At 33.9% G+C, this 72089-nt stretch overlaps 4 protein-coding genes and 1 long non-coding RNA gene across 23 annotated transcripts in view; 2 read left to right on the top strand and 3 right to left on the bottom strand.

Moving 5' to 3' along the window:
• The window catches only part of LOC127100949 (uncharacterized), a 31934-nt gene extending 30056 nt beyond the window's left edge, over nt 1-1878 (bottom strand). For 11 of the 18 annotated variants that reach the window (XR_007794541.1, XR_007794539.1, XR_007794543.1 and 8 more), the window contains exons 1-2: nt 1274-1878; nt 486-1176 (exon numbers count right to left, since the gene is read on the bottom strand). The gene's annotated coding sequence lies outside the window, so the exon portion shown is untranslated. Of the gene's footprint in view, nt 1177-1273 lie in introns of all 18 variants that reach the window. The other 7 variants (XM_051038265.1, XM_051038259.1, XM_051038258.1 and 4 more) reach the window with 7 other exon arrangements.
• A 3107-nt stretch (nt 1879-4985) lies between these two features.
• LOC127100948 (uncharacterized) lies at nt 4986-7227 on the top strand. Its single transcript, XR_007794537.1, has 2 exons — nt 4986-5434; nt 6908-7227. It is a non-coding gene; the product is annotated as an uncharacterized LOC127100948 (long non-coding RNA).
• A 12993-nt stretch (nt 7228-20220) lies between these two features.
• On the bottom strand, nt 20221-35899 carry LOC127108346 (uncharacterized). Of its 2 annotated transcripts, XM_051045811.1 has the most exons (18): nt 35239-35897; nt 34895-34973; nt 34258-34368; nt 32956-33137; nt 30094-30289; nt 29232-29480; nt 28554-28700; nt 27004-27082; nt 25913-26026; nt 25674-25840; nt 24810-24928; nt 23268-23391; nt 22487-22555; nt 22287-22413; nt 21490-21604; nt 21162-21352; nt 20957-21069; nt 20221-20742 (listed from the first exon to the last, which is right to left on the bottom strand). In XM_051045811.1, exons 1-18 carry the CDS (start codon nt 35559-35561, stop codon nt 20476-20478), a joined length of 2772 nt encoding a protein of 923 aa, XP_050901768.1. In that variant the 5' UTR covers nt 35562-35897; the 3' UTR covers nt 20221-20475. The 2 variants fall into 2 exon arrangements, 1 of the variants encoding a protein (XP_050901768.1); XR_007796008.1 differs by lacking the exons at nt 20221-20742; nt 20957-21069 and adding an exon at nt 22106-22207 and having other exon boundaries at nt 21490-21606; nt 35239-35899.
• Nucleotides 35900-56372: 20473 nt separating this feature from the next.
• On the bottom strand, nt 56373-57432 carry LOC127103389 (uncharacterized). Its single transcript, XM_051040653.1, has 2 exons — nt 56920-57432; nt 56373-56831 (listed from the first exon to the last, which is right to left on the bottom strand). The coding sequence occupies exons 1-2, from the start codon at nt 57430-57432 to the stop codon at nt 56373-56375; spliced, it is 972 nt and encodes a 323-aa protein (XP_050896610.1).
• Nucleotides 57433-58127: 695 nt separating this feature from the next.
• Nucleotides 58128-60295, top strand: LOC127103388 (uncharacterized). The gene is made up of 3 exons (XM_051040652.1): nt 58128-58250; nt 59587-59593; nt 59706-60295. The coding sequence occupies exons 1-3, from the start codon at nt 58128-58130 to the stop codon at nt 60293-60295; spliced, it is 720 nt and encodes a 239-aa protein (XP_050896609.1).
• Nucleotides 60296-72089: the final 11794 nt, after the last annotated feature.

The raw sequence follows: 72089 nt of genomic DNA, 5'->3' as shown, positions 1-72089 counted from the left end.
TAGAAGTTGAGGAAAAATGTTTGTTCAATAATGATGACCTAAAATGACCTATAATGTTTCCTCTTAGTACATGCCCTTGAAAGTGAAAATTGACCTTTATCAAAGCAGAAAAATTGGAGAAGAAATCTTGAAATGGATCATTAAACTTTTATGGTCTTCATATCACAAAAATTGAGCAAGTTGTGGTCCTTGGAAGTTGACCTTTTAACATTAAAATAACAACATGGCAGTTTTAATTTCAATTCTGCCTGAATAAAGGAGAGCCTCGTGTGCATTTTGATGTCCAATTACTTTGGTTTCCGGAAAATGACAGTATAAAATACAAACATATATCGATCTAATTCACTAACAAAAACTCCATAATAATTTGTCGCAACTAACGGACTCACAACATTTTGAATTATCCTGAAAACACATCACTAACATACTAATCGATCCACCTGCAACAGAGTTCAAGAAGTGTAATTACGAAAATCAAAACATACCAGAAACAATGGAGGATTGTGATGCTAAAAACAGTGGGTATGGTAACACCGAACTCAACGAAGATCCCTCACAAACTGAACATGGAAAGGATCGGCGGTAGTGTGCAACTCCAAGTGATAAGCCAATGTTGCCAAGGTTTCATGGGAGCTATGTCGCAAGGCCGCGCCATTGAGTAGTCACCAACTAATCCAATATCCAAAAATGCAATGCAGATTTGTAGCAAAGGAGAAAGAGCATACATGCATTTTAACAAAATGAAACCCTGCACTTTATTTTTCAGCAAAACACATAAGTGACAATCCTTCCTAACTAAAATGAATTTGAATTTGTTTAACAGCTCACAACATTCCACTATAACTAACGGATACGGCACAGAGAATCAAAACCACAAAAAAACTGATTAACTGAAACTGAACTTGTTCTAACAGAACTTTTCATTTCTAACTGACTTATGCATAACCGAATTGCATTGTTATATATACCTTTTCATTTCCAGAAAACTCAACTTTGCTTCATTCCATCTTCTTCATTCCATCACAAAGAGAGAAAATTCAGTTGTATTTCAATCTCCAATCTTCTTCTTCATTCATTCTTCTTCAACCTTCACCCTCTGCTTCAAATCCTCACATCCTGTTTCATAATCTGCTTCAAATCCTCACATCCTGTTTCATAATCTGCTTCAATCTTTCCCTGCAAATGATAACATGACAGAATGAGATAGCAGAGGAAGAACGCAGAAAAGCGAGAAGAAGAGGGGCAAGGTTGTAGACCAGAAAAGAGTGATTACCTGTGTGCAGTTTGAAGCTTCAATCCGATAAGCCTTTCTATCCGACTTCCACGACGCGTGGCTTGTTGTTTTCATGCCTGCACAGTTTTGGATCGACGCGAGCTGATGATGGTGGAGTTCAAGGCATCGTTCGGATTCGAAGACTAACCCGATCGACTCGAGCTTAAGAATCCAGTACGTGATACGATTTTGGTGCAATTTCGGAGTGCCTCCTCCGTCTGTTCTTCGAATCCGTCGAGATTGGGTATGGTTAGTAGCTCGCGTTTGGAATTACCAATTCATGTTCTTCATCTCTTTCGTGCGTAACGCCGTTGGTGAGGACAAAATAACACCGTGGACCACGCTCGATTAGAGACACATGACACCCCTCACCGATCGGAGACGTGGGTGAGGTTATCAGGCCGTGGCGTGAAGCTACACCGCGACTGAGATCAGAGTGTTGAAGTCAGAGCCAATCGTGTATTCGTGTGCGTCGCAGAAGTTGTTCGAAGAAGAACAAAACCTCGTTCATGATTTATGGGCACGCTGGACTTGGGCCGGTGTTGACCCGACTTCCGTGGATCCTGGGCCGCGTACGGATCAAAAGCTAAGGCCTAATCTTTTAAGCCATATTCCAGGTTTTGAATCTTGAACTTTTAGTAATCTTAATTAATTTGTATGTTTAGTTTAATTAGGACTTCATATACCACTATTTTAGTTATTAGGGATTAATCTCAGTGGATTAAATTGATTTGATTTAGACTTCAGGTTGAGTTAAATTAGATTTTAGGGATTTTTAATATAGAATAAACGTTAATTGGAATTTTAAATAATTTATTAGAATTCTTTTAGTTTAATTTTTTATTAAGCCATATTAGAATAACTAGGTTGATTAAGAAATTTTGGATTAGATTTTAATTCATGATAATCTTGATTAAATCTCAGAAATAATAGATTTTACATTAATTAGGTTAAATAGTTTTTTACGAATTAAATCTTTTTTAACATTTTAATTAGATTTTAGAAACATTAGAAGTCAATTAGGATGATTAAAAATCTTTGGATAATTAAAATTGCTAGAATATTTGATTTTTAGAATTGGAGTTTAACTAGAATTTCCATGATTTAATTCAATATTAATCATTTTTTGAATATGATCATTTTTCTCTTAGGGGCTTATTTTGTTATTTTAGTGATAGAATTGCATGCTCCTTTAGGAATATCTTTTGAATCCAAATCTAACCTTTAGATTAGGTTTAGCCTAGATTTCCAATTAATTTAAACCCTCGATTCAAGTTGATCAAAAGTAATTTTGATCAACTAAATCTTTTGAACTTATATAGTCCCACAGTCTAACTTGAGTGACCAAAATATCCTTGGCCACTTAATAAGACTTTTCTCTCTAAGCTGTGGAGCTTGAGGTCTCGAGTCAAGATCTTCGGTCAAGGCATTCTCAGTCATACCAAGCAGCGGATTATACAAGACAAATTAAATGTCAACACTTGGTAAACACGATTCAAATTGTACGATACGAGCCTTAAGTAATAAGGAATGATGAGACGGAGTTTCTCCTATCCTTGTCTACAACGACTTTGCATACGGGGCGTAGGCCCTAGCTATTCAAAGCGTTCTCCCTTATTCATAGAATTTAGTGTGATACGAATCGAATAAACTACCAAGTCTTCTTCATACAAGACAACATCAATACAAGGATCAACAATGAAGATTCTTCTCCAACAACTTGTCAGTTATAAGAAGTATCATACGTCATGAGCCTTAGGTAATAGGGAATGATGAGACGGAGTTTCTCCTATCCTCGTCTAGAGCGACTTTGCATACGAGGCGTAGGCCCCAGCTATTCAAAGTGTTTGCCCTTATTCATAGACTTTAGTGTGATTCTCATCAATCAACTGTTAAGCCTTTCTCTCTTCATCATCACAACAAACAACGATGAAGTTTCTCTTCCATCAATTCGAAAGTTAGGACGAAGATCATATGCAATGAGCCTTAAGTGGTAAAGAAGGAATGAGACTGGAGCTTTCCTACACTCATTCAAGATATCTTTGGGTGTGAGGCGTTTGGCTCGTTGTTTATCGTATCCACCTTTACTCATAGACTTTAGTGTGATTCTTATCCAATAACTATCAACTCTACTCCACTCTTCCATTCAATCATTAGATCACCTCTTTTGCCTTAATCACTATGTCTTTAGCCCTAGTGGGCTGAACTACGATTGCTCTGATTTCCTTATTGCACTATAAGGAAACGTAGGCAGGAGAATCCAGTTTCTTCGCGAGCTACCCTATTTATAAATCATTCTTCATCCATTCAACCAATACCATCTTTTGAGATCTACTATACTTCTCCTTGGACTCCTTGTACATCCTTTTAGGATGATTTAGCAGCAGTCTACCTCATCGATCGAGAGTTGTTTGGGACTATGCCCAAACACTTAATTCAATCTTTGTTTTTGGCTTTACCTTATAGTGGCAGCCTTGCTAGCCCACGTACTAGTAAATGCCTACCTTGCTCTTCGATTCAGAGTCTATCTCCTTCTTGGATCCAAGATATTATCCTTCTTTAATCTCGAACTGTTTGTTCCCCATCCAGTGATATATTGTTCCTTGTACACAACAATACTTTCTTTTGAGCCCCGCCTATACCCTTTTAGGACGATATAGAGGCAGTTCGTCTTGTGAATCAAGAGTTGTTTGGGACTGTACCCAAACACTTCATTCAATCTTTGTTTTTGGCTTTACCCTATAGCGGCATCCATGCTAGCCCACGTATTGGTAAATGCATGTTTACTCTTTGATTCCAAGTTCCATCCATTTGTGGGTTCCTTTGATACCATTATGTTGGTACAAGTTATACTTTTCATCACCTTTATCTCTCTCTTTGTTCTCGTGGTTCCAGAAACTACAATTGCTCTAATTTTCTCATTGCACGATGAGAATACGTAGGTACGAGGATGCGAATCCTTGGCGAGCATACTTCTAATAATTCCTGCCTTAGGGCGTTCATTCCATTCATTTCCATGACACTCATATTCTACCTTCATTCACTCCATGTGATATACCAGTTACCTCTGAGCCAAACACACTACCTTTTGTGCTCCTTCTTGCGTCACCTTGTGAACCAAGAGATGTTTGGGACTGTGCCCAAACACTTATTTCTCCGTCTTTTCGGAATTGCCCTATAGCGGCAACCATGCTAGTCCACGTACTGGTAATAGTCACCTTACTCTTGGGTTCATCTTTTCACCCTTGTTGGAGTTCAAAACATTATCCTTTGGTTCAGACCACATTGTTATCACAATTCTTTTCACCTCCCACCACTAGTTCTTTGAACTACGGAGCTCTGAATTCCTCATTGCACTATGAGGATACGTAGGCATGAGGGCCCCAATCCTCACCGATCACTTTATCTATTTCTATTCCTTTCCCCTTATTCTTTTGCGAGTAATCTTAGATATCACACTCGAGCGAGAACAATCAAAACGGTTCCCGTGGAGTACAATGGATGTTTGGGGTGCTAATACTTTCCCCTTGCATAACCGACTTCCTTACCCATCATATCTTCCCCCGGGTTTTATTGATGTTTTCCCTTTCCTTCGGGAATAAATAAAGTTCGATGGCAACTCTGTTGTATGTTCGAGCGTGCAATATGTTCGGATATATTTCTGATGCCTTCAGAGTTAGACGGCCTAAAAAGGTTGTGCCAAAGGAAGAAGACAGCAGAAGTGTCCATTTTGTTACACACTCGTTCAAACCTTCCTCTCCCAGGGTGATTTCCATTTCTTCCTCCGCCATGCTGGAAATCGCCTCTAGCGGAGGCGGAGGGCCAATTATTGTAAACCTCACATTAAATTATTCGTTATCTCCTTCTCTTCCATAATCCCTAATACTTTTCCTTTGATTCTTCCTAAATCTCTCAAACTGACATTAAACTCACAAGAACCCTGAGTAACAATTTCACAAATTAAACATTGAAGCGATGGAATCAAAGTCTATAGCATTGGGGATTTGATTCCTCGTATTAAATGCTACATTATGGTATGAAGTTCATCGTAAATAGAGGCAAAAAGGAGGCAAATCACCAACGTGCAAGACATAGATTCATCTTGGATTTTGTTGCCACTGAAGATGAAATTCACGCAGAAAATACCAGAGAATCGAACAGGTAACCTTGAATCTCAATTATCCTTTCTACTACACCTTATTCTTCTTCTTCAATTATAGTTTTTAGGCTCAAATTTCTTGCTTTTCTATGACATGTTGTATGCACGTGCATGAGAAGGGAGTATGAAAGTGTGAGAATGTGAGAGGTCTAGCTTCAGCATGTTTGAAGCTTCAATGGCTGCAAAAAACTGAGCTCTATGTGAGGGTGAAAGTGAAGGGAATTGCAGAGAGAGAGAGAGAGAGAGAGAGAGAATTGACGATTGAAATATAGCTTTTGATTTCTGAGATTGTGGTTTTTCTCGAATGAATGGTGAAGGCATAGATTTATAAGGATGAGAGTGTAACAAAGTTAACTGAATTGGATCTCCTATGTGAAAATTAGTTAGAAGTTAATAACGGTGTTAGAAATTTTGTTAGACTTGGTTAGTGTTAGTTTGTTAGTTAGTTTGATTCAATTTATTTCTGTTATGAGTTGGTTGGTGTAGTTATTTTAGGATAGAGTTAGTAATCATTGAAGTGTTGAGAAAGATCATAATGATGTTAGTGATAGTTTTTTATTGATCAATTAAATTGCTTAATGTGTTAGCTTTTGGATGAGTTATTTTGAATTGATAGTTAGTTAGGTTGTTGATTAGTAGGAAATAAGGATTGTTAACTCAACTGTTAAATTTGTTGAATTGGAAATTATTCATGACATCAATTTTAAATTGAAGTTAGTATGTTAGTTTTGTGAATTGCTTGTAAATAAATTGCTTACTATTGCACTGCTATGGCTGCTTTAAAATGAAACAATTAGTTATGCAGTTAGATGTATTGAAGTGAAGGATTATCATTGAAACTGGTTGTGTGATGAACTATGAACTATGAGACTGGTGTTGAATGAAAGAATTAGTATGTTAAAGCCTTGTTATCTAAGTTGAAGAATTTCAGTTATTGAATTGAATTGGAGTATGAATACATGTTGCTGCCAATAGAACTCGTCGTGACTGAGTTTAATGATTAGAATTGGGATATGAATGGTAACTAGTTCTAACTTTTTGAAAGGTTTATGCAATTCTGTGATGAATTTGAATTATTGATTGTTATGTGATTATACTAGGAGATTATGTATGATGAACTGTTAGATCACTGTTAGACTATGTTCAAAGGAGTAATTAGGAATCATGAAGTGGTTTTGTTATTATTTGGACTGTTGGTATGCCTTTCTATGAAGTTGTAAATGTATTGGATGTTTAATGTTACTGTGCAAGTGTGTTAGTTGGTTGCTGAAATTATCTTTCTCTTTTAGCAATTTTTAGTTGGGTTAACTGCATGGTGAGGTGAAAATCATGAGTAGAAGTTATGTGAATTATCATGAGGAGTTAACTACTTGATGTAGGTTGTTCATTGATGGTTTATATGTGTTACAAAAATGACTTTGTAGTGCTTGAGCTATGTTTGAGTAACTCTAAAAGTGCATTTGCGTGATTTGCAGGAATGGTGTATGTGACAAGATGACTTGGCATTTAGATCATGAAGGCATGGGCAAAGACTTGAACATAAGGAATGATTAGTGACTTGGATATCAAAGTGAAGATGAAGAAAGACATAGGGTTTAGGGATTGGAACTAGGTAGTTGACTTTAATCAACTACTTGACCAAAAACTCGATCATTGACCAAAGTCAACTGTAGGTCAAAAGTTGTATTTTTTTGTAGGTTTTTGGATTTTACACTTTTGTGATGTAATTGGATATTTGAACCTTGAATGACTTTTGTAATGAAAAATGAATATGAAAAACCTTATCTTTAATGAATTTCCTCCAAGCTTGATCTTAATTCTTGACTCTGAATCTTAATTATGAATAGGAACTTGCAATGCCCTTCTTGGATGAACTTTGAATAACGATGCTTTGGACCAAATAATCAATCAAATAAATAACAATGTAAGATTTCATAGTCAATAGATAATCAAACCTAAAGTTGACCTCTGCTTGACTAAAATCACACTTGATAGTTGACTCCAAAGATCAATAGCATGATGCAATCCATAGTGATCAAGGGCCACCTCCCATAAATTAGGGTTCTACAATAAATCCCAAGATCAAGATGCAACCAAAATGATCCACGAGTGTCATGAACCAACAATTAGGGTTTCATAGGCCAAATGAAAATACCATGATACAATCCACACAAACCAATATCTCAAGCACCAAGGATTACGGTTTCTTGATCAAAATCTCAATGATAATCCTCTCCACTTAGATGCACCACCAAAGTTACATCGATTTAATTCCATGTCAACCATAACTAACAAGGGACATAAGAATCCATGATGCATATTTTAAAAATGCTAATATGAATGAATGATATAGATAAATATGGCATGATTATGCAGATGAATTAAAGATCATGAGCTAGATGAAAAGCAAAAGGAGATGGCAAATTTTGGGGTATGACACTTATGAAAAACAAAGAAAAGTGGAAGAACATATACACAGAAAAATGGAAGAAAGAGTATGAATAGCATGGAAGAAAATTTATGAAGAAGAAGAAAAAATATAAAGTGTATGAAATTGATTACCTTTTAGTATGAAGAAGCTTATGAATACGAGTTCGTTGCATGCAAAAGAGCGAGATGTTAGGGTTTTGTTTTGAGAGAAACGACTATTTTGTGCCGACAGTTGTTAATGAAAACCATGATAAAATGTAAGTATTATTCACAATGATTTTTGGTACTAATCGTGGTAATAGATATTTTAATTTCAATATATTTATAAGAGTATCCTTACAAGTCCTTTTAGTAATGAAAAAAATAAAAAGTTGTTGGTGTTGGGATTCGAAGCAAGTAACATTTCACTTATCACCATGGTTGTTATTTTGGCTCGTGATGAAATGTCTTTTAATAAAATAATAAAATATTCAGGCACGTGAAAATGAGTTATTACTACAGTTGTTTAAACGGCCATAGTAATATGGTGTTACCAAAGGTATATTTTGTAGTAGTAACACATGATGCGTTCAGATGAATTTTGAGGTGGCTTATTCCGAAGTGGAAAAAATGTTTCCAAGAAACCATGTTGTGTTAAATCAATTCACATCCTATCATAAGCACATGATATAAGTTGTCCCATTTTCGGGAAGCGCATTTATTTGTCAAGCGGAGCCAAACCACAAAGACAAGGAAGAAGAGCATTGAGAATTGTATCGTAGTTTTCTTTTTTCCCATATAGATTTGTGTATGGTTCCTTATGAGTCATCATCTCTTGTATAAGATGACGACGGACAAATTGGTGGTCCTCCTCTCCTTTACCGAGTAAACCCAAAACAACTTGAAAACCATAATTGATGTCACTTTCAACATTTACAATCCACTCGATGTATTTGTGCATAAAAAGTGGCATATCTTCAATGAATTTGTTTTTGGTAATGGTGGTGGAGGACATGGGTTGCTAATGCGAGCATCCTTGAAAAACACATTTTTTGGGATTTTGTAGTAAGAGAATCCGGAAAATATGAGTCAACATGTTCAAATTTTGAAGGAGGTCGTCTTGTGGAGTTGTCACTTTGAGTCAGTTTTACCTTTTTAGATACACCCTTTGTTTTAACTGGTTCCAACGGTGGTTTCAAAACTATTGTTTCTAGATAAACAATATTCCTTATATGATCTTTGATGTGCAATTACATGATGCATTCAGCTTTCATGAATCTCTCTTAGACCATTTTCCACTCGACCATGATATATATGTTTGATTTATCATTTTTAGACATACCGTCTTCAGTCGAGCATATGAAAATTCAACTTTGTTATTTGTTGTATTGTAAAAGTTTTAAACCTGACCGGTCTATGCACAAAGAATACTCTCTTTTACCTGATCCAGAATAATGCCCTCAACATATTTCAAGAAATCTGGATATATACACACCAAAAATTTACAACATAGTCGGCATATAATTCTTTTATGGAAGAATTTATTATAGAATTCCATGAATACATGATATATTCCACCACCACACCAGGTTTGACAAGTTTTCCATCTTCATGTTTGACTTGTTTCATTCCAACTGCAGGTTTTACTTGACTTCACATATTTTTGGTTATGTGATACTTACAAAGTAATCTGAACGATGTAGGAAACACCGTTATAACCAAATTTATCAATGCGGTGTCACAATCACTGATTAAAGAATAAAATCAACATTTCAGGATGCTACTCAAAATATAACATGCATACCTTCCAATTATTTTCAAAAATCGCAAAGGAATTCAAAATAATTAATATAAACTTCCAATATCTCTTCAAATGAAGTACTCAACAAATTAAAAAAAATTTAACATTAACTCAAAACAATTCAACGACCTGTTCCCCGATGTTACAAACCAGAACAATATTTATAACTAAATGAATATAAAATAATAAAGAAAACAAAGAGAGCTCCAAAGTCCTCGTGCAACTCACATCAACATTACTCCACTTGAGTATTTGTACAACAATTTACATAACAACACAAAACAAATAACAAAGGGGTGAGAATACACTCAAATATATTGACGATGTAAAAGAATGCAAGAGTAACTTAAATCACACAATCAACAACAAACATTCAATTGACACGACAACACACCAATTAAATTCATATAGCCTTTATGTATGAAATATGACTCATAATTGACTCTATGGATGCGGTATCAATATGGACATAAAATGTTTGTTACTAATCTCGTTCAGTCAACAATGGTTCCTCATTCGAACCGGGTCCCCACTTCTGAACCTCGAGTCCCCACTTTTGAACCCCGGATGATCATTGGTCCCCATTTCTAAACCCGTGACTCGCCTCTTTCAACACACTGACACAAAATGATGCATGGCATATAAAGCAATGCAACAACAACAACCCTTATGGCTCCACTTCTAACCATAAGCAACATGCAATACAACATTCATAGTAGTCCCCGCTTCTGAACTACTCACCTTAAAACAACAATCATAATCACGTTATAACACATAATTATGTTCACAATATCACATGTCATAAGCAAAATCATAGTTCACAGTTTATAATCATACAATTAATTCATATATTCATTATTTCACTTTAATATTTCATTTTGCCATTAATCTCAATAAAACACCTCAAAATAGCAGCTAAACATCATCTGCACGCAAAATGAAAATGAAAAACGAACTAATAGCTCAAACCGGTTCCTGAAGATCATGACGACCAACTCGTCACCCAGCCCATCATACCCCCACCTCACAAACATGTCACCCCATGACGACCGGCAGGAAAATCCCGCCTGGAGACCATGACAGTCTCTTTGTCATCGTGCTGACGACCGTCAGCTGCCCTAGATGCATGACGGTATCCCGTCACACTCGTGACGACCGTCACGCTCGTGACGACCATCACGATGATGCAAAAAACATAATCTTCATTTTTCACCATGAGAGCTCATTCAAAGTTCTGATGTCGACCTTTAGCATCCCAAATCGCACTAAAAATAATAGATACATATCATTAAACAATCAAATCATTACATATGCATTGATTAACATCCAAATTCATCAATTAATCGTGGATTCAAGACTTTATTCATAAAACCAAATACACAATAATGGTGATCATAACATTCAAATTCATATTCATTCATCAAACAAAAAATTCAGCAGCACAAGAAGGATGAATTTCATATCACATATGTTGATAATCATAGATTTCACATTATTATATTCAAAAACCCATCAAACACATAAATGGATAAAAATATAGATGAGGGTGAGGATCCCTCACTATCCTTCATGCAATAACATCTATATTAGAGTAGTTCCCCCTTACCTGAATTTCCATCAGCTAACAGGTTTGATTATGGTATTCTTCTTCCCCCTCAAGCCCTTGTTCTCATTTTCTTACACTTACCTCTTTTCCCAATTGCACAATTTCTACATACTTAAAAGTTTGACTCCTCTCCCTTAACTATTTATTTTAACCTAGAATATAATTAACTCCCATTTTCATAGTTTTACCCATCCACTAATCTCTACTTTCACCATTTCCCCTTATTTTTCTAATAATTTAATTTTTGCCTCAATATCACTATTCCTCACATTTTATGATTATTTTATTATTTTAATAAAATAAAATAAAATAAAATAAAATTTTAATAAACCCCCAAAAATCGCATAACACATGCCATCACCAAAACAAATAATTAAAAGTATATCAAATCACCCAAACAATTATATAAAAGCAATGAAAATTAAATTAAATAAATTAATTGAATTCGAGGCATTACAACTCTCCCCAACTTATAGAATTTTTGCCCTAAAAAATTACCTGAACGAAACAGCTTCGGATAAGATTCTCTCATCCGACTCTCTAGGTCCCACATCATACTTCCTCCAGCAGGGCCTCCTCATACAACTTTCTCCAAGATGATCTATTTACCTCTCAAGTGTTTCAATTCTCCATCATCAATTTGTAATGGTGATGCCTTCATAGTCCAATTATCTCTCACTTGCACATCATCCATTTGAATCACGTGAGACGGATCAAGAACATACTTCCAAAGTTGAGACACATGAAACACAATGTGAAAATTCAAAATAGATGGTGGTAAAATAACTTTGTAGGCTACTTCTCTTACTCTCTTCAATACCTGATAAGGACCAATGAAACACAACGTGAGTTTTCAGGATTTCAAAGCATGACCAACATCAGTCACCAGTCACCAGAGTGACTCTCAAGGACACATGATATCCCTCTCGGAATTCGAGTGATTTCCTCCTTTTATCATGATAACTCTTACGTCTACTCTATGAAGCTTTCATCTTCTCTTGAATCATATTAATCTTCTCAGTCGTCTGCTTAACAATTTCTGGTCCAAGTGCAAAACTCTCACCATAATCATACCAACACAAAGGTGTCATACACCGCCTAATATACAATGCTTCAAAAGGGGTCATTCCAATGCTAGAATGGAAAGTGTTGTTGAAGGTAAACTCGATCAATGACAAATAGCTATCCTAATTATCTCTTTGCTCCAATATGCAATCTCTCAGCAAATCTTCTAACGACTGTATGGTTCTCTCTATCTGACTATTCGTCTGCAGATGATAAGCAGAACTCAATCGCAACCTGGTTCCCAAGGACCAAGGCTTCTTGCAAAATCTCCCAAAACCTCGAAGTGAACCTCAGATCTCTATCTGAAACAATACTCAAAGGAATATCATACGAACTGATAATCTTTTCAATATAAACCTCTGCCAGCTTCTGCAACGGATAACTGATATTTATTGAAATGAAATGAGTTGATTTAGTCAACCTATCCCCCACAACCCAAATCGAATAAATTCCCTTAGAAGTCTTAGGAAAACTTGTCATAAAATCCATACAAATACTATCTCATTTCCACTCCGGAATACTCAACGGTTGCATCAATTCAGACAGTTTCTGATGCTCAATCTTCGACTTCTGACAAGTCAAACAATAATAAACAAACTCAACAACCTCCTTCTTTATACCTGGCCTAACAAAATATCTTCTTAAGATCTTGGTACATCTTAGTAACACTGGTATGAATACTCAATCCACTCCTATGACCTACCTCAATAATCTTCTTCTTAAACTCTAGCACATCTGGCACGCAAAATCTATCTCGGAATCTCATAACTTGGCATGCCAGGCATGATTATGTATACCAAAAATCACGTTAAATTTCCATGTCTCTTCTGCCATACGGTATCCGTGCAATTTAAACGGACACTCACATTTCCTCTATCCAATGTCGTCCTGTTTCAACTGCCAAATCTTTGGTTGGTGCGTACCACTTATTTCTCATATCATTGTTACAAAAGCGTGTCTTCTATCTGAACCATTGTGGTACCTTTAAATTATAACGTCAAACCCCAATTTTTTGGCCTCCCTACGAACCCATTGTAGCATATTTTAACGAACAATAAACACTTCTTTATTTGTAAATTATGTACGAACATCTACCTCAAAAATAACCGGTCGAGCATACGCTTTAACACCTTCATTCGCTTCATCCGGTTGAACATCATCATTCACTTCATCAAGTTTAACATCATGTTTCACTTCGACCAGTTTAACATCCACACTCACAATAATTTTAGGAAACATATTCGGGTGCACCATATTTATTGCTACCAATAACAAAAAAAACAGTGTTAAAATTTATACTAATAGGACAATTCGGAGATGCACATCCGGACTACACATAACTTCGTTCGGAGATGCATATCGGATTCAATGTCCATTTTTCAACACATACTCAATATTATTGCAAGAAATGAAGAATGAAATGAATGATCTTTACCTGTAATTTTAACTTGTTTTGTTCCATTTGAAGTGATGAAATACAAGACTCATGTTTTGGTGTTGAAAAGTTCATTGAAAATGAGAGAAATTTTTTAAGGACTTTGCAATGGAGTTTATTTTTTTAGCGTTAAGAAGAAGCTCATGCAAGGTTATATTTTATTAAATTAGGCTGGGCATTTCCGGAGATGCATCTCCGAAAATATCACTGCATAAATGAGTGCAGGGTGTATTTCGGATATGCATATCCGGATACACTCAAATAGTATACAGAGGTGCATCTCTGAATCATTTTTAAAAAAAACTGAAGTGAATCTCAAAAAAGTGAAGATTAGTGGGATTTTGAGTACTTCCAGAAATGCATCTCTAAACATATAAGGGTATTTTCGAATTTTCAAAAACGTGAAAGACACCACCATAGATGGAAAGAGCGTTACCCAAATAAAACATAAGCTAAAACGCAATGCTAGAATTATAATGGTTAATTAGCACAATTAGGAAGACAAAAACACTATTAGGTAAGAAATGATGTTTAGATCAATAAAACTATTCTTTTAAAATACTTGTGTGCGGCTCTATGGACATGTCAATTAGTAGTACATAAACAATTGAATCGTCATATGTAGGGTGATTCATGAAATTAAAATGTAATGTTGCAATGTAAAAACATATAATTTCATTCAATATATATAATAAAGATTATACATAAATAACATACTAACAAAAAAACGTCACTACTCCCTTTTAGATAGTCAAACTAATCTTTTTAAAAACTATATATATTGTTCTAAAAGACACAAATGAACTTTTACACTCTCGATAAAAGATTCACGACTTATGCTGAAAAATAAATAAATAAAAAAGATAAATATATAAAAGTATGTTGATTGATGAAACTCGTTGTCCCACGATAATAAGATTAATAAAATAAATGTAAATAATTAATACACATAACTATATTCTTATTTAGACTCATATGTGGTAACCTATGTAAATTGATTGAACATTTAACTTGACACCCCCGATTAAACCTGACACCATCCGTTTTGAGCGAAATTACCTTGATACCCTTGTAAAAAAATTGGAAATTTTAAGCAGATACCAAAATTTTTGTGAATTAACAGGTTTTTACCGTTGCTGTAAGACATATACTGTAAATTTCAAATTTCCAGAAGACATATATCAGAAATTTCAAATTTTCCGGAAGAGTTATACCTAAAATCATGACTTTTGCGTAAAATGGTTAAGAATCCCGAAAATTTTGGATTTTCGGTAATGCTCCTAGAATTCTAAAAAACATGAACTTCATTTTTTTTGATACAATGGCCTCCGTAAATGGTTTGATTAAAAAGTCATCACATATAATAAATACATATTAACCACAAAAATTATTCTACGTACAAGATTACAAAACTACGTATGATGACTTCCTAACTTCATCTTCTCAGTCCCTAAACTTTTTCTTCAACACTCTCTGGCCTACAATATCCAAAGAATTGAAATATGTCTTCAACTCTTCGCACTCTGCTTCTAAATCCAACTTTGTAACAGTATCTTCAAGATTGATACCATGCTCTTAAATGTGTAATTTCTTCCCAAAAACATGAGTTGGATCTAAAGGAACAAGTTTTTCTTATATTTGGAAACCGACAAGTTGACACGCACAAGGTAACCCATGTATTGTTCGAATGAAGCAACCACGAGCGTCTTTGCTTGTACCAATAAATTTTACTCTTTCTAGTTCCTTCCCTATATGTTGTATACACTTCCTTGAAATAAAACTGTGCAAATTGACATAGAATGAAATGTTATACTGATGCTCAATGTTGGCGATACTTTTTTGGAACGAGACCCTGATTTAACAAAGTTGCAACTTCAACATGGTGTTCACGGCACCCCAACTTCGGCTCAAATCTCCTCTGCTTGTAGTCAACATGTCTTTTAGTCTCTAATGAGCATACTTCACCCTGTTCGTTGTTGTACTACCTAAATGAGTGACTATGTTAGTCCAAGCAACAACAAACATTTCTTTATAAGGCGTCAACCATGTTTCAATCACATACTTAACAGACAAAGGAATATCAGCACAAATAGTCTTAAAGTGCTTCAAGTGTGCGACAAACTTGGTCTCTCTATTAGCATACATGATGTTGTTCCCTAGATCCATGACATGCTCATGTCTTTCTGGTTTAACATACTCTTTACGTTTCATGCTAACAATTTTTAAAATATGGAATGAACATAACAGATGAGTTGAATTTGTAAACACAACTTCAATTACATTCATCAATGCAAGTTCTCGATCTGTCACCACAATATTAGGTAGCAATTTCTATGAAGAGAACAACTCTTTGAGCTTCTCCATTTCCCATTTGAAGTTTTCCTCCCTTTCATGCTCCAAATAGGCAAAGCCTACCAAAAACGTCAATTTTGTTTACGTAACACCAACAATCTCAAGCGGTGGTAGCCGGTTCGTGTTTGTCTTGTATGTACAATAAAAAATTAACACCAAGTGAAACATATTCAACAACTTCACTGAATCAGGATGTGTCTAGAAGATATCAACAATAACTTTTGAGTCTTCCCTATTTCTTGTCCAACACGTATATTTCTCTCTATGAATAAGACTCAACAACATTTATATTTCCGTCAATAAATCTCTCTTGCTCGCATTATATATAACTTTAGCTTTATACACTTGGGTAACACTGGTGAAGTTTTCTGGATCTTTGTCTTTCAAGGCAAAAACTATGTACTGTGGAGTCATGTTGTACTTCGTCATGTCATTCACAAAATCTCTCTCATGAACTTTTAGACGACCAAATATGTCTTGGCCATCTAAATCCTCATATAGTTTATGATTGTGAAACTCATACCTAACCATCACCTTTCAACCGCTACCACTAGACACAGATCTAAGCCTAAAATGGCATTTCACTTTCATAATATAAGTGCCCTCTGAGGATTTACTGCTTTCAGATGTATTCATCATTTTATAATTATCTTCTTTCTCACAATCCAAAATCAATTTATCTTTACTACCTCGCTGGTCATTTGCAGTATCAGAATGAACCGTCATAACTATAATACCATGTTGTTTGTCAATATTTGTGACCAGACTAATACTTCAGATCAGAACTCAAATATGTGTCATTTACATCACAAAAAAGTATACTATCAATATCATATAAGGGCGAGAAAATATTTAATTTAAACTTATTACATAGCAAAATATATTTTGTCTGTGGTGAAGAACTGCGTATAATCGCTACATGAATCTGTAAATGACCATGTCAGCTCCCGTCTACACAAATAAAACATTTTTTGAAAGCTTTGTTAGGTTACCTAAAATTTCATATATATTCAAAATTTCCGATATATCGAAAATTTAAAAATTTCCGATAAATGTTGTTTGTCCACGAAAATTTTGAGAATTTTCGGTATTGTATATCGGATTTTTTGAAATTTCCGATATTTTTTACCGTATTTTCTCAAATTTCCAGTACAAATACATGAATTCTAAAAAATGTGAAATTAAAAATTAAAATAACTACTCAAAAAAATTGTTTTTGTAAGTTTGAAAAAGTAAAAATTATGGAAGAAAAGAAAATTTTGAAATGTAAATATTAAAAAAATATTTTGGAAATATTGAAAAATTGGGGACATCATATAAATTGGGGTAACAGGAAAAAATTCTCAATCTGATTGCATTTTATTTAAACTCACGTATGATTTTAGTAGAGATACAATAAGAGAAATTGCATTATATATAATGGATTGGCCAAAAATATATTAAAGTAAATTTAATTGTTTTCTTATAAAATTATTTTAATTTTATCTTTCAATCTCATACAAAAGTAGATTTAATAAATAGATTATTAAGAAAAGTAGATAATATTAGATGAAAAGAGGAAAAGTATAAATTTTTTAAATCACACTTATAGATAAAAATTATAAATTTTAGATAATTTTATAACCATAATTATATTTTTAAATCACACTTATATGATACATTTTTTAAATCACACTTATATGATACATTTTTTAAATCAAGTAAATATACAAGAATAATTATAAATGTAGATTATTAAGAAATTAGATAAAACTCTATATGTAAAACAAAAATATCTAAACTTTTAAGATCTAGAAAATTAGATCTAGAAAAAATCGAAGATAGAAAATTAGAAGAAAATTTGATAAGAAAGGAAAAATATCCAAAGCAAAAATATAAAATAAGAATAAAAAATTAAGGAGACAAAATAAACATATTTAAAGATAAGAAAATTTATGTTATTTCCTTTTCAATTTTTTCATTTCAAGAAAATATAATAAATAAATTTAAAATTAGAATAAATGATCGTTAGTTTAAAAAACTAAGATCTAAAATTATTAAAAAGCAATATATAAATATAATATTATTTATTTAGAAAATTCACCTGAAAAATAAAAGAGTGAAGGAGAAAAAGAATAGTTTAAACACAATATTAATTATAAACTTATTATTAATATTCTCAATAAATATTTATTAGAGAGAATAAAAAGAAATCACAAATAAGTAAAGTAGGACAGAAAAAAAAAGGAAAATGTTGGTATTGAAAGTAACAATTTATTAATTGTATTAATATGAAAAATCTAAATGCTAACCTAACTAACAAAAGAAAAAGAAATGATACATCGAATCAAAAATATTCAAAAATTACTTCTAATATAATTATAATTAGTCAAATGTTTTAATTATATAATAATTATAACTATTGACACTTAAAATATATTCACCCATCACATATTACTACTAGAGGTGTTCAAAATTAATCTAACTCAATAAAAAATCGCAAATCAAACCTAATTAAAACTGCAAAAAATTATATTTAGTTCAAATGTGTTTGAGATATCTTTTAACAAAACCGTACGATTTAGTTTGATTTAAAGTTTGTATTTTGTAAACCGGACTAAACCAAATCAATCTTCATTATATTACAATTCAATATTCAATTATCCTACCCCAACCTAAAATCTAAACTTATTATGTCTTTACCTTGGACTACACACGATTTTCTCTTACTCATATTTAGAACTTCAGTTTCAACTTTCTCAAATATCTTATAATAGTATAACACATTCTTCTCCTCTTCTTTTCCATGCATTTAGGAATGCTTATGATTAATTTTCATAATAATCCATAACTATAAATAATCAATATATTATAACCGATTATTAAAATCAATTGTCATAACTAGTTTTCCTTTTGTAAAATGGTTATAATTAATTTTTAACCGTTATATCCATAATCAAATTTATAACTATTTTTAATTTTAAAAAATTAAATTATATTTAGCAAGAATTTAAGAAAACAATATTTTTTTTCAAAAATTAAAAATAGTCTTTTTTTTATATTCCGAACAAAAACTTTTTAAAAAATATTTTTTTTAAAGTCTTTGAAAAAAAAGGAAATTTTGTTTTATTTATTGAAAAATGTTTTTTTCCAGAAATTTTATTTCAAAAAGAAACTCAAGAAAAAAAGATTTTCTTCAATTTCTTTTATAAAAAAAAAGACTAATTCGATTTTTATTTTGAATATGCATATCCAAAATATGAATTTGATTAAAACTATGTTAATAACAAAGTTAAAACCATACTAATTATTAACCGTATTTAAATATAAATATGAATAATTTAAATAATCGATTAATTTGAACACCCCTACATGCACATCTTATTTTATATTCTAATTTCTCCTCTTATTGTTCTTTCATATTTTATATTCAAATCTCTCCTCTCATTCTTTATTCTTCATCTTCTTATTTTTATATTATATTTTTCTCTTTCAATTACAATTTTATCACACATTTCTTCTCTAATCTCGCATTTCTTTTGTTCTTCCTTTTCATCTTATTTAATCCCTCTTCTCTTCTATTTTTTTATGTTTTATTGTAATATCTTTAATATTTTTTTATGCTACTATTTTTTATTTTTTATTTTAATTGTCTAATCTGATTTTTGTATATTGAATTAAAAGTTTGTCTAAATATAATGAATTTTGATATTATTTGATAATGTATACACAAAGTTATGTTGTTCTCTATAGGTGTATGTATGGCTCAATTAAAATCATATAAAAAACCGAACCACTCAAACTACATTGATCTGATTTTATTTTTTAAAATCAATCGAACCAAACCGAACAACTTATTTTTTTCTCTCGCGGCTCAGATGATTTTTTTCGTCAAAATCGCGCAAACATCCCTATGACACCACTACACATTACCAATTTAAACTTAGTACCATTTAGTCTCTAAATTGTACCTCAATAAATAGCATTCCTCCCTTTAGAGCGCTGCAAATAAAAAACTGGAATGTCCAAATGTAGAGCAAAAATAAATATACTGGACTACGAAGGCTTCTGCGTGTCTTTGTATAATTACTGTCTGGTGTTTTCAGAAACCATATATTAAATAAATATACTGGACTATGCGTTTTCAGAAACCAAATACTAAATAAATATATTGGATTACGCGTTTTCAGAAACCATATACTAAATAAATATACTGGACTACGCGTTTTCAGAAACCATATACTAAATAAATATACTGGACTAAGCGTTTTCAGAAACCATATACTAAATAAAATTACTGCACTGCGCGTTTCTAATTTTGTTGGGTGTAAACACAATGAATTCTATATATACTAACCCTGAAGATAATTTGCAGTTTTGTAAATATCATGTAACCTCAAAGGGAACAATAATCTTTCAAAACTTGCCTAGCAAGATCAACTGCCCCACTCCTTTTGTAGATTAAATGCAGATTGTAAGCCGCTTCTCTGCGTAGGTTGCAGTAACCAGGTTTCTCATTTTCAATCGCGTCAACATTCTCATTTTGGAGTTTTGGAATTGGATAGTCTCTTTCGTTAATAGCAATCACCTTCTCATAGTACATTGCTGCCAGTGTTACAAAGCCAACATGATGGAATGCCCGAGCAATGTTGAATAAAGATTCCTGTGGTTTAGCAATCAATTACTTCAGTTTCACCTTATTAATGAATAAAGTCAGAAATTAATGTATAACCCAGTAGTAAGTTTTTTATCTGATAGCTACTCCAGTTATTTTAATGTGTATTTATTCATATTTGATTGAAAGTGACTCCATGAATTCAAGGATCCATAAGGTATAAATTTCAGCAGATTGGAACAAGAAGTTCATGAAAACAAACCTGACTGTTCTCACAGATCCTCGCATTATTGTAGAGGAATGCAAGACCTTGTATGAGACACTGATGCTTATTTTGAAGTCTGAGACCCAGCGCCAAGTTGATCAAGGCCGTTCCTAAGAAACAATAATAAATAAGAGTCCAACTTCTACTTATCCTCGGCTAAAGAAAGCACTATACAAAAGCAGCACGAAATGAAACAACATACCAACACAAAGATTAACTAATGGATTCTCAGGCAAAAGTTTATAAGCTTCAAGGTACTTCCTTGCCGCATCTTGATGATGGCTACATATAGTAAACTGATGCGCGGAAATGAGGATAGGAGGCACACAATCCACAAATTTTCCTTGCATACTACGCAGAAATTTGTCGTGTCTTGTATCTCGGTTTTCCAATCTATCAAACAGGATAAAAGAAGTAAACAAATTTAAATAACTAGGTTCTACTTTTACTTTAGGCCATAACTCTGTTATACTACCAAATCAAATTGAAGAGCCTAACAAAAGTTAGGTTCATTGCAACCACAAATTTACCTCGATATGACCTTGTAGTAGCAATTCCAAGCAGCAGAACTCTGTGCATTTCGCTGAACAATGCGTTTTACACAATTAAAACCTTGTTTAGGATTTGTGGTCTTGTATGCCATTTCTGTGAACATAAAACTGCTTTGTCAGCAAGATATGCATTTAGCCACCATAGACTTCCATCATTTTTTTGTTTTGATTTCTTGAAACAAGAATAGTTAGAAGCTATGAAGCACTGACTTTGACACGGACACCGAGACACGACACGGACACTTCGACTCCGATAATGTCAAAACATAGGACACCGACACCTCTATGTATAAGAGAGTATTTCAGCTTTATTTATCCATCTATGATTTAAAAAGTTGAAAATATTCCAATCAAAATTAATGTCTTTAATTATTTATTAATAACATCGCTTAAATACAAAATTAACAATTTTAAATTTGTGTGGGATTTGTCCAAAATATGTATAAAAGTGTCTTGAAGCAAAGAAAAAAAAACAAATATTTGTTTGAAACACTTGTCTGAATTGTCGGACACGTATGAGTGTCATCCGGGTGTCAACCATTGATTCGAAGAGTGTCAGAAACAAAGAAAAAACTGTTTTTTAGTGGACACTTATCTGATTTTGCCGACACTTCTTTGACTTTTCCGACACGTGTCGTACGAGTGTCATACAAATGTCGGACACCGACGCGTGTTGGACACCGCAACACGCCTACTCCTAGAGGTGTTTGTTCTTCATAGGTTAGAAGCATAAAATCAATCAAGGAAATACAATATTGTAAACGTTCAGGACTTACGAACTCCAAGAGAGCCAAGTTTCTCAATTTTCTCGGCAGACAGAAAAGTATGAGCTAATCCTAGAGTGCGATTGATAATTTCCAATGCGTCCCCATATTTTTGCAAGGATGCTAATGCGTTGCACAACTGTACATTGACATTAAGGGGTCACCGCTTAAAAAGGAAAGGTGATACAGAAAAAAGTGATAGAAGTACTAACATCAATGATTAGCTGGTGATATTCATCATCTTTGTGAAAATTGCACAAGGGAGGTTCTGTGTTTGGTACCTGGAAACATCCCACGCAGTATATACAAATTCTAGTTAACACATTAACATTAAAAAAATTGAATTAGAAGTGAAAATGGAAAACACCAAACAGATGACTGTTAGACCTCTTGTAAATATTCTTTATAAGAGGAAGGGGCACAAATAAGGCAAGATAAATGCTGTCAAGTAGCAGTTACAGGCATAGAAGCAGTCAATTTTAATGTTATCTGTAGCAATTACAGGGTCTAAAGGCGGCAATTATTATTATTATTATTATTATTATTTATTATTATTATTATTATTATTATTATTATTATTATTACTATTACTATTACTATTACTATTACTATTACTATTACTATTACTATTACTATTACTATTACTATTACTATTACTATTACTATTATTATTATTATTATGAGTTACGAAACTTAGGCAGAATAAGAAGGGAGACAGAACAGTGTTCTGATCATCCTGAAGTTGTGACACTTGGGAGGGAGAGAGAGACAGAACAGTGTTCTGATCATCCTGAAGTTGTGACACTTGGGAGGGAGAGAACCAAGCTCTCGAATCTTGGTGTGTGCCTAATATTCTGTACTATTTTCCTATATCTTTTGTAAGGTGTGTAAGCACAATATTCTGGTCTTCAAACTGTCCATCAGAATTATTATCAGTAAAGTATTCCTATTCTCCAAACTATTTCTGTTCGGTGCCAGTCTCTGTCAAATTACCTGAGGCTCATCATCTGAATCATCACTTAACCAGCCAACTCCAGAGGCCAATGCCTCGGCTTTTCTTCTCTCCTTCTCAATAGCCTTTTTCTGGAGCAACTTTTTTGCCCTGGAAGCTTTCAACCTAATTCAATAAAACAATATTAAAGGAATTCTTTTCACCTTGTAAGCAAATGTAGAGGGCAAAGAACATGAAAAATGATTTATAAGTTCGCTTTTGGATAATGGTTTGTTTATAAATTTAGAATTTAATGTTTGTGATTGAGCCGACCACACTTAGTGGAATAAGGCTTAGTTGTTGTTGTAATGTTTGTGATTGAATCAGATTATACAGTCCAATCAGATATTTGGGGTGTTCTTTTTTTTGAGATTATGGAGGGCCTAAGCCCAAAACAGAAAGACTACACAGAACTCAACAATTGAACATTCCTATCTTGAATGTCATCTAGATAGGTATTTAACAAAAAATTCGGACATTCAACAAAAAAGTTGGGGTGTGTGTTTGGAGTGAAGTAAAGTTGGGGATTGACTAGGCAAGGATGAGTATTAGATACCATTTTTTGGCGGAGGTAGAAGCAAGGTAGAACTGCTTGCAGGCAGGGATACTACATAGAGGACTGAATTGCAAATTATAACATTTATATTTTTAAAAGCATCAGAACCACCATTTTTTATTGTTAGATGAAATAGCTATAGATTAGTGGTGCATCCTAACACACTGAACCACAAAGACCATGTATGATGAGTGCCATGCAGATTTTGGCAAGGGGATCCTATAACTAATAAAATATAGAATATGGTAACTGTCTAACTAAGGCTATATTTAATTAAATCATTTAAAAATTATTTATAATAATAACAACAATAATAATAATTCAAAGATTTTGGCATTAATAAAACTAATAACTCATAAGAAAATGATAGATATTGCAATTATCTACATTTAGAAGGACAAATTAGTGAACAAGCTCTTTAACCTATAATAGAATCCACCCGTTCAAACTCAGATCCAACAGAAACAGGTCCAAAAAATTGGCGCCCATAGACAGTGGACCCATTGGGTGAGCACGAATTAGAGTTTCTCACTAGGCTCTAGATGCCACAAGCGAACGTGAGAATAAGAAAGCATTTGAGTGAATCTGTGTCAAGTACACGCGGGAGAATATTATATAAACACACAAATATGTGATATATAGATTATAAAATACAAGGAGCATTGAGAATCACAATGATATAACAATTGTCAATAGATGAAAACCGGTTCTTAATCAACAGAAATCTGTTAACCGCATTCAGAATCACAATGATTACAACAATTGTCAATAAATGAAAACAGGTTCTTAATCAACAGAAATCTGTTAACTAGGACCAATCATCAAATCAATTATCATTAATCACCTCTAACTAAGGGTTAACACTAACTCAACTTTTTAAATAATTTATATTCAGCAGTATTTTATATATATACTGTGTGTACACCAGATTATGCATGCGAAGGTACAATTAGGAATGTGATTACACAATGTGAAAAACAACACTCACAGATCAGATGATGAAGCTACGGGCTTGAATGCTCGAAACACATTACCCGTTTCCGGACACTCTGCTACCCTTACCCTTTTAACCAGCTCGCTTGTGGGGAGGCCCTTTTTTGAGTTGCCCTGCAGCAATAACCAGTAAGGTGCATTCCTTTTTTTGAGTTATAAAAGCAGGAAAAGGGAGTACATACTGGGAGGGGCAAAAAATCCCACAGTATTAAAAAACAAACTCAAAACAGTAACTTCAAATAGCTCAAAAACGGAAACAAGATGGTCGATCTTACAAATATTCAATCGATATAAAATGTTTCAAAGCCTGCATCCAAAAGCTTAAGCTCTCATAATGAGTTGGTCCTAAACACACTATTAAGAGTCTTCATGTTGCACATATACCTAAGGAGCTAGGGACCCAAATGGTTGAAGTTTGTATGAATAAGGTTAAAACAAATGAGAACACGGGATGTCTGCATCATGCATCAGTGTCCTCTAGACCAAGAGTTAAGACATCTGCCTAAATAGAAGACGTTTCCTTTACATGATTTTATCAACTAAAATCCAACTGACTCGTAGTGGGATAGGGTTTGGTGGTGGTTGTTGTAAAATCCAACTGACTGACCATTCATAACATTTAACATTTTCATATTAACTTTAAAAACCAAAAACCTGATATTACTTACTCAATTAACAACTAACTGACAAGTCCCCATCTAACCTTTTTATCAGAGTAATCAATTTTTAGAAGATCTAGATGACATCATTTAGTTTTTCCAACAGGTTAGTGAGCATCCCATATATCTATGTTCAACTCTGTGAATGTGCTTGTATGAAAATGAGAGTGTATGCATAAATATAGTTTCTCAAATATTACCCTTCGTCTAGGAGTTGCAACTTGCAGTGATTCGTGTACCATAGGGAAACTTGCATCCACAAATTCATTAAGCATCCCTTTAATATGAAATATGTTACAGAGCTTAACTTTTATTCGCACATCAACCCACCATCTATTTGAATTTTCAGAATGTGCTTCACCAGAGTCTGCAAGTACCTCACCATTAGTATCTCCATGAAAGAACTTCAATCACAAAAAAAAAACATTGTTACAACTACCAGAATCCTTTGGAGGAGACAGCAAGGAAATGGCTTCAATTTCATTCCCTTCCTCAACTAGAAGTGAAGCCAAATTTATGCGCGCTTCAACATCATCTTGTAGTGTTTCTAAGGCTGAAACAAAATCTTCATTAGAAACTTAAGTATATGAAAAATTTAAAAATAAAAACAAAAAAGTGAAAGAGAAAACAAAAAAAGGGGGTAAACACTATCCAAGCAGAATAATAATAAAAAATCAGAGTGTTGCATCATCAGCATGTGATAACTTTACAAGCATCTATTGTAAAATTGCAAGCCTCGGTCAAATGAGTGTGCAACACCAATGCACCCTCTTTTGACTCTTTTCTATTTCCTTTCTAGCTTATCACAAAGCATATAGAAACAAAAATGGGTTTCAAAGCTTCAAATAATTAAATAATATGTGTCACTTGAGATGCAATGAAGATTCTAGAAGATGAGGTAAAAAAACTATGAATGTTAGCCGGAAGACTTGAATCTACGAATACATGTGTCCCTCGAAGACTCAAGCTAAGCAAAGGAAAATGTTTAAGGTTAACTGCAAGACTTGAATCTTCTGAATACTCGAGAAAACTCCTCCAGGAAGAAGGTTGTAACTAAACTCATTTTTTGGGAACGCATTCAGATCACACACCAATTAGATATACGGCCAAAGTAGTCCTTATAAAACTTGAACAATCCTCAAATTCTAAAATAGTATTAGAGAATATAGATCTGTTATTGGGTCAAGAATGATGATTGTATTTGTCCATGCTCCATATGTCCAATCCTAGGGAAAAAGGGGGTGTAGTGATTGGACAACATGATCCAAGCGTATGTAAAGAGGTATGGTATCTTATGGCCAAAGTAGTCCATATAAGGCATGGATAATCCTCACCTCTAGAGCTAGCTCTTGAGGCTGAGCTAGGCTAAGAGCACAAATTCTACAAGAAACGTTCATTAGAAAATTCAGCAGCCAATAAAAATGTTGGGGGAAAAGAAATTTCATATTTTGTATTGAAAAACAAGAGGGGAATGGTTCTCGTGAAGTATAATTTGCCTAAATTCCATTGCAAATAAAAATAAAACCTTGCCTTTGTAAAAGAAGATAACTGCTTGTTTCCTTTCTCCCAAGGATTGATAACATCTAGCAATTTTCAAATACAAAAGACCCTGCAAGGAAATTAAATTTCAATATCGGATTTGCCTGATGGTACAATAATGACAACGAAAGATACGTCAACCTTATTAACCAGATATAACTAATATTGATTTTTTCTGTATATTTTTATTTATAAGTAATTACAAGTCGAGTTTAACTAGACTATAAGAGTGTATTTGCGAGTTGGTTTTGGGAGGATTTTGGAAGAAAAAGCTTTGGAGAGCTACGTCTATATTTTGATATGTATTTGATATTTTTACAAAATAAAATAAAATAATATGATAATATATACTAATGTATCATGTTGTTGTTGTTTTTTAAATATCAAATATGTATCAAAATATACATGCAACCCTCCAAAGTCTTCCCCTTCCAAAACCCTCCAAAAACCAACTCGCAATCAGACCCTAAGAGTTTGACACTAATTGGGTGAGGGTGTTTCCCACTTATAATCAATATTCTATCCATACAAATCTCCAGTAGCCTTGATATCATCTTAGAAATTGGAATTTGACTGAGCCAACCTAAATCAACCCCTCAAAACCAACTTTGTATGGCAAGGGTTTGTCTTCCACTAATAACCAATATTAGATGTGAGAATCTCAACAAGTATACTAAATCATAATGAGAAAAAAAAGATAGAATTGCAAACAGTGAAGTATGTCATTTTAAAGATAGAATGTAAACAGTGAAGTATTTCATTTTATTCAAATAAGCAAATATTACTCCTCCCTCCAAAGGACTGGTAAAAAATTTCAGGCAGCAATAAAAATAGATTAAAGGAAAAACACAAGGGAAAGGACAAACGGCAAATTCATGATACTCATGACTTCGGAAGTAGAAATATGAGAGGAAAATTTATTTATTGAAATTGATCTATATAGTTGTGTTCCATAACATTGATCTTCATTATCAAGATTATGATGACTAAATGATCCTTATATTCCCCAAGAATTAACCTATAAAATCTTCATAAGAACTCCTGTACAGAAGCTTTCAGCTTGTTAAAAATAAAGAAAACTCTTCAAGAACTAAAAACGGGTGAAATTCAACTACGACCAAACTAAACAAAACAAAACAAAAATCACCAATCTTGCCAAATTTTGCAACTAGCACTAAAAACGTAAGAACCCCATCCGTCTTTCGTTGTCAGTTCCCAGAAGTCCGGGGCCTGTTAATCCTAGGTCCTAGCAGATATTTCCTGGCCTTCTATCAGCTTCTTCCCAACAACACATGGATGGTACCATTAATTTGCGAGATATTTGGGAACTGTTGCATATGATTCTCTATAGTTTAAGAGAACGGTGTAAATTTTACACAGCAAATTAAGCTAGAGAGGAATAGTGCATCGAAGTATCAACATCATTAAACGTACAGCTGAATACCAGAAAGTAAGACAGAAAAATATTAAGGCGTCTGCTAAATCAAATCACCTGAATAAGATCAAAACAGAAAATTGCAATAGATAGGAAATTACCATACATTTTCATTTTTACTATTTCCTTCAATCATCTTAAAATAATCCAATGCAAAATTATAATGTCCAAAACCCATTAATGAGTCTGCAACCTCGGTGATCAACTCAACATGCTTGTTTGCATTCTCTGGTTTCAAATCATTAAAGAAAACCTGTCAATTATGTAAAAGTGTAAGTAATGCATACAAATAGCGTAAAACTGAAAGAAAGGCCTCATATAATTCTGTTTGCATTTCATCGTTGTAGTAACTCAAGGGAAGGGGAAGGGGAGCTGGAATACAAACACAATAACCTAAAATATTATTTTATTTAGTTTCGCAAAAGAAAGGAAGGGATTTTAATTAAAAAAACTAGAAGGATGATAAAACAATATACAAGAAGTCTAATTAAAAAAACTGAAACAAGGGGAAAAAATCTCCACAACATGGAAAATCAAAACAAAGTTACAGGAAAATGTCTTCAAAAAATTCAGACTTCGGAAGTGCCATACTCACGGCCATAATATCATGGATACTAACAAGTGGTATGAGAGAAAATCAAAGCCAATCGAGAAATCCCAACTCAATACCCTGGACTACTAATAAACCTAACACTATATTCTGAGGTTCAAAGAAGTAATATTAAGCATGCCAATGATCAAGCAAATCAAAGTTTATTCAATTAGAAATATGCATGCAATGCACCTGGGCCATTTCCATGTTTCCAAGATGAAGATGGCAGATTCCAGCTTTGACTTTCAAATTTAAGGGCAATTCTTTTCCGACCACTTGAGATTGTTCTATGTACTGAAGAGCTCTGTCATGAGCCTTAATTTCCATCAAAAAGGCACCAAGTAGATCAACTACACTTGCATTTACTCCATCTGGTTTACTCTTCAGATGCTCTTCGAGAATGCAAATTGAGCGTTCAACTTGACCACATTTTTGGTAGAACTAAAAGAAAGCAATAAAATCCATTCAAATTTCAATATCAAAAGTATACTGTCAAATATTTATTTACATAAAAACATGAGCCATTCCTTTTGACCTGTATTCTAAAACATGATTCCAGCAGAAGAAGAAACAGTTTTGCCAATGGTAAATAATGGCAAGGCGAAACTCCAACAGAATATACAAATAATTCTGACCTGATTTCCAGGAGTGGTTGGCCAGCCTCATTTTAGCGAAAAAAATATAGTGATTTGAGGGATCATGGGACCCTAAATTTTGGCCCTAAAGTATTTGATTGAGCCAGTCCAACTTTTTCTCTTAATTTCATCTTGTGATTCTGTTGGGTTAAAGCTTTAATTTCATTATTGTATAGCCTAATGCTTCATATAAAAGTTTAAAAGAAAGTCTCAACCTCTGATAATATATTATAATGACAAATAGAGGAAAAGGCCAATTGTTTATTGCATCAGAATGGCCAATTGTTTATTGCATTAGAAAGGTCAGTCGTTTATTGCCTATGAAAATAATCATCGACCAAAAAATTAGCAAAGCATGAAATCTATAGAAAATAGAATGCACTTTCATACCAAATCCAGCTCAAAAGCAAATGACTAACCTTAGCTGCTGCTTTTAGTGCATCAATATTTTCACGCCAAAGTTGATATATTTGTTCATAAACCTCGGCAGCTTTTTGATAATCTTGACTTTCAGCATAAAGCATTGCGTGATGACTTCTGAGATTGATATCTTTGGGGTCTGCTTTTATTGCTTTTGAAATACAATAATTGGCTTGACCAATATCACCTTGTTCTCTGCATTTGAAAATGTTTTGTTAGGAACTTTTCTTCCAATATATGGAGAGAATTCCCAAAACTGGGCAGATTTGAATAAACAGAGGAATAGTTCTAACTAGAATAAAGATTGATCAACAAGAGAAAAGAAGAATCATTTGAATATCTTTCTGTTACTATCAATAGAATGGGATGATAGGGTTGAAAGAGAAGATACAAAAGGTTTACACTGATGAAGTTAGCCTTGCAATCAAGGCTATCCAAAAGGAGCATTCTCCTTTCACTCTAGAGATATCTCTAGTCACTAAATTTAATTATTCAAAAGCTATCTTTCACCTCTACCATTGAGGACTATTTAAAGACTTTTTAAGAATAATAACCAAAATTACAACTCTTAACAATCATCTAACAAAATTATCATCTTACTAACTTCTAATTAACTTCTTAACTCCAATCCTGACAAACTACCTTTTATTCTAAATCCTAACAATACACCACTCCTTAAAACACCTTGTCCTCAAGGTTGCTATCTAACAAAAATTGTCTTCAGGTTGCAATATAGCAAAAATTATCTTTAGGTTGCATAGTTGTTGAAAAAAAATAAAGCATTCCCCTTGGGACCCCACTATTGAAAAGAAATAAAAATTCCTCCAGGATCCCATTGTTGAGAAGATGAAGACCCATCATATTTGAAGTGATGATGGATAGTAGCTGATAGAAGCCCGCATCAAACAAAAATGCAGTATGTATTTTTTGGTTGGACTTGGTCAATTTAACAATACTATGGATCTTTCTGGTTCTTGATTGTTTCCCACGTATAATTTCTTCTTTTCTGTTGTCATCCTTCCCTACATCCGTCGCCTCATCTTGGCCACCAAGAAAAGGATTTCTGCCACCTTTTCTTTGGCCTACATTCTGCCTCTTCTCTTTATTTGCTACCCTCTTTTCTGTGGCTGCACAGACACAGTTGTTGATTTAGAGTGGTACATTTTTTCTGTCTTCTCCGGTGTCACCACCAATTGCTCAGCTTCTCCATGCAACTCGCTGGCATTTAAAAGTAATTTTGCATCTTTCACTGTTCTGGCTTCTTCGTCAGTGTCTGGTACTCATCTTTGACATTACTTTCTGGTTCTTGAATGTCAAATGGTGTGATCCTGTCAGCAATCTTGTTGATTGCAGATTGCAAATTGTCCAGCTTGGTTGAATGTTCAACAAACTTGGCCTTGATTTTACTGGAAGAAAGCTCCAATGCTGCCACTCCATCTTTCCCTGGCAAGGAGCGCGGCAGGTCGGACCAATTGTTAGGAACCTTTCTCCGATATATGGAAAGAATTCCCAAAATTGGGTAGATTTGAATAAACATAGGAATAGTTCTAACTTTATTCTAAACTCGTCAACTTACTAACTAACTTCTTAACTCCAATCCTAACAAACCCCTCTTTATTATAAGTCGTCACAGGTTCCCTACTTAGTAAATAACCATTTCTTCCATATATAAACTGATTGTTTAAAAGGAAAGCATGCACAAACTTAGTTTTGTTAGAAAGTGACGAAAGTTTTTTCTCATTTTAGAGTAGCAATAAAATCTCCTAGAAAATGATGTAAGGTCATTGCTGTTTGATGCTGTTATGTAAATGCATTTGGGATGAGTATATGGACGGTTGGAACTTGGTCATTTTAGCATAAGTTTTTTCCATTGCCTAAGACTGAGAACTATTTTCTCAAAGGAGAGCCTCAGTCTACGGTTGGTAAGGAAGTTCATTAACTAGATCTGTGTGTTATGTACTCTATTGAATTCTATGAAGTTTCTCTTATAAACCTTATCATTGGTCTGACCGACCAGATCTGATATGGGTTGTCTGATCACAGTAGATACTACTAGATAAACGGGTAGTATAACCTATTATACCACAGCGTGGAGTTGGCAGTTAAGATCAAACAACAATTGTGGTTGTTAAATGGGCCATGGCACTGCCGTGGTAGAATGGGTGCTTATATGGTGGATTCTTGCCCTTTTATCATCGACAACACTGACAACAAATTAATTTTCAATGAATCATGTCAAATGACAAATCGTTTGAATCTAAATCCTTAAAAAACAACAATAAACTTTAATAAAATAAGCATAGTGGAAGGGTATTTTCTATGCAAAATGAAGTGGTCATGAACAATTTTCTCCATTAATATACAGATAGACAGTGGTACCAAATAGGATTTGCAACTGAATAACAACTAATTTATTGAATAATTGTCTGCAAAAAGGTTCCCAAATCAGAGACAATACAAACAAACACACTTGCACATAGTTGGAATTACACAGGAAATATACAACACAGACACCTCTACTCCAGGGGTTCGAGAGCCTTGGAACATTTTTCCAAATTCCACTCTGAATTCTAATATAGCCGCCCTTGTTCGGTTTCTTTCCTTTTTATTGTTACACAGCATACATAACTAACTAGACATGATTATTTACAAACTGCTCATAGCAGTAACCGACCCATAACTGATATATAATCAGTTTTGCCCTTTCCTTTTATACACGTTTAGAATAGGAGGTCTAACACAAATCATTTATTTTAAGAATACATTGCATGATGCAATTTTATCTTCTTTCATCCTTAGAGTGATGTGGCTAAATACGTTTAAAGAAATAACAATGGCAAAAAAAATGATAACCATCTTACATAGACCACACAAAGAGCTTTTTCCAATGCGATGAATCTTTTGGAGTCAAATGAGCAGCAATCATGTAAAAACCCATTTCTTTTTCGGATTCCCCCAGTGCACTATAGACAAGTCCAAGGGTGTGATACGACTCAGGTAAATTTGGTTCCAGCTTGACAACTTCACGCAATACAGCTATAGCCTGAAAAAAAACATAGCAATGTATAACTAATTTGCAAATAGCTACATAATAGTACCAATGTTAATGTAAATCACACTTAAACAGACATGTAAACCGTGCAAAAAAAGAGAAAAAAATTAACACCAAGGTCTAATGACATATAACATCAACAACAGTTCCCCTTCTTAATATGAAATTTGAGCCAACAAAACATAGAAACTCTTAGAATTTTAGTTGGGCCTAACTCAACTTTACAAAACCGGCTAGTGAGGCGAAGGATGTCTCTTTCTTATATAGAACTCTTTCAAGCCACATCACATCTGATGTGAAACACTTAACATGTCATCTCCTTCACACCTAGGACCGAATATCAAGAGTGTGACCCGAGTAGTCTAGGAATGGCTACGGGGGCGGGGATGGGTTTAAGCATTACCAGCCCCGCTCCGGCCTCCCTGTTTCAGGCCCACCCCCAAACCCAGTTGGGGATAACAATTGTACCCCTGCCCCCAACGAGGAACGAGTTTCCCCACCCCCACCCGCATAAACTGTTTTTTTTAATGTATGTTTTTTCCATAGCAACAAAAATTAATAATTAAATGAAATGGGTAAATGGGTAATAAAGTTAAGAATAATTATAATACTTAGTCATTTTCATTTAATTTGTATTTAAAAAAAAAATTCTAATTCTAACTAACTTGATATGTTAAAATTAAGAAAGGTAAATGGGTAATAAAGTTATTGAAAATAAGGATAATAAATTAAATTTAATAGGCCGGAGTGGGTCTGGGACAGGTACTAGCATCTCTCTCCCCCGTAACTAAAAACTGAGTTTTCCCCGCACCCGCCCCTGCCCCCAATTAAATCGATTTTTCCCCATTAGATTCAGGGCAGGGGCGACTGGGTCCGGATTTTTTTGTCATGCCTAGAGTAGTCCGTTTAGAGGTGGCCCAACAAAATTTTGATAGGCTCTGAAACCGTCTTGTTAAGATAAGTATAGATTTAAGTTATACTCCGTAGAGAAAATCTTTCTATGAGATTAGGTTTGTAAGTTTATTTATCCCTATAGTCAACTGATTTGATTATTGATTTGAATGTGTTCACTTGGTTATAAATAACAAAGGTTGAGAATAGAATAATGTACCATCTCATAACGACGATTTGCATAGTGAATGTTGGCATCGCCCAACATTCGTGATATATTTTCGTCAATTTTCTTCTTTGATCCTCTTTGCCTCCCTCTTTTTTTAGACCTCTGGAATTTAAACAATATTGAAAAGGTGCCATGTAAGTTATCGTAAAGACAAATAATCAAGTAAATACTTATCATGTAATTCAGAATGTTCATCCTTTCACATTCTCATCTAACTCCTTTCAAGGAAAAAATCTACCTGAGAAAATGAAAGAACAAAATCTGACAAAGAAAGAGGTGTAAAATTAAACTAGTAAAAACCACTCATCTAAGACAGAAAACTAATGAAAAAAGAATATATAATAAAAACAAAAAACAAAAATGCAGCAAAATCGCCAGACCTGGCATGGAAAAAATGGAAACTCTAAAAAAACTATTAGTGGATAAATGTAACCGGCATGAATGTAAACAATTTTCTTCCAAAATCACAATACCAAATGTATCATTCATTGATGCCTGTTCCATTGCTAGAGTCTAAAGCTTGCAATCTCCCTTTGTTAAAGGAATTAATGAATGGTAGCATAGCATATGATGGTGAATCTCTTATCAAGATATTGCACAACTGTGACTGAACACGTGTACATCATACCTTTTTTGATCTCCTTCCTTGCCCAAAATTCATCAATTCCATCATATCAGCCGGGCTTACTCCAGAAATACCATCTTCTCTGCATTTAGAACCATTCAATACAAAATAAGTTAAACATATATGTGAGTGCCAGCAGCAACTTATTCGGTTTTCATTCATGTAAAACCACAGTTTCACTAGACACTCATAGCATCTGAACTCAAAATCAAGACTCATCTTCAATAGCTCATTGGACATTTATTTCATGTTCCTTATAGGATAGAGGTTTTCTGTTTTATAGATAGCTTATGGATTAAACTGAAATTCTGAAACCTGGACAAATTAGAAAAGATGGAGTTCCTTACAGGAGACATTGCTGTGTTGCTTTGCGCTTTTTGTTAGCCTTAGCTTCGTACTCTAACTCTTCCAATTTCTGGTACAGTTGAATACTGGAATTATTGTCATGTATGAAATCCAAAGGATTTACCCCGTCACAGAACCTGAATTGATCTTCATCCTCCACCGTATCTTTTTCTCCTTCCCCTTCCTCTTCATTCTCCGATGCATTTTCTTCTTCTCCTTCATCATCTTCCACGTCACGCTGTGTGTCATCGTCATCTATGTCATTGTCACTATGGTCTATTGCATTTGGATGATCCTCCTCTAACTTCTGATCAATCTCTTCCATTCTGTTTTAAAACTGGACCGGAAGAAAACGATCGCCGTGGAACACGAAAGTGGCGGCGGCGGCGGCGTGGTGAGAATCGAATCCAACTGAACAATCAACAGTGAAAGATATCCTTCAAGAGGAAACGAATATACGGTGAGTAATAAAATGAAACCCTAGGTGAGACCTGAGAAATTTAGCGACAAACTGAAGCGGCAATGTGAGGTTTATAATATACGCTCAAATTCAAATGTCTACGGCAATCAAAAAAACTCATGATACCATAAGGATTAGTATGAGAGTTTAGAGGGAATCAAACCGGAAAGATAGGGGGGAAATGTTTTATTTTTATTTATAACACCAAATCTCTTTAGTTGTAAAACTCAATTTTTATCGGGTTAGTTTTGGAAAAGATACCTAATTTCTTCAAATATATTTTATTTTTATTATAATATTAAAAAATATTAATTATAAATATTTATTTATTATTCTAAACAAAAATACAATTTTAAAAAATGTTACAATTTTTGTATTTTCTTTTACGAATTCACTCTCCCAAAATTTTCTCTTTCACTCTTAGACAAAAGCTTACAATTACTTACTCATTTGAACTTCAATAGATTATATAACATTTTGAATTTTAATAGGTTAGATTCTAAGGATTCTTTTATAAAACATATTGACCTATTATTTTTATGACATACTGATTAGTTAGATTTTACATATACCATCACATATTATTATTTTACTAGGTATATTCTACGAAATACATACTAAACATATTAAATTGTCGTCCGTAAATTAAGTTTTATAATTGATCTTGATTCAAACTCTTAGGTTATATTATGGATTTAAGGATCATGTATCATCACTTAGTTAGTTATCCATCTAAGAGTTTGGAGGAGATTGGAAAGCGCGATTTAAGAAAACAATGACAGACAATTCACATATGATGCACATGAACGATCCAAGAGAAATGTATTGAAATCCATTGTCGAGCTTGTTCACTTCATTCGTCAATAATTTATCTTCACGCACATTAATTTCTTGTAACTATATCACACTTCAATCCTTACAAGCTCACTAAAAAAAATTGTCTATAATTAGAACTAATTGGGGTCAATGAACAATCTTGAGCCTATTTTTATTTCATTCTAGTCAACTCTTGAAATTTTTCATGTGTGTTTTATCGATCATATAATTGTTTTGATGTTTTTTGCATTATGTTATGTAGTATATTTTAGTTTCCTCATTGATCCTCTAACACATAACCAAATTGAATTTCATACATAAAACAAAATGTTGTTGACTAAAGTCAACTTTGTGTGATCTGATTCAAGGATTACATGAATCAATTCAAAGTGCAAAGTGTATTTGAATTGAATTAATCATATTATTGACTTGATTCAAAGTGGATGATTTGCTTGAATCAACTCAAGATCATTGTGAATTGATTCGTGAAAGTGCTCCAAAAATCGTTTTAACCTTTGTTTGCAATAATCAAGTAAAATGGATAGTTTGATCTAATTCAAAAGTTAAAATAAATGGATTCATGAATAGCTTGATTCGATTCAAAGGGTTAAAATGAATTGATTCATAGCCACTTTAAATAGGATCATCCAAGATTATTTTGCGCATTTTAGTGTCTTATCTCAAAAGTTTTTCATTTCAAAATTTCATTAAGAGATAAAAAATTCACTTAGAAAAGCTTAGAAAATTTAAGTTTATCTCTTTTAAATCCTCGTCTTCATTATATTCATGTAGAATCATCATATTGATTGTGTGTGTAAAAATCGATTGTAAGAAAGTATTATAGGTCTAATCTTTTATTTAAAGTGTGTAGTTTTCAAAGCAGAATTTTAATGAGTTGTTGTGGAGTTTTTTTATATTTATTAACTTATTGAAGAAAATGGTTTAAGGCTTGAATTCGAGATTGAGTGAATATCGGAGAAATGTTAAGACTGAAGACCATCAAAGGTTGAATATCAAGATTGATTTAAAGATCAAAAGAAATAGTGGTGGTAGCTGGTTGCAGACAAGTTCGGCCAAAAAAACAAGAAAGAATATAGCTTGAATTAGAAAGTTTATCTTTTGTTTCATTGAATTGTTGTAGCATGAACCTGAGTTAAATATCATAGTGTAAGATACAAATTTTCAATGGTTTATCATCGAAGAATGTATTATGTGCATGTGAGGACAACAATACTAAACTAATATAAATTTTAGTACTCTCTCTCTCTCTCTCTCTCTCATTTCTTGCATAATTGTGTAGCTGTCGGAATTATCGCTTAATCTATAATTGCATTATTCTCATGTTTATTGGGTTCATATAATTAAATTGTATAAGTGTGGGTTTAATTAGAATTGGTTTTCCAAACAATGGCATATTTTATTATTCTGTAAATAGTATAATTGAAGATTATTTCAAATTGAATAATCGTTAAATGGCATATAAGTTGGCTACAAGGGAGGTATTGACAAAAGGTCCAAGAAACAAACTTCCACCTCTATTTATTCTGAACCTCCTATTCCAACGTCAAAGAGTTCAAGAACAAACGTACAAGGTAGTAAGGCGTCCATTAATGAGGTTTTGAAAAAGAAGACTAAACATCCATGTGATGCAAGTTCCTCTTCTTTGACACTTTTACATAGTAATTCAGCTCATTTGTTACCTGAAGATAGCTTGCAGAAATATTAAGATAAATTTATCTATAGGCTAGTTGACTCTGAATACTTTGTTGATGATATTGCTGAAGCTGAGCTGAAAACGAAAATCTTAAAATCTTTTGCTGAAAATAACTTGTTAAAGTTCATTGACATGAAAAGGAAATACAATTTAGATTATGTCAAAACTTTTTACTGCAACTTGGGAGTAGGTTTAAGAATAAGGTTGTCTAGTTTGATTACTCTAATTTCAACAAATAATTTGGTTTGTCATATGATGGTTATAACATGTCTAATGCAAAAGAACTTGATTATGATAAAGTTTCATTTGTTTTGTCTATCTCCAAATCTATTTTTGAGCAAATGGACATGTCAAATTTAAGGATTAGTCAGATTAATTTTGATATAGGTTGTTGCATTGGATTGTTGTGAAGATTATTGTTAGGAAACCGAAAAATTCAAGTACGGGTGATGAAAATGATCTCTTTTTGACGTAGAGTCTCACTCATAAAACCAAAAACAACTGGTTAGGTTCATCATTGATAGGATGTTTCATTGTAGTGGTAATCCCAAAAGACCTATCTTATTTTCATCTTTTGTTTAAAAGATACTTCAGTTGAATGGTATTGAGTGATAAGACGAAGATCTTAATGAATCTCCTAAGATCCTTGATTATGGTGTTATGGCCAAGATGAGATACTACAAGGATTTAAATGTTGATTACTAATATCTTGAGGACTCGGGTAGACAAATTTATGATGATAAGATTGTTGAGCATGTGAAAGAAGTTACTGAGGTGACTGGTCCATATACTGCTGGTGTTGGTTTTGCCTCTTTTGCATCACCTGATGTAAAGACACTAATTAATGACATGCTTCATAAATTACTTGCAAATAATCAGGCCAGGGAAGATCAGATCACGACACGCATTGATGCATTTGCCCATGTTAGTGAAGAGAGCATATTGAGGATGAAGACTAAGTTAAAGGCTAAGATAAAGGAAGAGATTCAAGCTTCAGAAGGATGTCTGGTTAGTCGGATTGAAGCATTGAATAGCTTGGTTGATTATCTTAGTATTAATAATGTCATATTTCATCATGACATCATTGTTTCACTTCCTCCACCTTCTTCTGATTTCTTTTTTGATTTTTTTTCATGATATCATTTTACATGCATCTCATTTAGCATTTTCAATTATAATTATGTTATTTTGACTTGAACGGGCTATGTTGTGATTTATTGATCGTATTTTGGATTGTTGAACAACTTTGTAGTACCATGTGGATCTTATGATTTTACTTCACAATATTTGGTATCTTTGATATTCATTTTGTTGCTATCTTTATCTTGTTATCTTTTCCAATTGTGTATTTGTGTTATCTCTTATATGTGATTTGTATGGTTTGTGTTTATGATCTTTATCTTGGATTTTATTTGTGTAATCTTTTTTTCTGGTTCTCTCCTTCTATATATTTCAAAAAGGGGGAGAAGTAGATGAGATAATGTCGATATTTACGCGTATTAAATATTTAATGTTGGGGGAGATTTACAACTTTTACGATTCAAAGGAAGTATTGTATGGTAGTCATCGAATTGACTATGTTCCATCAAATTCCAAATATCGATTTGGATTAATTCATCACAATAATCTCACAGATTTGTCAAATATAAAAAAGGGGGAGACTAAAAGCACATAGTATCATTTGGTATCATTTACGTGTTCTAAGTATCAATTTGTGTTTTGATGTTTTACAATTCGATTATTGTTTCATTTCGTATTTGTAATTTGTATGATATCTCAAATCATATGTGATTGTGGTATTCTTTCCATTTGATTGTAATCGCTTTGGCTATTAAATCACACCAATAAGAACCCTATACATTTCATGATTATATTCATTTTATCCATCTTAGTGATTTCTTTTTTTGAGCCTATGAAAATTACTATTTTGTCATTTCCACATAAGTAGCTTGCACAAGTTAGAATATTTGAATTTGGATGAAATAGTATTTGAATCTAGTCATGTGTTAAATTTTATTTGAATCACTCACCTATTGAAAATCCGAAAATCATTATGAATCAAGTGATTTCAATCAAATATTGAACATGATTTGAATCATAACCTCATTTGATTCAGACCAAGTACAAAAAATGATTTGAATCATTAGCTTTAAAAAGCTCCCTTTTTGGCACTGTCCAGATTAAGTCGAATCATAAATCCTTCTTGATTTGAATCAAACCTCAAAAAGTCTGATTTTCCATCACTTATTCAAATGATTATTTCTTATGGTGAAAGTAAAAAGTGTGGATACCCTATGGTGATCCATAGAGACAAAAAAAATTCATTTTTTGTCTTCTCATCTTAGTGTCTCCATCTTTACACCATTCTTCTATCTTATTCTCCAAACACCAACCTTTTGATGTTGAACCCATGTCAATTATTTATTTATTTTTGTTGCATCTTATTTTGTGCAATTTGGTTGTTGTTCTTATGTGAATTTGATAACAAGTTGATCAATCTTGTTGAAAATTGATCAAGCTCTAGATAACAATAAAGAACCAAGACCCACTCGTCTAGGAATTTGATCGAACCATGTGTGTGTGTGTGTGTTCACCATTCATCCAAAGTGAATTACTTGACTAACTACTCGTAATGTTAGTGGTTGTTTAAATTATCTGGTACTTTTCACCGTATTAGTCCTTAGTCTTTTTCCTTGTTTATAGACCCTCATCTAAAGATTGAGTGTAAGGGAGACTAGTGGTACATTAGGGTATCTAATGTTTTTGTGTGTACCTATTTTTTTATTATAACAAATGCATGTACCGTATCTTGAGTGTATTTTGGAATTGATTTGTTATCTATCAATTGAGAGTTTCAATTATACTCCAAGGAAGATTTTAGCAAGATCAAGTATCAACGGCGCGTAAGGTGGAGTAGGAAGTTGTCCTTATTTGGTAGCGTTGGAGAAAGATTGCTTGTATACAAAGTTAGGAGTTGTCAAATATACGCTCAGTTAATGGCAACCACTCATACAAAAAATTGGTGGGATCAGGGGGATCACCACACATAAATACTTGGAGCAGGTTATTATGGATAGCGAGGTTATTGGATCAAGATCTTGAGGGATCTTGCATTATGTTAGTAGTTTAGAGTTTGTATCATCAGAGGGAATTATCATGTGATAGGTCTTTGTAATTAAAATAATGTAAACATCTTATCATCAAAGTGGAAGATCGTGATTATGTTATGATGGCATCATCCATTAAAAATTGCATGTAGGCAAAGCGAGAACGAACGTCGAAGCATTATATATCTTTGTGTATCTTTCCATTTTCATATCCTTTTACTTTACAAGCTTTATTCATTCATATTTACTGTTGCATATTTGTAAGATTGCATTGATTGTATACCATATAGGTTAGACAATACTTATAACGATTTAATGTATAAGCTTAGACATGTGGTATATCAATCTTAAGGAATCATCATGAAGACAATTATGCATTGTTAAGAACATCTAAGTAATGTGTTTTTAAATTGTTTCGTTTAAAGCGACTTTAGTCGGCATGTAAGTGACTTGTGTAACACCCTTCTAAAATACCCCAAATATTTAATTAAAATAATAAACATATATCAGAGTAATTATGCAGTTAAGGGTGTCACACAATCATTCACACCATGTTCCAAAATAACTGTCATGCTCTTTATTTAATCAATTAAACATTTGCATAAATCGCAGCGGATATAAATCAAATCAATCAAAACATGTAACATACTACATGTAAACTGGTTCAACAATCATTAACAACATAATTAAAAGGTTCCCTCCCGATGTTACATCTATCAGAGCATGACCCACTAAGGAGACTACACTAGACTCCAAGCATTCGCTTCTACTCAACTCATTTCTCGTTACCTGAAAAATAGTTGTAAGGGTGAGTTCCTCAATCGATATAATAAGCATTATAAATTATCATGTCATGTTAAGTAAATAACACATTTCATCACCCAAATCAGATTACACATTCAGCAACGGCAATATCAACTCAATCATACTCATACTCAATGTCAACACAACCACACGTATAATATTGGAATACATCCATTCATATTATACGCCATACATACGTTATGCAATGAGACTCCACACATGCGGTACCGACTCTTCTTGAACATATAGTTCAAGCTCACCGATCAAATCCAGATACGGCTACTAAGCTCACTAGTCCCACTCATTTGAGACCTAGTGACTCACTCACTAATTCCTCACCATGGGAATTAGCTACAGCCCCGAAGGCTATGCTATGCATACTAATCATCTAGCATGCAAACATCTACAACAAATCCACAATGATTGACTCACTAATTCCTCACCATGGGAATTAGCTACAGCCCCAAGGCTATGCTATGCACGCTAATCATCTAGCAAATGCAACATCAACAACAATCCACAATGGACACATGCTCACACTCTAAGCCATACAACAGCCCATTTACAAATACATGCATACTATATACATTCGCAACGTTATGCATATCATCATACATCATCAACAATTTGTCAAAACATCATATCATCTCAAATAAATGAACACAGTATTAGCACACTCTACTAATACCTATACTGCTCAGAACAGCGGGAAATAATCCCTACCATATCACACACTGATATAGGCAACCACAAATTAGGCACACAACATTTAAACTAACAATTTTTCCACTCTGCAACAGCGTTAACCGGTTAACGCCCTGGGTTAACCGGTTAACGCAGGCAAAACACGCTTCCTGTCCCTAAACTTAACAGTGTTAACCGGTTAACGCCCTGGGTTAACCGGTTAACGCAGCACAAACAGCAATATTTTCAGCAATCACAACAGTGTTAACCGGTTAACACCCTGGGTTAACCGGTTAACGCAGACAAAACAGCAAATTTTCACAATTCAAAACAGTGTTAACCGGTTAACACCCTGGGTTAACCGGTTAACGCAAGACAGAAGCTGTTCCTGCGCTAACTCAAGGCAAAATGCAGAATTCTCCGCATTTTCCGCCATTGGAGGACTTCCGGACCTCCGATTCCAATTCCGTAAAAAGCTACACTTTCGGAAATTTATAACTAACCCAAACACAGATTCAATTACAGTCTAACCCAACTTATTCATCAAAATTTCTCAGCATTTCAAAATCCCAATTAGGGTCAAATCACGGTTTATCACTACCCATTACATGCTAACCCATAATACCCATTAAACGACGATAAACCCCCCTTACCTGAGTTAATCCGGCAAATCTTTGAGCTCCAAGCTCTTCTCTTCTTCAACCTTCTTCCTCTTGCTCTGCCTCTTGCCCTTTTCCTCTTTCAGCCGCTTCTCTGCTTTTCACGTGAAAACCTTATTTTCCAAATGAAACTCTTTTTCCTTATTCCAACTTATATATTTTCCAAATTATATTATTATTCCAATAATAATAATAATTCAATAATTCCAAAATAATAATAATAATAATAATCCAATTATCTAATTAAATTAATAAATATATTATTAATTTAATTTAAATAATTATCATATTATTATCGGGGTGTTACAACTCTCCCCCACTAAAAGAGTTTTCGTCCTCGAAAACATACCTCAAGCGAACAACTCTGGGTAAGACTCCTTCATCTTACTCTCCAGTTCCCAAGTCACATTGCCACCTCCTGGTCCTCCCCAAGCTACTTTCACCAAGGCAATCTCTTTACCCCGCAATTGCTTCAACTCTCGATCCTCAATCCTCATAGGTGATGTTTCAACAGTCAGGTTATCTCTCACCTGTACATCATCTACTTGGACTACATGCGACGGATCATGAATGTACCTCCTCAACTGAGACACATGAAAAACCTCATGCAAATTCGCAAGCGACGGCGGTAAAGCGACACGATAGGCTACCTCCCCTATCCTCTCCAAAATCTGATAAGGACCAATAAATCGAGGTGTCAACTTCTTTGACTTCAAAGCTCGACCAACACCAGTTATCGGAGTAACACGAAGAAACACATGATCTCCCTCTTGGAACTCAAGTGACTTCCTCCTCTTGTCGTGATAACTCTTTTGACGACTCTGAGCAATTCTCATCTTCTCCTGAATCATCTTAATCTTTTCCGTAGTTTGTTGAACAATCTCCGGTCCAACCACAACACTCTCACCGGACTCATACCAACATAACGGTGTCCGACATCTCCTACCATACAAAGCTTCAAACGGTGCCATACCAATACTCGAATGAAAACTATTGTTGTAGGTAAACTCAATCAAAGGTAAATAACAATCCCAAGCACCTCCCTTTTCCAAAACACAAGCCCTCAAAAGATCCTCTAGTGACTGAATCGTCCTCTCAGTCTGACCATCAGTCTGCGGATGATATGCAGAACTCAATCTCAGCTTAGTTCCCAAAGCCCTCTGCAAACCTTCCCAGAACTTCGATGTAAATCTAGGATCTCTGTCCGAAACAATACTAGACGGAATACCATGCAAACTTACAATCTTCTCAATATACAACTCGGCTAATCTCTCTAACGGATAATCCATTCTGATCGGAATGAAATGAGCCGACTTTGTCAATCTGTCAACAATCACCCAAATAGCTTCACAATTCTTACTTGTCCTCGGTAAACCAGAAACAAAATCCATACTGATACTATCCCACTTCCACTCTGGAATAGCCAACGGTTGCATTAGCCCAGACGGCTTCTGATGCTCAATCTTTGACTTCTGACAAGTCAAACAGGAATAAACAAAACTCGCAATTTCTTTCTTCATTCCCGGCCACCAAAATAACTTTTTCAAATCATGATACATCTTCGTAGCTCCAGGATGAATACTCAGGCCACTACGATGTCCTTCCTCCAGAATACTCTTCTTAAGTTCGGTAACATCCGGAATACACACCCGATTACCAAATTTCAAAATGCCATTCTCATCAACTCTGAATTCACCACCTTGACCTTGATTCACTAGAGTCAACTTATCAACCAAAAGCACATCGGATTTCTGACCCTTTCTGATCTCATCCAGAATACCACTCGTTAACTTCAACATTCCCAATTTAACACTATTGTGAGTACTCTCACACACCAAACTCAAGTCTCTAAACTGCTCAATTAAATCCAATTCCTTAACCATTAACATAGACATATGCAATGATTTCCGACTCAATGCATTAGCCACTACGTTTGCTTTACCCGGATGGTAATTCAAACCAAAGTCATAATCCTTCAGAAATTCTAACCATCTCCTCTGCCTCATATTCAGCTCTTTCTGATCAAACAAATACTTTAAACTTTTATGGTCACTGAAAACCTCAAATCTTGACCCATACAAGTAATGCCTCCATAACTTCAGAACAAATACCACAGCTGCCAACTCTAAGTCGTGTGTCGGATAGTTCCTCTCATGAACCCTCAGCTGTCTCGAAGCATAAGCTATAACCTGCTTATTCTGCATCAACACACCACCCAAACCCAACAATGAAGCATCACAGTAAACCTCAAATGATTCCGACGAACTCGGTAATATCAGAATAGGAGCAGTAGTCAACCTTCTCTTTAACTCTTGGAAACCTTCTTCACATTTTGAGTCCCAAACAAATGCTTGCCCCTTTCTAGTCAACATCGTCAACGGTAACACCAACTTAGAAAATCCCTCAATGAATTTCCTATAATAACCTGCAAGTCCAAGAAAACTCCTTATCTCAGAAACTGACTTCGGAGCTTCCCACTTAGACACCGCTCCTATCTTAGAAGGATCAACAGCAACACCGCCTCTTGAAATCACATGACCAAGAAAACTAACCTCCTCTAACCAAAATTCACACTTAGACAGTTTAGCAAATAACTTCTTTTCTCGGAGAACTTCTAAAACCACTCTCAAATGCTCAGCATGCTCTTCTTCAGATTTCGAATACACCAAAATGTCATCAATAAACACCACAACAAACTTGTCTAGGTACGGATGGAAAATCCTATTCATATACTCCATGAATACTCCAGGTGCATTAGTCACACCAAAAGGCATTACAGAATACTCATAATGTCCATACCTTGTTCTGAAAGCGGTCTTCTGAATATCCTCAGTTTTCACACGTATCTGATGATACCCAGATCTCAAATCTATCTTGCTGAACACACTCGCACCAACCAATTGATCCATCAGATCATCAATCCTCGGTAAAGGATACCGATTCTTGATCGTCACTTTGTTCAGTTGCCTGTAGTCCACACACAACCTCATAGTACCTTCTTTCTTCTTAACCAATAACACTGGTGCACCCCACGGTGACACACTCGGACGAATAAATTTCTTATCCAACAGATCTTCCAACTGACTCTTCAATTCAGTTAACTCAACAGCAGACATACGGTACGGAGCCATCGATATCGGTCTAGTACCAGGTACCAAATCAATCGAGAACTCAACTTCACGCTCTGGTGGTAATTCATTCACTTCTTCTGGAAACACATCAGGAAAATCACACACCACGGCTAGATCGCAAATCACCAGTTTATCTTTAGCCTCCAAAGTCGCTAACAGCATAAACAACTCCGCCCCATCTGTTACTTCCTCATTCACCTGCCTGGCTGATAGAAACAAACTCTTTCCTTCTTCAATCTCAGGAAATATCACAGTCTTGTCAAAACAGTTGATAGAAACTCGGTTAAACACCAACCAGTTCATTCCCAAGATAACATCAATCTGCACTAGTGGAAGACACACAAGGTCTATCCCAAAGTCTCTACCAAAAATACTCAAAGGACAATTCAAACAAACTGAAGTAGTAGTCACTGAACCCTTTGCAGGAGTATCAATCACCATACTTCCAAGCATCTCAAATATCTCTAACTTAAGTTTTACAGCACAATCCAAAGATATAAAGGAATGAGTAGCACCGGTGTCAATAATAGCTACAAGAGGAAAGCCATTAATATAACACGTACCTCGGATCAAACGATCATCTGCAGAAGCCTCAGAACCCGATAAAGCAAAGACCTTGCCTCCTGACTGATTCTCTTTCTTCGGCTTAGGACACTGTGGACTGATATGACCCAACTCTCCACAGTTGAAACAAGTTACAGTCTTCAACCGACACTCTGCAGCCAAATGACCACCTTTTCCACACTTGAAACACTTCATCTCAGCACTGGTACACTCATGGACACGATGTCCAGCCCGACCACATCTATAACACTTAGCAGGGGCACTGGAGTCTCCCCCACTAGGCCTCTTCATCCCACTCTGCTTCTGAAAACCTTTGCCAGCTGCATACGGTTTTCCACGATCATTCTGATTCTTGCCTTTCCTATCAACCCTTTGCTGATAGCTCTCAGCTCTGGCTTTGGAATCCTGTTCAAAAATCCTGCAACAGTCAACCAAGTCAGAAAACACTCTGATCCGCTGATATCCAATAGCCTGCTTGATCTCGGGACGTAACCCGTTCTCAAACTTCACACATTTCGAAAATTCTCCAGCAGCCTCATTATAGGGAGTGTAATATTTCGACAGCTCTGTGAACTTAGCAGCATACTCCGTAACAGACTTGTTACCCTGTTTCAACTCTAAGAACTCTATCTCTTTCTTTCCTCTGACATCCTCTGGAAAATACTTCCTCAGGAATCTCTCTCTAAACACAGCCCAAGTGATCTCAGCATTTCCAGCAGATTCCAACTCAGTGCGGGTAGCAACCCACCAATCATCAGCTTCCTCTGACAGCATATGCGTACCGAACCTGACCTTCTGGTTATCGGCACACTCAGTTACTCGGAAGATCCTCTCGATCTCCTTCAACCACTTCTGAGCGCCATCTGGATCATATGCTCCCTTGAACATTGGAGGATTATTCTTCTGGAATTCACTCAATTGACGAGCAGCTCCCATCCCCACAACATTCGGATTCCCTCCAAGTACTCCAGCTAGCATACCCAGAGCCTCAGCAATCGCAGCATCATCTCTACCTCTTCCAGCCATCTCTATTCTGAAAACCCAACAAACTAAAACAATAAGTACTGATAGGGTTACACAACACCTATCCCGTACAGGGAAACAGAATAATTACGACTCGACTCGACCGACTATGCTCTGATACCACTAATGTAACACCCTTCTAAAATACCCCAAATATTTAATTAAAATAATAAACATATATCAGAGTAATTATGCAGTTAAGGGTGTCACACAATCATTCACACCATGTTCCAAAATAACTGTCATGCTCTTTATTTAATCAATTAAACATTTGCATAAATCGCAGCGGATATAAATCAAATCAATCAAAACATGTAACATACTACATGTAAACTGGTTCAACAATCATTAACAACATAATTAAAAGGTTCCCTCCCGATGTTACATCTATCAGAGCATGACCCACTAAGGAGACTACACTAGACTCCAAGCATTCGCTTCTACTCAACTCATTTCTCGTTACCTGAAAAATAGTTGTAAGGGTGAGTTCCTCAATCGATATAATAAGCATTATAAATTATCATGTCATGTTAAGTAAATAACACATTTCATCACCCAAATCAGATTACACATTCAGCAACGGCAATATCAACTCAATCATACTCATACTCAATGTCAACACAACCACACGTATAATATTGGAATACATCCATTCATATTATACGCCATACATACGTTATGCAATGAGACTCCACACATGCGGTACCGACTCTTCTTGAACATATAGTTCAAGCTCACCGATCAAATCCAGATACGGCTACTAAGCTCACTAGTCCCACTCATTTGAGACCTAGTGACTCACTCACTAATTCCTCACCATGGGAATTAGCTACAGCCCCGAAGGCTATGCTATGCATACTAATCATCTAGCATGCAAACATCTACAACAAATCCACAATGATTCACTCACTAATTCCTCACCATGGGAATTAGCTACAACCCCAAGGCTATGCTATGCACGCTAATCATCTAGCAAATGCAACATCAACAACAATCCACAATGGACACATGCTCACACTCTAAGCCATACAACAGCCCATTTACAAATACATGCATACTATATACATTCGCAACGTTATGCATATCATCATACATCATCAACACATTTGTCAAAACATCATATCATCTCAAATAAATGAACACAGTATTAGCACACTCTACTAATACCTATACTGCTCAGAACAACGGGAAATAATCCCTACCATATCACACACTGATATAGGCAACCACAAATTAGGCACACAACATTTAAACTAACAATTTTTCCACTCTGCAACAGCGTTAACCGGTTAACGCCCTGGGTTAACCGGTTAACGCAGGCAAAACACGCTTCCTGTCCCTAAACTTAACAGTGTTAACCGGTTAACGCCCTGGGTTAACCGGTTAACGCAGCACAAACAGCAATATTTTCAGCAATCACAACAGTGTTAACCGGTTAACACCCTGGGTTAACCGGTTAACGCAGACAAAACAGCAAATTTTCACAATTCAAAACAGTGTTAACCGGTTAACACCCTGGGTTAACCGGTTAACGCAGACAAAACAACAAATTTTCACAATTCAAAACAGTGTTAACCGGTTAACACCCTGGGTTAACCGGTTAACGCAAGACAGAAGCTGTTCCTGCGCTAACTCAAGGCAAAATGCAGAATTCTCCGCATTTTCCGCCATTGGAGGACTTCCGGACCTCCGATTCCAATTCCGTAAAAAGCTACACTTTAGGAAATTTACAACTAACCCAAACACAGATTCAATTACAGTCTAACCCAACTTATTCATCAAAATTTCTCAGCATTTCAAAATCCCAATTAGGGTCAAATCACGGTTTATCACTACCCATTACATGCTAACCCATAATACCCATTAAACGACGATAAACCCCCCTTACCTGAGTTAATCCGGCAAATCTTTGAGCTCCAACCTCTTCTCTTCTTCAACCTTCTTCCTCTTGCTCTGCCTCTTGCCCTTTTCCTCTTTCAACCGCTTCTCTGCTTTTCACGTGAAAACCTTATTTTCCAAATGAAACTCTTTTTCCTTATTCCAACTTATATATTTTCCAAATTATATTATTATTCCAATAATAATAATAATTCAATAATTCCAAAATAATAATAATAATAATCTAATTATCTAATTAAATTAATAAATATATTATTAATTTAATTTAAATAATTATCATATTATTATCGGGGTGTTACAACTTGCACTAGAAGCAATCAATCTCATGGTAACCTCATGTACCATTTTATATGGCTTGATTCATTGAGATGCTTCCAAGTTCTCTCATTTTGTGTTTTGCTTTCGCGCTTCTTAAAATCCCCAATTTCATTTTATGGGATCTAAAACGTTTTTTAACCTGTCTAAAGAGAGTTTGGGTCTATTCAACCCACTTTTTATACATTATTGTTTCCATGTTATCATCTAACAATATATATGAAGAAGGATTTTCTCAAAATATGATTGTATACACTTTTGCAAGGGATCACCAAGAATTGTACATTTATCGTCCTAGAATATCTTACTTCTCTGAAAAAGACCATCAATGGTGCCCTAAGGGTGTGTTATACAATCATTGAACCCTTGCAAATGAGTGCTCGTGTAAGATGATATTTTCCCCTTTTTCAACCTTAGTTCTTCTAAGAGATCGACATACATGACGTCATGTGAGCTTCCCCAGTCGATCAAGATTCTTGATATTTTGTGTCGCGGCTGGAAAAATGACACAGTCCCCACCATTCTTTATTCGTTCCTAAGGAACAGGGAAATAATGATAAAACCTATTAACTAAGGGTAAGATGTCAGATTCGGGAGTCGTTTAAGTAAGGGGAAGGTGTTAGGCACCCCTTACCTCCATTGTACTCAATGGGATCCTCATCTAGTTCTAGGGTTAGTGTGTTTCTAAGGAACATTTGCTTTAATATTTATTAATCATTTAATTATTTATTTATTTACAAAATTGTTTTATTATTTTAATAAGGGAATCCATAAGAAATGTTTTTTATTATTATACTCGCTAGAGTCTTACAACTCTATGCATGTGTACCCTCAAATTTATTGAAGGATCAGAGCCCCGTAGTTCGTCTTAAAAATGTTGGTTGGTTGATTGTTTATTTTTATCCCTTAAAAAGTTCTCACACATTGGAGACGGAGAAATAATTGATTTTGGAAAAATGTCTCAATGCATTAGGTTAGAAGACTTATGATTTGAGGTGTGTTAGGTTGATTTTATCACATGATTATTTGTGAAGATAATATTTAATTTATTTTAAGAAGATAAATTTTAGAAAATTAGATATAACCTTTATCTCGATTTTATCCCTTGAAAATCCCAGACTTTTATCCCATATTTTTATCCCTTAAAAGCCTAGGATTTTATCGCATATTTATTCCAAATTTCTATCCCATAATTATCGGAAAAGAATCCCTATCAATTTACTATAGATGTTCATTATATTAATCCCTAATCAATTAAATATTTTCCCTTAATTATTTGAATAAAGAAAATAAACAAACCAAATTATAAAAATAAATAAAATATTGAATTATTGAAAATCCTAATTATTAACTTAATTACATTAATCTAATGTTAGTTAATTTAATAAACTAACCTTAGTAATTAATTAAATAAAACTATACATTAATTAACTAAAATAAATAAAAATAGGGAGGAGAAAATATTTGATTTGAAAGTGTCTCAATACACAAAGGCAGAGGCCTTGAAGTTTTCACAGTGTGAAATTGATTTTTATTATTGGTCAATTTGTGAAAATGATGTGTTAATTTATTTAGAAAATAAACTTCTAATAATAATATATATAGAGTTTTAATCCAAAATATTAAAAAAGTTATTCATTATACCTGATTATTTATCCCTGATTAGGTTGGTGAATCCTAAATTACCCTTGAATTTAATTCCTTAATTATCCCCAAAAAATTCCACTTAATTAACCTTAATTTCCTAATTATTATTTCTTAATTAATTATAGTTTTTCCTTTATTTTAATTAACTAATTATTAATTAAATAAATATTTTGTATTATTATTATTTGATGTTTTATTGATAAATACAAAGAAATTCAAATTAACTTATTAGAAAAGAAGGGTGCTCACATTATAATAGAGACTATAAACTCAGCAAGGCCCAATAAATCTAACCCTAGTAACAAGATAAAAACTAATAAACAAGAAAGAAAGAAATAATAGTATATTTTTTATATAAAATTATGAGGGGAGGAGCCTCCTACTTGCAGTAAGAATGGAGAGGAATTTTTCCAGGTCCTTTTAGAAACCAATAAGAAATTGACACATGACATAGAATTTTTAATAGAAAAAAATAAATAAACAACAAAGAGAGGACGTGAAACTTTACTCATCCCTCAAAACTCTCTCATGCTCTCATCAGTACCCCATGTTTTCTTCTCCCTTTCATAGATCAATTTTTTTTATTCCCATCTCTCACAAATCATCAATTCAAACACTCAATCGAATTTAAAGATATCAAAAAAATAACAATAGCAAAAAATAGAACCTGGTGGCGACGAATCCAGCCACGAAGTATTGTGATGAAGCAGTTCCATCAATGGAGAAAAGATAACAGAAAGAAAGAAGAAAGACATATCAAGAAAGAAGAATCATATCTTCATTGGATTGTGCACATGTGGCAATACAGCTCTTATATAATACAACCTTATCACATAACAACCAATCAAAATGGAGCTAACTAACTAACTAACCATACAACTAACAATAACCAACTGTATTAATAAACTAATAATCTCAACAGCCCCTCTCAAGCTGAGCATGGTGAATATTGATCATGCCAAGCTTGGAAATAAACTTGTTGAAGGTTGAAGTTGGTAATGCTTTAGTTAGAAAATCAGAAAGTTGCTCATGAGTGGAAATAAGTAGGAGCGGAAGTAAGCCTTGCTGAAGTTTTTCACGGACCAAGTGGCAATCGATTTCGAGGTGTTTAGTTCGTTCATGAAACACCGGATTGGACGCAATATGCATTACGTTTTGGCTGTCCCAATAGAGAACAGGAAGTTTGGTACATGTGATGTGCAACTCCTTCATAAGGACTATCAACCAAAGCAATTCACATGTGGCAAATGACAGTGCCCGATACTCAGCCTCCGATGATGATCTGGAAATAGTGTCTTGTTTCTTTGCACGCCACAATATGAGAGAAGTACCAAGGAAGAAGCAATATCCTAAAACGGATCTACTTGAATCAATGCAGCCTGCCCAATCAGAATCTGAGAAGCCAAGAAGATGTAGTTTAGCATTCCCGCGAAACAGAAATCCTCTACCAGGGTTGTTCTTCAAGTAGCGTATGATTCTACAAGCAGCATGGTAGTGTGCCATTGTTGGATTGTGAAGAAACTGCCTGAGTTGTTGCGTGGCATAAGTAATGTCTGGCCGTGTGGTGTTAAGGTACAGCAGACGACCTATTAATCGTCTGTAAACTCCAATATCTTCAAAAGCTTTGCCATTATCAGCATGTAGTTTAACTGATGGATCAATAGGTGTGGGAGTTGGTTTGGATCCAAGCATGCCAAATTCCTGCAAGATATCAAGACAATATTTTCGTTGTGATAGTGAAACCCCTGCCTTTGAATAAGCAACTCTGAGGCCAAGAAAATACTTGAGTATGCCCCGGTTTTTTATGCTGAAATTTTCATCTAGAATGAGTTTAATACGATCAAATTCAGACATAGAAGTTCCATCTAGGATTATGTCATCAACATAGACTAAAATAGTTGTAAAGTGAGCATCCGTTTTCAAAGTGAAGAGGGAATAATCAGAAGTAGATTGAGTGTACCCTTGCTGAAGTAATAGAGCTGTTAGCTTTTCATACCATTTGCGACTGACTTGTTTCAGACCATATAAACTCTTTTGGAGTTTGCATACTTGATTGGGCCTGTGACATGTAACACCTTCAGGTATAGTCATATACACATCTTCCTGCAATTCCCCGTGTAAAAAGGCATTGTTAACATCAAGTTGATGTAAAAACCAATTGTTGATGGTTGTAGTTGCAAGAAGGGTTCTGACAGTGGTAAGCTTTGCTACAGTGAGAAAGTGTCAAAGAAGTCAAGTCCTTCAATTTGGTTGTAACCTTTGGCAACAAGTCTAGCTTTATACCTCTCTATTGTGCCATATGCTCCATGTTTCACTTTGAACACCCATCTGTTACCAATTGGTTTGACATGTGGTGGCAAATCAAATATGTTCCAAGTTCTATTCTTGTCTAATGCATCTAATTCAGACTTCATGGCCTTGATCCAATGTTCAGACAAACATGCTTCTTTGTAGTTCTTTGGCTCATGTCTAAGAGTGATATTAGATGCAAAGGCACGATGAGATGCAGACAAAAAATACAGAGAATCATAATTTGAAATATGATAATTAATTTTGGTTGTACCTGATGATGACTTGGCTGTTGATGCATCAGATGTATTGCACACATAATCTGAGAGATAATGAGGTGTATGTTTAGCTCTAACAGGCATGGATTGGATGTTGTCAATATTTGGTGTATCAGGGACAAATTGAGTGTCATGGTTCTCATCAGTATTTTCTAAAGATTCAGGTTCAATACTAGAATGGTGCAGTGTGTCAATGGTTGTGTTAGGATGATGCTTATGTTCCTCAACTGTGGATACAATGCTTTGTGATGGAACAGGTATGATGGGCTCATTTTGTGGTGAGTTAATGGGATCTTTGTAAGGATGGTAGTTCCAATTAGTGGAATTGACATTTGAATAAGGGAAAACGTGCTCATGATGTATGACATTTCTAGAAACAAGAATTGCATGACTGTTAATATCATAGAGTATCACACCCTTCATACCATTCTTGTATCCTAAGAAAACACATTTTCAACCTCTTGGCTCAAGTTTTGTTCTATGCATATGTAGTGTGGATGCAAAAGCAAGAGATCCAAACACTTTTAGACTATGCATATCTGGACGTGCATTGTGCAGTATGAAATGAGGAGAAATATTGTTTAAAACTTGTGTAGGAAGTTTATTTATAATGAATGTTGCATGTAAAATAGCATATGACCAGAATTCCTTTGGAAGTTTTGATTGAAAAAGAAGGGCTCTTCCAATATTTAGTAAATGTTGATGTTTCCTCTCCACTCGACCATTTTGTTGTGGAGATTCAACACAACTTGTTTGATGAATGATTCCCTTAGATGCAAAAAATTCAGGGATGTTAAATTCAGAACCATTATCAGTTCTAATAGTTTTGACATGAAGCTTATGTTGAGTTTCTATGAGATGGACAAAGTTTATAACATGTTGTCTAGCTTCAGATTTGGCTTTCATTAATGTTATCCATGTATATCTGCTACAGTCATCGACAACAGTTAAAAAATATGAATGACCATGTAAAGATTGGACTGCAAGGGGTCCCCAAATGTCAAAATGCATCAAGTCATAAGGGTGTGCAGCTCTATTATTACTAACAGTATAAGGAAGCTTTCTTTGTCTAGCATAACAACAGACATCACAAACATCTTTATAATTAACTTTGATAAAAGGAAATTGGGAATGTAAGTACAATAATCTGTTTTGAGATAAGTGTCCTAATCTAAAATGCCATAAGGCTTTATCTGGTAAGGTGACATTGGCTGCTAGGGCAGAAGTTAAATCAGGTGTGTGTGTAGCAGGTAAATCATTATCTCTTAGTGTTAGATAGTACAATCCATCTTTCTGCTCAGCAAAACCAGTCATCTTAATGGTGATTTTGTCCTGTATGACACATTGTGATTTGAGGAAATTGACATTGTAATTAGAGGATTCACACAACTTTGAAACAGATAATAAGTTTAGAGAAAAATCAGGGATCAAAAGAACATTATACACAATGAAATCAGGAGAAAAGTAAATTGTGCCAGAGTGGTTAGCAATAAGGCATTGTCCATTTGGCAATCTAATAGTGACGGGGATAATTTTCTTATATGAATGAAACCATTTGATAGAACTACATATGAGATCAGTAGCTCCTGAATCAATGATCCAAGAACCACTACTACTACTATGCATGCAATGATATGTGTTACCTGTTGATGGATGACCAACAGCAACTTGGTTGGAAGAAGCATGTCCTGAAGATTGGCCAATGCTTGATTTCTGAATTAGATCCATTAAAGCACTGAATTGACCTTAAGTCATAGGTGAATTGTCACTTTTAATGTCAGCACCATGAGATGAAGATCCATCATCATTTCCATTTGATGCCACATTGTTAGCTGAATTCTGAAACTGTTTCTGCATATGAGGTGGTACACCATGTTTTTTGAAGCAATGTTCAATAGTGTGGTTAGTCTTGCCACAGAATATGCAAACACGAACACCATGCTTGAATGCATTATTTCTTGCTCCAAACCTCTTGGAATCAGCATCATTAATTAGTGTTTGAGACTCATCATTTGGAATAAGGAGCTGAATTTGTCGCTCATGTTGGATAACCACGGAGAAGATCTTATTCATAGTTGGCAAAGGATCCATTAACAAGATTTGGGACTTCACTAAAGCAAATTGGTCATTTAAACCAGTCAAGAATCTGATAATTTGCAATAGCTGATGATGAGATCTTGCACTGCGCATAGCTTCACAGGAACACTTTATGCGATAAGTACAAGTTGGTAAAGGCAAATACAGATCTAGTTCTTCCCAAAGAATTTTAAGATCAGAGAAAAAAATTAGTTACTAATTTGGTTTCTTGCTTCAGATTGTATATTTCTTGCTGCAGCTCAGAAATACGTATGAGATCACCCTGAGAAAACCTTTCTTTCAAATTGTTCCATACATCAAGCACATTCTCCATGAAAACTATAGACTGAGAAATTGAATCTGAAATAGAATTCATGATCCAAGAATGTACAAACATGTTGCAGCGGTTCCAAGCACGCAGGGATGGATCGAAAGAATCAACAAGAACAAGAACAGATCCATCAATGAACTCAATCTTCATTTTGCAACCAAGAGCCCTCTTCATGCTTCGAGCCCATGAATGATAGTTGGAACTGGTGAGTTTCGGAAGAACTGTAACAGAACCAGGGCCATCGTTGGGGTGAACAAAGAAGGGTGAATTTTGATCCAAAGCAGGATCAATTGGTGAAGATGAAGCTCGATAAGGAGCCATGGATGCAGAAGGAAGAGAATGAAGAAATGAAATGGTGTAGAATGATTCAGTTGGATAGTAGCGGAAGGAGGATTGCATTGGCGAATGATACCATATTGTGATGAAGTAGTTCCATCAATGGAGAAAAGATAACAGAAATAAAGAAATATCAAGAAAGAAGAATCATAGCTTCATTGGATTGTGCACATGTGGCAATACAACTCTTATATAATACAACCTTACCACATAACAACCAATCAAAATGGAGCTAACTAACTAACTAACCATACAACTAACAATAACCAACTGTATTAATCAACTAATTATCTCAACACGGAGAAACAATGAAACACGACAGAGAGGACGATAGAGGGGTGTCGTGATTCTGCAGCGGTGGAAGTATTCGTCGACACGAATGGCTTGTCGTCGGACTTGGTTATGCATCGGATCCATAGTGGTGGTGGTCAGAGGCTGAGGCGCGGTGGATTCGATGATGTTAAGGAGTGTTGCTCGCAATTTACGCGACTGTTTGTGCGATTTTAGTGAGAGTTATATGATTCCAGTAAATCCGTTCTTCAATCTATTTGTTCCTCTTCTTTGTTTTGATTCCAATTTGATTTTTCTGGTATTGAATTTGAGCTTGTTGTCTTTGGATCTGCTGAAACAAACTCTTCATCACTTTTGGTTGTTATTGTAGATAGTTTGTGATGTTTAGGATTTGATTGTTGAAGTGTTATTGATTATTATTTTTTATTATACTGAGGATGAACTTTGATGATGTTTAGGACTTGGTTATGCATCAGATCCGTAATGGTAGTGGTCAGAGGCTGAGGCGCGGTGGATCGATGATGTTAAGGAGTGCTGCTTGCGATTTACGCGACTGTTTGTGCGATTTTAGTGAGAGTTATATGATTCTGGTAATTCCGTTCTGCAATCTATTTGTTCTGATTCCAATTTGATTTTTCTGGTATTGAATTTGAGCTTGTTGTCTTTGGATCTGCTGAAACAAACTCTTTATCACTTTTGGTTGTTATTGTAGATAGTTTGTGATGTTTAGGATTTGATTGTTGAAGTATTATTGTTATTGATTATTATTTTTTATTATACTGAGGATGAACTTCGCTGATGTTTAGGACTTGGTTATGCATCAAATCCGTAATGGTGGTGGTCAGAGGCTGAGGCACGGTGGATTCGATGATGTTAAGGAGTGTTGCTCGCGATTTACGCGACTGTTTGTGCGATTTTAGTGAGAGTTATATGATTCTGGTAAATCCGTTCTGCAATCTATTTGTTCCTCTTCTTTGTTCTGATTCCAATTTGATGTTTCTGGTATTGAATTTGAGCTTGTTGTCTTTGGATCTGCTGAAACAAACTCTTCATCACTTTTGGTTGTTATTGTAGATAGTTTGTGATGTTTAGGATTTGATTATTGAAGTGTTATTGGTTATTATATTTGAGGATGAACTTCGATGATGTTGGCATTCTCGATAATAAAATTGGTTAAATTTGTTCTAGTATATAAAAAAAGAAAAAGTTTAAGATATATATGTAGCTTCGAAAGCCTACAATTCATTCGCTAGAAGAAAAAACGGTTTGCACGAACAGTAATAAAATATTTTTCTATTTTTGCTATGGCTAGTATTGAACCCAAATCCTAATCCATGGCATTCATGAATGTTACCGCTGCACTGCTTTATTAAACATGTATTTTGATTCTGTTCATATCCATATGATTTCATTTTTACTGATTATTATGCTTTTTTATTTAATATTTGAATTAAATATGTGCATAAATTAAAATTGATTTATAATGTTATTATTTTGTTAAGCAATTGTATAAGAGATCTTATTTATTTATTTTTGTTCTCTCATATAATTGAGTTACTATGTCTAGTGATCATTATAATTTTGATTAATTTGGATTAGCCACAACATCCTTAAATTAATTGAGATTATTTTTTTAAAGTTTTGAGATCACATAAATTATTAGACATAAAATTGTAATTAATTATACGTGGTATAATGAATTTTATCCTACATGAATTTTTATTATATTTGTATGATTAATTAGGATAAAATGTCAATATTTTCATAACTTGCCCACATGAATTATGAATTGGTACATAATTTGATAGTTTTATCATAAAGTATTAATTTTGGATAGAAAAACAAAATTATATCATACACGTAAAGTGTGAGGTTTGAAAAATCTATCGCAATTTTTTTAAAATATCTTATTACATTAAAATTTAGCCCAAAGGTAATTTTTATGTTGTAAGATTTGTTTTATGGTATGTTTATATTGATAATACATACAATTTGGATAATATTTATGCCTCAAATTTTGACATCAATTTTGTTTATCTTTTTAGCTTCTCAACCTGCTAATTTTTCTGATATCCGATGTGATATTCCCGAGCTCAGAGGAGATAACTATAAGGTGTGGAAGGAAAGAATTCTCCTCCATCTAGGATTGATGGACATAGATTATGCTATTAGGAAAGACGAACCACCTGCAATTACAGATGAAAGTACTCCAGCTGCAATCGCACTATATGAGCGGTGGGAGAGATCCAACCGGCTCAGTATGATGTTGATTAAGACTAAGGTCACAGGTGGAATACGTGGTTCTGTCGATCAACATGAGAATGTCTGTGATTTGCTGAAAGCCATTGACGATCAGTTCATCACTTTTGAAAAGACTTTGGCAAGCACATTAATTATGAATTTTTCCTCCTACCGACTCACCAGTGTGAAAGGTGTGTGTGAGCACATAATGAAAATGCGTGACATTTTAGCTCAACTTAAGAAACTTGAGGTTGATATGTCTGACTCCTTCCTGGTGCACTATATTTTGAACTCTCTTCCGTCTGAGTATGGGCCTTTCAAGATCTCCTACAATACACATAAAGACAAATGGTCAACCAATGAATTAATGACCATGTGTGTTCAGGAAAAATAAAGGCTTGTAATGGAACAGAGTGAGGGTGAATTGCTGACAAGCACTCGCGGGAAGAACAAAGCTTTCAAAACTGACAAGTCACCAGCCAATCAGAAAGGGAAATTCAAAATACCACCGCAAGATGATATCAAGAAAGAAGCAAAGTGTTACTTCTGTAAAAAGGGAGGACACATGAAGAAGGAATGCCCTGGATTCAAAGAATGGTTTGAGAAGAAAGGAAATTTGTTCTCATTTGTTTGCTATGAATCTAATATGACCGATGTTAATATTAACACCTGGTGGATTGATTCTGGATCAACAATCCATATAACAAATTCCTTACATGGTATGTAAAACCTAAGGAAGCTAGTGGGAAGTGAGCGGACTGTCCTATCAGGAAGCAGAATGGGCTCACATGTGAAAGCTATTGGAACTTGCAATTTAATTTTGAATAATGGTTTTGTTTTGAAATTAGAAAGGACCTTTTATGTACCAAGTTTCTCACGAAACTTGATTTCAGTTTATAGATTTGTACCTTTTGGATATTCCTTTAATTTTAAAGACACCTTGTTTGAATTATTTTATAATTCGGAATATGTTGGGAATGGTATATTGTCTGATGGTCTTTATCGTATTAATTTACAAATCAAATCCATTTATAGTTCAATGCATGTTTAAACTGGCACTAAGTGATGTAATATTAATGAGAATTCTTCTATGTTATGGCATCGGAGATTAGGACATATCTCCATAGAGAGAATTGAAAGGTTAGTAAAAGATGAGGTACTTAATACTCTAGATTTTGCTGACTTTGAAACTTGTGTTGACTGCATTAAGGGAAAGCAGACCAACATGTCTAAGAAAGGTGCCAATAGAAGTTCAAGTATATTAGAAATAATTCATACAAACATATGTTGTCCTGATATGGATGCACATGGTCAGAAATATTTCATCACTTTCATAGATGATTACTCACGATATATGAATATTTATTTGCTTAACAATAAATATGAAGCATTGGATGCCTTCAAAGTCTTTAAGGCTGAAGTTGAGAATCAGTGTGGAAAAGAAATAAAGATAATGAGATCAGATCGAGGTGGTGAATACTATGGTAGATACACTGAGAGTGGACAGGCATCTGGTCCATTTGCTAAGTTTCTTCAAGAACATGGGATTGTTGCCAATACACCATGCCCGGTTCTCCGAACCAAAATGGTGTTGCAGAAAGAAGAAACCGAACATTATTGAACATGGTGCGGAGTATGCTTAGCAACTCTAATCTTCCTAAATCATTGTGGAACGAAGCACTAAAGACAGGCTGTGTATATTATAAACCGGGTTCCATCCAAGGCTGTCCCAAAGACACCATTTGAGTTATTTAAAGGATGAAAGTCGAGTTTACGACATATGCGCGTTTGGGGATGTCCGTATGAGGTGAGGATTTATAACCCACAAGAAAAGAAACTAGATCCGAGGACCATTAGTGGGTATTTCATTGGATATGCCAAAAGGTCTAAAGGTTATAGATTTTATTGTCCATCTCATATAACTAGGATTGTGGAGTCAAGAAATGCAAAGTTTCTTGAAAATCATTTGACTAGTGGGAGCGATCAAATCAAAAATTCAATTTCTGTGCATGATCATATTGAGTATGAACCTTCCACTTCAAGTAATAGATTGGTTACTATTTACAACATCCCTCAAGTTCAAATGGATGTTGATCAACCAATCATCGAGACTCCACAAACTACTGATGATCCAGTAAATCAAGTTGGTCATCAAGATGATGAACAATTAGTTGAACAACAAGATCCACAAGAAAATGTTGATCAAACATTAAGAAGATCTACTAGGACAAGAAAATCAGTTATTCCTAATGATTACATTGTGTATCTATAAGAATCTGACTATAATGTTGGAGCTGAGAATGATCCTGGAAGCTTTAGACAAGCCATGAGTTGCAAAGAGTCAAATTTATGGTATGATGCCATGAATGATGAAATGAATTCCATGAAAAACAACGACATATGGGATCTTGTAGAGTTACCTAATGGGGCAAAGGCCATTGGTTGTAAATGGGTCTTTAAAACCAAGAAAGATTCATTAGCCAACATTGAGAGATACAAGGCCAGACTCGTTGCTAAGGGATTTACTCAAAAGGAGGAAATCGATTACACTGATACTTTTTCTCTTGTATCTAAGAAAGATTCTCTTCGTGTCATCTTGGCATTAGTTGCACATTTTAACCTTGAGTTGCATCAAGTGGATGTGAAAACAGCCTTTCTTAATGGTGATTTAGAGGAGGAGGTTTATATGAAACAACCTGAAGGTTTCTCTTCTAATAGTGATGAGCATTTGGTTTTCAAGCTTAAGAGATCCATATATGGTTTAAAACAAGCCTCTCGTCAATGGTATCTTAAATTCCATGAAACGATATCTTCATTTGGGTTTATTGAAAACCCCATGGATCAATGTATATTCCAGAAGGTCAGTGGGAGTAAAATTTCTTTTCTCATTTTGTATGTGGATGACATACTACTTGCAACCAATGATAAAGGTTTTCTACATGAGGTGAAACAATTCCTCTCTAAAAACTTTGATATGAAGGATATGGGTGAGACATCTTATGTCATTAGCATTAAGATCCACAGAGATAGACTTCGAGGAATTTTGGGTCTATCACAAGAAACCTACATCAATAAAGTTTTAGAGATATTTAGAATGAAAGATTGTTCACCAAGTGTTGCACCCATTGTCAAGGGCGATAGATTTAATTTGAATCAATGCCCTAAGAATGATTTTGAGCGGGAACAAATGAAGAACATTCCATATGCTTCTGTTGTTGGAAGTCTTATGTATGCTCAAGTATGCACAAGGCCCGACATTGCATTTGTTGTTGGAATCTTAGGAAGATATCAGAGTAATCCAGGTATGGATCACTAGAAAGTTGCAAAGAAGGTATTGAGATATCTTAAAGGAACAAAAGATTACATGCTAATGTATAGGCAGACGGACAATCTTGATGTTATCGGCTATTCAGACTTCAACTTTGCTGGTTGTGTTGATTCTCGTAAATCAACATCAGGATATATTTTTATGATGGCTGATGGAGCTATTTCATGGAGAAGTACTAAGCAAACCTTGGTTGCTACTTCTACTATGGAAGCCGAGTTTGTCTCCTGTTTGGAGGCTACTTCTCATGGTGTATGGCTTAAGAGTTTTATTTATGGACTTAGAATCATGGATTCTATTTCTAAACCTCTGAAGATTTTTTGCGATAATTCAGCAACTGTCTTTATGGCTAAGAACAATAAAAGTGGAAGTCGAAGCAAGCACATCGACATAAAGTATTTAGCCATTAGAGAAAGAGTTAAAGATAAAATAGTAGTTATTAATCACATTAGTACTAATTTAATGATCGCTGATCCTTTGACTAAGGGCATGCCACCAATAAAATTTAAGGATCATGTAGAGAACATGGGACTTGGGTCCTCCTTATGATTGTATACATACAGTTTATTAATAAAACTTTTATATTGTGATGTTTTCTCATTTTCATGCGCACATTAGTTTGAGAAAATATGTTACACCTGGACCAAGAGTAAACATTGGTTTATTCATCAAGTTAGTTACCATATTACAGATATATACTTGAAAATAGATATATTGTAATACATAGATGAGACTACCCGCTTTAAGAGGGATTATCTCTATGATCAGTTCTATGACTCATTTATGTCAATAATCAGTTCTATGGACCAAGTGGGAGAATGTAATGGTTTCTTATTTTTATTATAATAATAATTAATAATAAAAACCCAATTTTAATGTGGTTCATAGTTTTGGGATTTTTGTTCTGAAAAGGGTATGATTTATTTTGGTTTTAATCTAAATTGATATGACCATTTAATTTGGTGGTAATGAGTTTTAATGGCTTTAAATTTTTAATGGTAGAATCAAGCATATAAATAGTCTTTGGTCCCTAAAGCTTTCTCTCATCACAAAAGAAATACACAATCTATATTGAGAGAGCAAGAGTTTGGAAGAATCAAAGGAATTCTATTTGCGCATATTGTTTTATTGATCTTGTTGTCCTTTTGTTTTCAGAAATATATAAGATCAATATATATATTATTCTAACAGTCCTCACATAATCTTTAAAAACATATATGTTTAAAGACTCCAAAAAAATTTACTTTGAAGTATGAGTTATCTAACAAATCCAACAATGGAGTCGAAACCGTTACAGCAGCTAAAATGATGTCAAACATGGTGGTTTCTGTGTAGTCTCACCTTGTAACACATAAAAAAGAAAAGCGACCGTTACTACAATTTGTAATTTGTAATATACTAACTATTACTAAATAAATAAATTACTAATAGTATATCATGTATATCATGATAATAATCAGTACATAGTTTGTTCTTTCACATGAAACTAATAATTAACTTGAGAATTTAATTTGCATTTTATTGTCAGATTTATGATTTAGAAAGTATTTACTATAAAATTTTAATATAAAAAAAACTCAATTGTATGTAAAAGTGACTATTAGTGTTTGTCTTAACAAATAAAAGGTAATATATATATATATATATATATATATATATATATATATATATATATATATATATATATATATATATATATATATATATATATATATATATATATATATATATATATATATATATATATATATATATATATATATATATGATAAAGAGATTAAAAGAGAACCATCAGATGAACATCATTTGGTTAAAAAATCAATTAAAGTAAAGTAGACGAAAAACTTATTTAAAAGAGAAATTGGAATTCTAAAAAATTTGGGACTGGTATAAAACTCTATAATTTTATCTAAATATGTGTCTAATTGTTGTCCCCCTTCACTGATGTAGAGTTTTTTTTATATAATGAGACAATATGCTAATTTATATTTTTGATTTCTCTCACTCTAAATTTTAGAAATTATTTGAATGTTGAGATATGGAATTTTGAATGTTGATGAATAGTTGTCTATACATTGTTTTAAAAAGATTTTGATTTATTTTGATAAGAGATGAATCGTGTTTTTTTTTTTATATCGGAAAGATTTGTGATCACATAATTTTTCCTAATAATAACAAATAATAATGGATTTTATCTTTTCAATAACTAATCATAATTAATAATAATAATACTTGAATTTAACAAAATATTAAAAAATATAGTAATAACAAAATATTTTTCTCACAAATTAAAAAAATTGTTTCTTTTTATTTTTTTTATAATGATTGTAATAACTAATATAATAAATAACTATAATTTAAATTTAAAATAATGATAATAAATACAAAAATAATTAATAACAATAATCCAAAATAAAAAAAAGGAAAATAATGATAATAGTTTTTTTTTACTCTTCTTGGACTAAAATAAATAAAATAATAATTATATTTAAAAATACCTTAAATAAAAGTGAAAAATTAATATTAAAATCCTTTTTTTTTATTAAAAAATGCATAAATTAAAAATTATTAAAAATAAATATTTATGTAAAAGGAAAATTAATTAAAATAATAAATAAATTAAAAAAAGATACAAATTTTATGGAAAAAGAGAAATAAAAGGTAAGAAGGAAAATGTAAGAAGGAAAAGGCATGAAAAAGTGGGGAAGGTGACACTCAAACTCATCACCTCTCACACTCATAACTCCTTGCATATGTTCTCTACAACCAATTATACTATTTAATTCATTCAAAATAACACAACATTAGTGAGTATATAATAATAATCTTAATAATAATATTAATAATTCCATTATGACCCTAATTAGATAATATATCAACTAACGATAGTTTAATTAATAAAATTAATTAATTAATTTAACCCTAATTAATCCTAATATGAAAATATTCCTAAATAAAAATAATATAACTTAATATTAATGTGTAAGAAAAAAACTAATATTAATTTGTCCTCATTTAACTAATCACGTTATTATAATTTATTCTACGTTGTTATTAAAACAAATAACCCCCATAATTATTATTTTTTAATTATGTGTTTTAGTAATACAAAATGTCCTAGTTACTAAGGGCAATATTCCTCTAGCATAACTCCCCAAATTATTATGTTCAAAGCAAAATCCCTAAATTAAAACAAATCCCTAAGAGGGACTAAAAAGTCAAAATGACTCCCCTTTGACTTTTTAGGTCATTTGACCAAATGACTGGTATGTTTTGGATGTGTTAGTGTCAGCTGAAAATGAAAATGAAAAGATAGTCAAAATTTGGGGTACGACACTTTGTTATTGGCAATTCAGTTCGTTATCGCAAATGGGAGTACTTCATTGAGAATATCACTTGCCTTTTCATTGTCTTGAAACCCTAGAATGGGTTTTTTGTCCTTAAACTTCCCCTCTTCAACCTTCATTTTTTATTCTGAGGCATGTTTCTTCGTGGTCTTCTTAAGCAGTTATTTCAAGCGGGATAATTCTCTGGTTATTGAGAAGATGATAGGATGTGGTGAAGTAAATGAAGTTGAAGCTGGTGCGGTGGTGTTTTGAGGAACGTTTGAATAGGTTACTTTGGAAGCTTCCATTACCGATGGTTATACAAATATGGAGTGATCAGATTTGTTAACATAAACGATTACGGTGGTGCAACACAAAAGACCAGAGGAAATTGACGTCGAAATTAGTGAAAATCAAGAAATGATTCTCACATGCAGCAATATTATTCCAATGTGGAACAAGAAATAAGTGATTTGTTGATGAAATTTGTTGTAAATTTTATCTGGTACGATGTGAATATCTTCGGTAAGTAGAAATGGAGGTATATATGCAAGGTCCAAGTCATCACTTCAACATCCAAGTCAATGAGATCAAACAAACATAACTTGCAAGAATAAAATGAATTGTACTTTGGTGTGAGGTGAAATCATGTTTATATATGGGCGACAGTTAAGACCACTCCCGATGAGTGCGACACGAAATGCAGGAGACTGTTGGATTAACTCTGACAATCGTATGAGGAAATTTTGAATTGCGCATTTCGAGTTAGACCGATTTTATTGGGTTGTTTGGCTAATCTAAAACATTTTTATTTGATTAAATGTTTATTGAACAAGTATGCAAAGTTTTGATTTCGGGAAAAGAAATCCTTTAACTTTGTTTAATTTGATGTATATATTTTTGGTGAACATGTTTAAAAAATAACTTTAGTGATATTAGAAACCAAAGCGTGAAACATTTGAATTTCTAAGTACACCATGCAATACCATTTTTTTTCTTATTAAGAAAAATGAGCGTAACAAATTGAAAGCATGTTCTCAAAAAATTTGTTTTCGATTTGTTCAAAATTAAATTGGTTTTGGCTTTTAGAGCTTTTAGAGTTTATTTTTTCTATTTGGGTTTAAAGCTTATAAATTGGTTACATAATTAAAAATTCAACACATAATTTATTTAATGTTTAATTTTAGTATTTGAATCATTTTAATAATTAAAATACAATCTATATGTTCTAACTTATTTAGAATTTTGAAATTTATTTTATTTATTTAATGTAATTTATATGTTGTAATTTATTTTATTTAAATAAGATATACATGATAAATAGTGGTAGTAAATAATGTCAAATGTGTTATAAACGATAGGATTATAGATGTCTAGGATTTCATATTGATTTTTCATTCATTAAATATATTCTATAAATATAACTCATATTGTATTCGAAAAAAATACTTAAAATGTGAATGATACAATATACTATTTTCTTTTTTTTTATTCTATTATTTTGTTTAGTTTCATAAAATATTGAAGCTATAACTATCAAATATAATATTGATCTTTTACTCTTTAATTTTACATTACTCGTTTTAAATTTTAATATTATATTACAATTTATTAAATTATCAAGTATTCATGAATGATAGAAAATAAATAACTTTATTTTGTTCTTGAAGAACATATGAAACATCTCTAAAGGATAGAAAAATAATGATTTTTTTAAATAATTCCCGAATAACATATAAAGCTTTCAGATAGAAAAATGATGAATTTATTATATAATTAATTAAGAATATATAAAACTTATACGAAGAATAGTAAAATAATGAATTTTTTATGTAGTTACTGAAGAAGAACATATAAAGCATCGTAAATGATATAAAAAATAATGAATTTATTATATAGTTCCAAAAGAACTTATCAATCAAGAATTGAAATTATGATTGAGTTCCTGAAGAACTACATAAAAGGATGTGTGATTGAGTTCCTGAAGAACTTCGTAAAAATACTTGTCATTGAATTCTCGAAGAACTACAAAAATATTATGATTGAGTTCCTAAATAAGTTCAATAAAAAAGTTGTTATTGAGTTCCTGAAGAACTTTAAGAAAATTTTGTTATTGAGTTCCTGAAGAACCAAGCATTTATACCATACATTGGTTTACATGAGTATTTTAAAATATTCACAATAAATACTATTTTTTTTATCATGAAGAGCATGTATGATATAGTTTGTGCAAAATTATAATAAAAATAATATTAAATATGTTTTGTGTCTGATGACAGTTTGTCATTGCATTAGTCGAGGAATTGGATTAAAACAAGTGAAATATGAGTTAAAATGAAGAACAAATACCAAAGAATGAGGCAAAAAAAATTAAGTGTGAAGAAATTGGAGTTAGTGAAAAATGGGGTGAAAATGGAGCAAAAGAGTGGAACTTTAGGGGAAAATCACGCGCACCATCATGCGCACGATATTGCCATAAAAGTTGCACCGCATGATGCAATTCATCACACGCACGATGACCCCTTTTATGAGATTTTTCTAACGCATCTGATTCATTTTGAGCTCTTTTTAAGGGGAATTTCTGCACTTTGATAAGGTTTACGAATTTTTGAGAGCAAGGCACGATTTTTACAGTGTCAAGGGTGATTTTTATGGCTTCGAAAGCCATTTGAGGCCATTACTTCAAGGGATGACCCCTTTTATGGGATTTTTCTAAAGCATTTGATCTATTCTGAGCTATTTTTAAGGGGAATTTCTGCACTTTGATAAGGTTTACGAATTTTGGAGAGCAAAGCACTATTTTTACAGCATCAAGGGTGATTTTTAGGACTTTGAAAGACATTGGGGATCATTACTTCAAGGGAATTCATATGTTATTTTCATCTAACGATTTTGGTATTGTAATCTGAATTATGAGTAGCTAAACTCCTTTAGGGTAGGTTGTGTTATGATGAACTTATTTCAATATTTTTGGGTAATATGGTGATTTGAATTTGTATGAATCTTTTTATCTATAATCTTATTCGATTGATTATTCTTCTTAATGCTCTTTATGTGAGATACTCTTTTAAATTGATTTTGGGTACATAGGGAATACTGGCTTTTAGTCTATGTGCTGGACATAGGACAATTATTGTACTTACATTGGTTGAATAAGAATAGGAGACCCCGAGTAGTGGAATAGAGAATTAACGTTCTATGCATCTCCTAATACTACTTACGTTGGTGGACTAGGGATAGGAAGCTTCGAGTTGTGCTTAATGAGTTATTTCATGCGGAACCAGTTATAGTGGCTTTGTTAATTTGTCGTGGAGTTATAGTGATAAGATCATTCATATAAGGCATTAAACATCAACAATAGAGAAATAGGGGATTTTAAACACAACCTGTCTGCTTTCGTATTTCTAGTTCAACACTTATTTACTTTTCACATTGCAAACTCGAAAACCCCCCATTTTACTATTTTCTATACATTGAACATATTTTGTCTTGTTAAAAAGCAGTCCCTGTGGATTCGATCTTTTTATTACCGCGACATTACCGGTACACTTGCTGAGAAGTCATCGAGTTTTTGGCGCTGTTGTCGGGGACTGTTGGTATTTAAACAAGGTGACATTTGTGCAACATGTTATATTCTTTTTACTTTTACATCATTTATTTTTAAAAAAATTATTGCTTTCTATTTTCGAGAAATACTAATATGGGTATTTGTTCTTGTTAGATAATTGCAGGGCACAGGTGTTGAAAAGTTCACCATGGCAGAACCAAGAGCACAAACTATAGGGGACTACTGTAGGCCTATTGACACATCACAGGTTTCTTTGGGGTTCATTCCAGCTGCTCCCATAAATTTCAACATAAAATACTCCGTGCTTTCAGATTTAAGAGATAAACCATTTGACGGGAATGCAACCAGTGACCCCTAGGAAGATCTAATCAGGTTCCATGAAACAACATCAATGTGTCAACTAGAGGATATTAAGGAAGATCGGGTTAAACTTAAATTATCCTGCTTTTCTTTGGTGGGGAGAGTGAATGATTGTCTACTATGTCTTCCAAATGGAGTAATCAGAACATGAAGAGAATTGGAAGACAAAATTCTAGAAAAATTCTTCACTACAACACAATTCGTAGAGAGAAAAGCTGAAATTACATATTTCGAACAATAAGAAACCAAATATCTTTATGATGCTTGAGAGAGTTTTAAATTATTGATATGCATATGCCTTAATCATAATATGAGCAATATGGAACATATGCATAATTTTGTGAAGGGTCTCCAAACGCAAGTTTGAATGCTTTTAAATGCATCCGCTGGAGGTACAATAAAAATACTGACCGAACAACAGGTAAAAGAGATGATAGAGAAGATGAGTCTGAACGAATACAATTTTGAAAATACCAGAGGATTTAACTGGGTAGAAACAAAGAATAACTCTCACAGTGGGTTGACTTTAGGAGGATACAAGGAGCTTCTCACAAAGTTGGAAGTACTAAATCAAAAGTTGAATGCAACAAGTACAACACATGAATCTTCAAATGAGGTAGTATTTTTATTATGTGCTAACTGTATGGAAGAACATTTTGTAGGTGATTATGCTGAAGAACAACTTAGGGTAGAAGTACAAGCAGAAACTATGAATTACAATCTAAGATCAACACAAACAGAGACATAATTGAAGATCTCATCGTCGGAAGAAACATTGGCTCAATTTGTGTTGACAACGCAAAACAAATTCTTGAGTATTGACGGGTTATAAAGCTCGTTGAACGAGAAAAATGAGGAGTCAATGAGAAGACTAGAAGTAAAAATGTCTAACATATCCCAACAAATCATATCATTAGCACATGAAATGGGGGACTGTGACGCCATAGAATTAAGAAATCATGCAATTCCCTTAGCTCACAGCATAAACAAGTAGTGGAAAAGAACAATGAGAAAGATGAGGAACTAAAACCCACACCAATAGAAGATGATGTTTTTTGTTAGACTCTTGAGAAGGGAGAAACACTTGATAAATTCATTGATAAAGATTCACCTTTTCCGAGAACAAAAAACCAAATCCTTAATGAACCAAACCCTCATTTACCGGATTACATCAAACCATCATATTTGTTGAATAAGAAGAAGCCAAAAAGAGAAATGTAGGTGGGGCAATTTAAAAAGTGCATGGAGATGCTCACAACTTTACAAGTCAATGCTCCATTTTGTGATTCCTTGGAGAAAATTCTTGTATACGCTAAATTCATGAAATAACTTTTGAACGGTAAACTCAAGTTGAAAGATCATGGAAATGTAGCTTTAGCAAAGGAATGTAATGCCATCATTCAACGCCGACTACCACCTAAACTCATAGATCCAGGTAGGTTATGATTCCTTGCTCTATCGATTCATTAAAAATTGGCCAGGCACTCTGTGATTTAGGGGCTAACATCATTTTGATGTCGCTATCTATGATGAGGAAATTAAATTATGAGGATCTAAATCCTACTAAAATGACTTTGACTCTAGCCGACTGATCTGTCACTTATCCCTA

Source organism: Lathyrus oleraceus, chromosome 7 (assembly GCF_024323335.1).
Source record: "Lathyrus oleraceus cultivar Zhongwan6 chromosome 7, CAAS_Psat_ZW6_1.0, whole genome shotgun sequence".
Classification (NCBI taxonomy): domain Eukaryota; kingdom Viridiplantae; phylum Streptophyta; class Magnoliopsida; order Fabales; family Fabaceae; genus Lathyrus; species Lathyrus oleraceus.
Note: the sequence above shows the minus strand (reverse complement) of the source record. Positions and strands in the feature narration are given on the sequence as shown.

Bases quoted from the DNA above. Each gene is read 5' to 3' on its own strand.
- LOC127108346 (XM_051045811.1), bottom strand. From the start codon at position 35,561: ATGGAAGAGATTGATCAGAAGTTAGAGGAGGATCATCCAAATGCAATA. The intron at 25,841-25,912 runs GTAGTTGTAACA...AGGTACTTGCAG, and splicing joins GTCTCCTCCAAAGGATTCTG to ACTCTGGTGAAGCACATTCT. The intron at 22,556-23,267 runs GTAATTTGACAG...GGATGTTTCCAG, and splicing joins ATTCAGATGATGAGCCTCAG to GTACCAAACACAGAACCTCC.
- LOC127103389 (XM_051040653.1), bottom strand. From the start codon at position 57,432: ATGCAATCCTCCTTCCGCTACTATCCAACTGAATCATTCTACACCATT. The intron at 56,832-56,919 runs GTAACTAATTTT...TATCGCATAAAG, and splicing joins TGAAGCAAGAAACCAAATTA to TGTTCCTGTGAAGCTATGCG.
- LOC127103388 (XM_051040652.1), top strand. From the start codon at position 58,128: ATGCATCAGATCCGTAATGGTAGTGGTCAGAGGCTGAGGCGCGGTGGA.